The sequence below is a fragment of the Zea mays genome, chromosome 4, assembly GCF_902167145.1.
Source record: "Zea mays cultivar B73 chromosome 4, Zm-B73-REFERENCE-NAM-5.0, whole genome shotgun sequence".
NCBI classification, from domain to species: Eukaryota; Viridiplantae; Streptophyta; class Magnoliopsida; order Poales; family Poaceae; genus Zea; species Zea mays.
This window is the reverse complement of record NC_050099.1, coordinates 6,663,143-6,734,731: the sequence shown is the minus strand read 5'-3', so window position 1 is coordinate 6,734,731 and position 71,589 is coordinate 6,663,143. Positions and strand designations below refer to the sequence as shown.

The window sequence follows — 71,589 nt, the reverse complement described above, 5'->3', positions numbered from 1 at the left end:
CAATACCCCTTCGCGGGTGCACTTTGCTAAAGAACCCCTGAACTATGTAGAAAACAACCCGCAGTCCACAGCAGTGTCAGTCTGAGTCTTAGAAACATTTTCACCGTAGCCCCTGCTGTTTTCTGTTATTGAGGCCCAGTCCAGTGGGGTTATTAAATTAGAAAAATAAGTTTTTAAAATAAAAACAATACCTAGAATTTGTATAATTCATAGAAACTCCATATGAACTCCAAATTGGTCCATTCCAGTTCCTATAATTTTGTAATATTACCCTCTACCATTAGTGTCTCTGTTTTAGCATGAAAGATGATTTAAAATTTATCTAGCACTTAATCTTGTATTAAGCACATAAAACATTAGAAAATTCATAACTTAAAATCTATAACTCCAAAATTAATAATTCATGTTCCTGTGATCTTATTTTAATATGTATATTATTAATATGTATTTTGCATATATGTTTGGTGTAATGTTAATTTTGCCTATACACTGTTTGTCTCTATTACTACGTTTAGCAGTGAGGACATGTGTCATCTGAAGAGCAAGTTGGTACCTGGAATCTCAAGTCCCAGGCAAGTTGTGCCCTTGATCACTTCTTTTTACCCACTCATGTTCTAATTAATCATAATGATCTGCATAGGTTAATTTTGATGGGACCCAATAGGATACCCTAGTTTGTCTATCTTTATACCTTGTTTACCACTGAACTTTCTGGGTAGTACCTGCTATTGCTTTATGTGGTTATGGGTATGGAGATACATTTTATTCATGATTATACTTTTATTATCAGTTGTTATTTACTATTCATGATAAGATCATTATGTTAATTGGAACATGGAGAACCACCCGGGAAAACAGTGCTACCACAAGGGTTTAATGGGACGCCCTTGGCTGATTAACTAGGAAAGCTAGTGGAGGGCTACCTTACCCGAAAGGGGCAAGGGCAGTAGGGGAGTGGTCAGTGTAGGGAGGTCCTTGGGTTGATTTTGCTGCGATGGCGGTCAGACAAGAATCCTGCACTGGAGCTTCCTATAAACTGTAGCGGGTAGTCTGAAGCTAGTGGAACTTTGTAAAGGCCTCGTAGTCGTACCCTGCCTCGCTTCCTCGGTAGAGGTGTATGGAGTCTGATCAACTCCGTGGCAAATGGGTAACACGACTTGTGGGTAAAGATGCGCAACCTCTGCAGAGTGTAAAACTGGTATACTAGCCGTGCTCACGGTCATGAGCGGCTCGGACACTCACATGATTAAATTATGGAACTTAAACTCAATTTGTCATATGCATTGCATCGCAGGTGAGATTGTTACTTTTGTTCTACTACTTAATTGGGTTGGTATTTACTTATACTTAGTAACTGCTAATAAAATTTTGACCAACTTTAAAAGCAATGCTCAGCTCTAACCATCCTCTTTGGTAAGCCTTACACTTCACGTGAGCTCCCACCTTTGGCGAGTTCATGCACATTATTCCCCACAACTTGTTGAGCGATGAACGTATGTGAGCTCACTCTTGCTGTCTCACACCCCCCCACAGGTCAAGAACAGGTACCACAGGATGAGGCGCATGAAGGATGCTGTGACGAGTTCGTGAGAGGTCTAGGTCGTCGTCTCCCAGTCAACTTTGGGTTGCTGGACCGTTGTCTCCTTATAATGTAATTATTTATTTTGTACAGAACTCCTATTATATAGTAAAGATGTGACATTCGATCATGTGCCATGATTCATCATATGTGTGAGACTTGGTCCCAGCACACCTGGTGATTATATTCGCGTCCGGGTCTTGGTGCCCCGAAATCCGGGTGTGACAACTTGTGAGAAGAGCATGGTGTTGAACGATTGTGGTTGTATCTCTTGTGTTGGGATTCATCTTCACTTGATGAATCATCCTAAGTCTTGATGGATACATCGATGTATACACAACTCCAACATGATTTGGTTAAGCATGTATGCGGATGTAATAATCATTAGATTTATGTAATTTTCTATTAATTATTATGTACTTTTAATTGACATGTACTTTTCTTTTAATTATTATGCACTTGTATTTTGAATTCAATAAAAATATGTTGTACGATTTTTTAGCGTTGGAATAAACGTGTGTGAATTAATTAATTTTGAAATAGAAAAGGTCGTTGAAATAAATGTGTGTGAATTACTTAATTTTGAATAGAAAAGGTGATGTGCCTATAAGCTAAGGCTATAGCCTGCTGCACTAGAGCGGCATGGGTGAGAGTGGAGTCGAAAGTTACACTAGAGCGGCAGGGGTGAGAGTGGAGCCGAGAGCTGACGTGGCATGGACGAGAAAGAGATGACGCACTCGAACCAGCCTAACTGCGCTAGAAAGATAGAGTATACAACCAAGTTAACACAGTATAGATGCATAAAGTAGAGATATAAAATCCCATTTGGGAGCAAACGGACATTTGGGAGCAGAGTATAAAGAACAGTGAATTTGGGAAGCAGTCCAATTCAGCGATTTTCTCAACGCCCAATGAGAGCCACCCGGCGATTCCATTAATTCAGGGGGTGTTTGGTTTCTAGGGACTAATGTTTAGTCCCTACATTTTATTCCATTTTAGTTCAAAAATTGTCAAATATAGAAACTATAACTTTATTTTAGTTTCTATATTTAGCAATTTATAGACTAAAAATGAATAAAATGAAGGGACTAAATATTAGTCCCTAGAAACCAAACACCCCCTCAATCAGCCTTTGCACGAACTTGACATTTTACAGTGACAGGTCCATGTGGTAGGTAAGATCACACTCGAGCTTCTTTTGAACAGCCCAGCCATTCATGTACTCGCCTGCCCTACGTACTCTGAACCGAACAAGAAAAAAAGAGATCCGTGGCCACTAGATCGTGAACTTTGTTCTCCTTCTACATGGCAGTCGCAGCGACATGTGTGTGATGGACCGTCGTCAGCTCCAGGTTATTCCCATACCTTGCCGCGGCCACGGCGTAGCACCCGAGCGCGTAGACGAACGCGAGGAACACGAGCCCGAACAGCTGGAAGTTGGCCAGCTGCTCGGCGCGCTCCTGCGCGGTGCCGCCGTGGCACTCGATGCGGGCGTCGGAGTGAGGGGAGTCGAAGTGGCGGACGCAGCCCGCGGGGAGCATGGGGCCGTACAGCGCGAGCGCGGCCTGGTAGAACCACAGGCCCTGGACGGCGATGAGGACGCCGGCGCCGAGGTCGGCGGGGAAGCTGGCGGGAAGGAGCGCGCCGGCGACGAGCGCGGCGATGCAGAGGGCGAGGACGGCGAGGAGGAGGCGGTGGTAGTAGCCCTCCAGCCCCGCGTGCGTGGTGGAGTGGAAGTAGAAGAGCAGGAACTCCGCCGTGAATGCGCTCGCGAACACCAGGCTCAGCGCGCCGTCCGATAAAGGCAGGTACCTGCGGCCATCCCGTCCGACGCCATTGCGATATTACTAGTACTAAAGTATGCTCTTTTTGTTTTAGAAAGAACCAAAATTGAACCTTGATCGCGTCGATCGAGCTCATGTTGAGACAATGGAGGCGGGCATTAGCATTACACGGACCGACCTGGTCTTCTCGGAGACGAGGGCGAGCGCGCCGAAGAGGAAGAACATGAGGAGCATGCTGGCGTGCTCGAGGCCGCCGAGGTGGCCCGGGTCGACCCCGCCGCCGGTGAGGACGCGGAGCGGGTTGGCGTAGTAGAGCTCCACGCACATGTCCAGGAACGCGCCGCCGGCCACCACGTGCAGCTCCAGCAGCCGCGGCCCCGCCGCCGGGACGGGGTTCCAGGCGCGGACGCGGAACGCCGCCGGGTCGGCCGCGAAGCGCGCCACTGACGCCCACACCCGCCACAGGCCCACCGCCAGCAGCAGCGTGCCCGGCAGCACGTGGCCCACGAAGTCACCCATCGACGTCACGAACGGTCGCTACAAGCTGGAGGCCGGCTGGCTCGCCGGCAGCACTTGGGATCTGTTTTGCTCCTCGACTGCCGGCTGACCACTGAAGGGAGAAGTCACTTAGTGCATTTCAAATTCTCTACTTAAAACTTCGCAAATGCATACTTAAATAAAGTAGATAATTTAACCAAACACAGCTGGGGATGTAGTTCAGATGGTAGAACGCTCGCTTAGCATGCGAGAGGTACGGGGATCGATACCCCGCATCTCCATTTTTTTAATATTTTTCACGTTTTTTACGAACCCACATCATCGTTTCGTTGTCATTCTACCTAAAACGGCCCACGGCCATACATTTGCACTTGCAGCTTAAACGGGCCCGTTTTGATTCAATCGCCTAAAATTAAACACTATATTTACATACTAGCTAAAAAGACCAAACATAAACTAATTGAATAAGCGATGAATTATTAATGTGATAAATCTATTTCTAATTAGTTATGGTTAGCTTATATGATACTCCCTCCATTTTTATTTATTTGTCTGCTGGATAGTTGAATTTTACACTAACAAATGACGAATAAAAAAGATCATAGCTAGTACTACAGTAAATATAGGTTAACCATGAACGATTAATGAGGTAAATTTATTAATAAAAAATTAATGAGACAAATCTATTAGTCCTAAATAGTTAGATCAGAGCTAGTACTACAGTAAATATAGGTTAACCATGGACGATTAATGAGATAAATTTATTAATCAAAATTAATGAGACAAATCTATTAATCCTAATTAGTTATTATTAGCTTATATGATGCTATAGTAAAAACATAGGTTAATTAAAAGCTAATTAGAATTAACAGATTCTTCTCACATTCGGAATAAGCGATGAAGGTTTTGTCTTAGTATGGAGCTTGGATGGTTAAAGGTTGGTGTTTCAGAATAAAGATCACTCAGAAGGTTTGGATGAGTACATACGCAGTATCAGAGGCCTGTTTGGATCCGTGGTAAGTTTAGCACTACATATTCAGTTAAAAGTTAGCACTTGAAGATCCACATAAAAATGGTAAAATATGTTAAAAGTTAAATGTTAAACTTTATCATCTATTAGCAATTTAGCTAACGTTAGCTAAAAGTGATCCAAGATGAGAGAAAAAAAGACATCACATACCCTTCTCATCCCGCTCTCTTTCTCTCAACCCCTATTAATTAGAGGTATAGATGTTTTTCTATATCTATATACTTAACTTTAGCACTTGCCTCTAAACATTACCTATATGCTAGCCAAACCTTAACTCTCCATTTGAGAGCAAATGGCTGCTAAAGTTTAGCACATGGGATCCAAACAGAGAGCACCATTAAAGTCCAGCAAAAACATCATGGGCAAGAAGAAACCGACGCAAACTGATTATTTCCGACACACAGATGTAGAGCATAGTGTTACAACTCCCTTTTGTCATCCAAACAATAATTGGTCATCACATGTATAAGCACCCAGAAGCTATCTGCATTTTTAGATATTCTTTGTACAGCTTTATTACGCATACATAATAAATTGTTTCGCACACCAAAAAAATTTGTTTCTGAACTCTCTATATTGGACTCTTGGGGCGAACATCTTGCAATTCACAAGTGCAGCATGAAGAAACATTGCCACATATGTCTATCACTTGCGGCCATCAACTTACAAAAACTTCGACAACATGAGTAAGTACATTACCCTTTTTACTACAAAACATAACAGGGCTCAGTGCCTTTTGCTGTATTGTTTGTCCTTGAGAGAATAATGAAGTTGGCCCAAGTCCAAAATTTCTTCAATCACTGAAGCAACACTAATAATACGTCCAGCAGAGTAGACCAGTCAGGGGCTGAACAGAAATCTATCTCAACGCTGCAACATTGCCAAAATGTCTTCTTTGTGCTGCGTACAGTAGTACACCAAAATTGCAAGAATAACAACTAGTAGCATGGGCCATATGCTTGTTCCTGTCAGGACACAGCCATCCATTTTTAGTGTAGGGCTTGCAAGGAATGGATGGGGAAAAAAACAAATCTATGAATTAAAGATGCAACGTACCATTACTCTTTGGAGACCCAACAGATGTCACCCTTGCAGAAGAGTCGAAGGAAGTTGACAGCAATGTTCTGTAATGATGTAAAGCAGCTACATTGAGAAATTATTTTTTTTTAGATTTGTCAGCTCGAAGTTAAAGATACTAACCTTGAATCCTGAGAGAAGGTCAGCGTAGTAACAATACCAAGATGAGCCTTTTTAACTGTTACAAGTGTCCGCATGTCTTTTGAGCCAACTACGATGATGCTTCCTTCTATTGTTCCACTATAAACAAAAGGCAGACAAATGATTTTTTAAGAAAATACTATGGTTCTAAAAAGCCTAATTAAACTTAGGTTTACTCTTGATTAAACCTCAAATGAACCCCTAGCGCCTTGTTTATGGCCTAAGCGCCCAATAAAACTCTGTACAAGTCTAGGAGGTGTGTGTAGGCGTGAGGCATTACTCTGTACAAGTCTAGGAGGTGGGATATGTGTGACTCTGGTGCGCAAGAATGCGTGTGGAAGAGCCAGTGAAAAGGGAAACAAGATGTGCGGGGATCAAAATTGCAACTTGCAAGTCCCTTTGCCACTTCTTTGCAAGTTTGCAAGAACTGGAATCAAAATTTCCTGAATGTGTTACAACATCTTTTTATATCGAAGTTAAACATCTAATATGAGCCATATATGTTGCCACAAAAAATAAAAATAAATTAAAAACATAAACTTTTAATCACGTTTAATCTGTGCTTAGTCCATCTAGGCGCTAGGAAGTGGTCTAGCGCCTGCCTAGTGCTTAGCATCTTTTGGAACCTTGGAAAATACAGCCAAACTATCTCATTATTTCTACAAGATGACTATAAAAAAACAAGTGGATCTTTCCAATCTCACATTGCAAGAAGAGCACCGTTGGGTGACACAGCAAAAGCTGAAATTGCCTCACGAGTTATTTTCTTTGATCCGGTTCTCGTCCATGAGGTAGTATTCCAAGACACTATTTTTCCATAATCGCCTAAAAATCAATATTGTTCAGGCATTGTCAGACCTTAAGCTTGTTGCCTAATTCAATTTGTAACTAGGTCAACTTAAACCTTAATGTCACCTTCCATCACAGTTATAAATAGGACATGACTGTTGTCAGCCTTATTAGAGAATCTGCAGAATCCAAATATTTCCCCCTGGAAATGTACAGAACAAAACTCTATTGAAACAAGGCACAAAATCATTAAACTAATGTATTCCGTTCAAGAAAAAAAACTCACTGTTTCTCTTGGCAGACTGGCTACAACTTCAGATGACTGCAAATCCCACACTCTACATGGGCCACTGCTCCTATTCACAGCAAGAAACTTCTCGTCGGAACTGAGAAGATGGATCAAAGCAGAGGAACCCATCAGTATCTCACAACCAATAATCAAGTGGAAAGAGAGAGTTCAATGGCCATTTGTTACCTGATAGTAAGATCCTTAATCGATGTTTTAGTATCGATTTCTGTGAGAACAGACCCCATGGTAGGCCAGTTGAAAACTCTTAAATACCCATCCTACAAAGGAATATAAAGAAACAAATATGTCAATAACCATAAGATTGCAGTGCCATAACAGAAGCTCCAAGAGAAAGAAGAAAATCGCATATGAACCATCAACCATGAAAATCCTCAAAGCATAAATGCAAGACCATACTGAAAAGTTATTTACTTACATGGAGGCAAACCAGATTTGCCTTGTTATAACGTAAAAAGCAAGGTTAAATATCAGTGCTCAAAGACTGTTCTGCCAATACGAAACGACTATTAAGAAGTCGATAGATAAAACCTATTGAAACCGATAGATGTATCTTTGCTTTTAACAGTAAATTAAAATGATGGCGCAAACATGTATAAAACAAGGACGTATCATAAAACAAGGATGTGTCGTAAAAAGCGCATCTCAAGAACTACTTAATGTTATTTGGTATCTCCAATTCTCCATAGTCCATACGTTAAAGATAAGTAAAAACAATTATTCAAAACTGCACTGGCTGTACTTTCTATGCAAAGATGTCTGTACCATGTTAACGATGAAACAAAGATCCCTTTGCCTAACATAACAATATACACCCCCTCTCCAGACACCACAACTCATTATCTGAATAGCTGTACTACTGTAGCAAATGGTCATTAAGTTGCCAAAACAGGCTAACTGTTTGGTTACATTAGTCAGTACTAAAAAAAATGTTGCTTATGATAATTGTAGTATGTAGTAAACATTTTTTCCTGCATGATGCCATGAAGGATTACTTTTGGTACACCTGGAAACTACTAAGCTAACATATCTTCCTCAGGCAATTTTTTCTGTTTATGATGTCAAACTCAGAAGAAAAATAAAGTTGAGAATTAGAAACTTAGAATACATTCTAAATTAGGTGCTCGAAGTGCCTATAGTTTTCCCTTCAGAAAAAGTCAAATAGGAAATGAAATAAAATGAAGCTAAATAATCCATCCATTCCAAATTATAAGACATTTTAGCTTTCCTAGATACACAACTTTTGCTAGGCTCTTAGATATACACTATGTCTAGATACATAGTAAATCAATGTATAATGTCTTATTTTGGAACGGAGAGAGTACCTAAACCTACCAACAACAGTTACAAGAAAGCAAAATGCACAGGGAAAAGTACACAATATTAACTTACTTCACCACCAATAGCAAGTATTGAACCTTCTCCACTGAAGGATACGGCCAACTGCAAACCGACATCTTTCAGCTCTGCTAAAGCATCCTGGTCCGGCTCCAAAGCCAACCTCTGTGGTCCCTCTCCTTCCTGTGATTCCCATCGATACAACCTACATGAGTGTTTTCCTAGTTAAAACTATGAAAATTAAACTTTTCAACCAAGTTTAATTATTTACTGTTTGCATGAAATGAATACGAAATAAGACCCCAGTATCTTCTGTAGAGTATAAGATGAAGGGAAAGCATATAAGGTACATTTTGCAGCTGATACTTTCTGAACCACAAACACATCTATACTAGCAACTAAGAAAACCCAAAGTATGCTTCAAGTTATACCGCAAAAACCAGAAGATAAGTGATTTAACTCCTAGGGAAACAGGAAATAATCAAACACGCCCAAAACATTACCTTTACTAGCAAGAATCAACATTAGATAAGCTATTTTCTTGAACAGCATGGCTTAGGCTATACCGCTATATACAAAACAATTTGCAGATACCTTCGCTTCAGGCCATGTCACTTGTTACTAGCAAGATTCCATATTAGGTGTTATCTTCACCATTGCCTCTACACAATGAATGAAGGGGGCATATGTACCACATTCTGATCATTTGTGCATATCAGAATTCAGATCCAACCAATACATTAGGCAGGCTACAGGAGCAAACACAATGCAGGGTACAGGCTCCAAAGATATGATCCAAGGGTACGAGAGTGCATGCCTGCAGCCGTTGGGGAAGGCACAGAACACGCCATCGCCACGCGGGTGGACGGCCATTCTGTACGGCACCTCCTCCTCACTATTCACCTCGACCACCTGCCCACCGCCACGGAACGCCAAATCAGCACGGGACACTCAAGCCCGCCCTAGATCAGAGCGGGATCTGGGAGGACGGATCGCTCACCGTATCGGGGGAGAGAGCCGGCGCGGCCTCTTCCCCGGTGGCGAGGGCCGCCACCACGAGCTTGTTCGGCACCCCGCTCCGGCCCTCCCCGCCACCGCCCCCGAGGACAGCCATCGGAAGCGAGGGGGTGGAGGAGGAGGGGTCATCCGCATCCGCCTCGGCAGCGGGAGGGTCGGGCTTGATGATGTGGGCGAGCGGGAGCCAGGCGGCGCAGTAGATCGGGAAGCCGTAGGACTGGCTACCGCCGCCGCGAGTTACCATCGCGCCAAAGAAGGGTAAGGGGCGCCGGGGAGGTGGGCCGGTGGCGGTGGCCGCCGGTGGGGACGCGCGGCGGACGGTGGAGGGGAGCGCGTGTGGGGGGCTGGAGACGAGAATAATAACGCGGCTGTGAAAGGTTCGGTTTGGGTTGACCACTTGACCTCGAAAGATGGGTTTTCTTCGCTTCAAAAAGTTGGGAAAAATCAACGTTCACCCTCCATATTAGCGCCCGGCTAATTTGGTGATCGGGGATCCCAAATCCCCTCTCTCATGGATCTCTTCAGAATCCCCGATCACCAAATTAGCCCTTAGATTTGATAATTAGGCCATTCGTAGGTTTTATATTTGTGTTTCAAAGGTGCTAAGTAATAAAAAAATAAATGAAATCTTGTTTGAGATAGTCTTTCATAGTGAAGATTTTCATTCGACGTGATTTCATATGTAGCATGGGATGATATGTCTAGATAACGGCGTATACATAGTTTCATCCCTATGAAGCTCATTTCATCTCTTTCTTCATTAGTTGTTTGTTATATCATCCAAACTACTGATAAAATGTATCAATTTAATGAGAATGAAACTCCTACAAATTTATCGTTGAGAATAGTCTTATGCCTTGTTCGGTTATGCCCCATTCCATATGGATGAGAGTGGATTAAGTGGAATTGAGATGTATTTAAACTAGTTGTGGATTTAAACCGACTCAATCCTACCCAAATTCACATTGATTAACCTCAAAATGAACAAGCCCTTAGGCGGGTTACATTAAGGATGGTAGCGACCGCTAATGTGGCGTGGCCGACAATTGGTGCCCACCACGACAGCGTCAATGGTGGACGTTAGGTTTAGTTGGTTGGATGGTGTCGGTGTTTGGACTAAGGGTCCTAACCATCTAGTAAATAATGTTGCATGGTCAGATTCTAGATGGTGTGCAAGTAGACACAAGCGATTTATCCTGATTCGGGCAATGTAAAGCCCTACTTCCAGTAGAGAGAGGATGAGGCTTATATTACCTGCAGTAGGGATTACAAGCACGGTGTGAGAGGGGAAGTCGCCAAGTCCCTATAACTGATTGAGGCAATTGCCAATATCGAAGACAGGGTGGAGAAGTGAGTGTTCGTCTGCGTGTTCTGCTTGTCTCCCCGTCTGGAGGAACTCTAGTGCCCTATTTTATATACGAAGGGGATGTCCGCAGTGAAGCCTGGTGTTGTTGTATTCAAAGGAGAGATGTATTGGCGCCCTGCCAGCCAACGTGACGGTGCACTGCATTGTTGACTAGTGCTCGCTGGTTTCCTAGTGTCGTATTAGGTGTCTTATTAGGAGATGGTAGACGGCATGCACTATAGCGGAGACGTAATCATGCTGTTGTGCCTAGATATGATTGTTGTCTTGTCAGCCACTGTGCGCCTGTTGTCACGACGTGGGGTAGGTATGCGCATTAAATGCAATTGTTTCCTTCCTGTTTTCAGGCGCTTTTGTCTTACCTGTCGGAGATCAGCTCGGGCGAGACGGACGGAGTGATGGTGACCTCGGGCGAGACGGAGTTATGCCCGAGACGGGAGACTCTCGAGAAAATTCCTCGGTTGAAGAGGTACCTCGGGTGTTTTCCCTCGGGGTTTTTGTCCTTACTTATCTGAGTGCATTCTTCGAGGGATAATTCAGGTAACTTTAGGGTGTGTTTGATTTGGCTTTTGGCTTTGGCTTTTGCCCTCTAAAAGACAAAAGCCAACCAAAGGGTTGGATCCAGGAAGCAGCTTTTTCTAAAAGCCGACTTTCTCGCAGTGCAAAACTGAAAGCACCTCTGGACCTGCTTTTAGTGGCTTTTGGATGGAACTATAAAAACATATATCGAAGAATTTTTAACGACTTTTAATGGTTTCCACCAAACGTTTTTTAGCTTTTTAACAGCTCACAGTATACAACAGCTTTTTCCACAGCTCACAACCCACAACAACTTTTTCCACAGCCACAGTCCAACCAAACAGACTCTTAATTATTACCCCGATAGATGGGCTGCTAACCGGTTAGGACGAATGACAAGGACTGAGATGGGACCGGGCTGACCTATACTACTCGGTCGGCACAACTGACCCATTAAAGCGAGACTTATCTAAGTGCATTCTTCGAGGGATAATTCAGGTAATCTTAATTATTACCCCGATAGATGGGCTGCTAACCGGTCAGGGCGAATGACAAGGACTGAGATGGGACCGGGCCAACCTATACTACTTGGTCGGTACAACTGACACATTAAAGTGGGCATCGCTACTAATCGGACATGGTCGATAGCGGCTAGCAGTTACTAACATGGCTCGTCTGATTCATTCGCGCTATTTCATCCGTTTGAATTTGAGAAAAAACTTAAAAAACTTAAAAATCCTAAATGCACACTATAAATAGAGGGGATGCTTGGTTTGTTCACATACATTTATCTCCAATTTACAAGGTAGACTAAAGCTTGTTGTTGGGGCGAAGGCGAAGATGCTACCCTTCGCTATAGGCCTTCGTCACCTCGCTACTCTTCGCTCTAGGCCTTCGTCACCTCGCTTCACCAACGGAGGCAAGATGACCGGCGCGCCCACCCTTCGTCCTCCTCACTGCAAGGCGAAGGCCTAACGATGAAGTCTCTCCATCCCACGTCCTCACTCGACCTGGAGGCCCACGTGGGATTCGGTCCACTGTAACAGGCCTCGCACGGAGAAGCATGTTACGAGCCCGATTTGTAATAGCTTTTCTGTAATGACGGGCTATAACCCTCCCTTATGGGAATATTCTGGGGATAGTCCAGGTGCCCAAGGGCATAAACATCCTTACATTAGGACGTTGGACACTCGGGCACCTATAAATACCTCCGTACAGTGCCCTTGAGAGGAGAGATTAATAGAGCAATTGCCATCCCGTGTCAAACTTTGCTTGCATCCTTTCCACTCCCCCGTTGAATCAACTTGCCCTGGAGAGCAAGTTCCAACACTTGTTTAACACGCAAAGCTGCTGCAGGTTTAGTCATGGATGACCATAGTCCAGTTTCGTTCAAACTGTCTCTCTCGGAGATGCCTTACCAGGTCCAAATCGCTTCAGCCAGAGGCCCAGGTCCCCAACTCCTCAAACCTCTATGTAACGCCCTGAATTTGGTGGTAGAATTTTTTCTTCTTTTCTCTCACCAAATTCGGGCGTTACTCTCTTTTCTCTTCCCCGTTTCGCTCCTTCCTCCCAATTTCAAACCAGTATAGTGACAGGTGTCCGTGTCGTGTATGAACAAAACCTAAGTGTCATGGGTGTTGCATCATGCCGAAGCGCATTTCTTTGTCTGAGGTTGCGTGTTCGTCTCGTTCCGTCTCGGTTTTCGGTTCGCGATTGTAGTTCGTTTGATAGTCGTGCGTGTTGTGGGTTTCGATCCGCGAAGTGGCTCGGTCCAACCCAACCCAACCCAGCCCGGCCCGGCCCTGCGCGCCCCTGGCGCCCCACACCTCCCCATGCGCCCCCTCCTCCTCTCCCTCTCTCATTTGGATTTCCCGCGCAGCAACCTCCCTCTCCCTCTTCCACCTCTCTCTCCCCGTGGTGCCCTAGGTTTTGGAGACGGTGATCGCCGGAGTTGGATCCCGAGGTGAGCTCCCCTTCCCTTCTCCTTTCTCTCCCTCTCCCTCCCCTTCTCTTCCCTGCGCGCGCCCCTCTCTCTCTCCCCTGCGCGCGTGCCCCTGCCCGCGGCGGCGCCCACCCCTGCCCCTCCCCCGGCGCGACGGCGCTCGCCCCCCTGCCCCTCCCCCGACGCGGCGACGCTCGCCCCCCGCCCCGGCCCCCCTGCGCGGCGGCGCTCACCCCCCCTTCCCCAGGTTGTCCGCATTGCAACCACTGCTCAAGAGAAGATGAAGCCGTGGAAGGAGACTTCCAGGAGTTTCAAGACTACGACGAGTTCTAGGTGTGGGTTAGCGGCAAACCCCCAGTCGGCTGCCTGTGAAGGCCGCGTTTATCTACGTTTCTTTTCCGCACTTTGATTTATTGTAAAGACTATATGGATGTCTAAGACATATGATGTAATCGACTATTTCCCTTTTTAATAATATTTGAGCACTGTGTGATGATGTCCATGTTATGTAATTGTTGTGTACGTGAATTGCTGATCCTGGCACGTACATGGTTCGCATTCGATTTGCCTTCTAAAACCGGGTGTGACACTCTCCTGCGGCAGCAACTGGGCACTGAACTCGAGGCAATCCCTCTAGAGCCTCAGCTCTCTGCTAGTAAGACCTCATGTCGAGCCTCATTGACGATGGAGGCTGCTGGTACCAAAACAACATAAGCCATGCAGAAATAGAATTACTTCAAAGCTGACAAGTTGCCAATTAAAATCTTTCAACATTTTCTTTTTCTTGGCAAGAGGCAAGGAATGCCAGTTTCTGGAAAATCCTAGTTGTTGTTCATTTTTCTGAAGAAAGAACAGGTTAGTGCCTTACTGGTGTCTACCACTGGCTAGGGGCCGGTAATATCAACAGTTAATCAGTTGTGTTGTGAAATTCGAGCAATGGTTGACAATAAGGCTACCGACAACCTAATATATGACTTTTCAAATGGCAGGTGCTTCATACCTCCTTTTGAGCCGTTACGCTGCATGTCACAAGAACATACCTCCTGGTGTAACTGATCGACGGCACAGCTAGGTCGATCTGGCATGCGAGGTGGCTGGATCTTCTTGAACGAACGTGCATACATACATACCTCACCGATTATCATCGTACTGCCCTCCTTAACTCTCTATTAAGTAAGAGCCCGGTTCACGCCACATGGAAAACTGTTCATCCTAGAGGCGGAAGCAGTGGTCGGTCGTCGGTGCAAGGCTCCCTGCCTTCTTCCTCCAACGGTAGATGTGGATGCGGCCAATGCCACTCGGGCACGCAACGGCTCCTCGCTCGCACTCATTGTAGATGTGGATGCAAGCGAAACCCACGCTAACGACCGATTGGATCGGAGGGAGAGATCATCTGCCTGCTCCTCTCGTCGACCGTCGGCATGCCAGCATTGGATGCAATGCCCTCGTGACAGGAGCAGGTGACGGCGCGGGAGCTGGCGGTTGGCGTCGTCCTAGAGTGCTCTTCTGCCTCATCACGCACAAGCTTCGGAGTGTCCCGGCAGCGGTGGCGGCGGCGGGTGGGCGAAGGTTGGATCCGCGGAAGAAGGCTATGTTAGGGTTGGCGAAGGTGACGGGAGGAAGGGATCCCAATCGATAAACTGATCACCGGACGGGACGGATGGGAACAGAGGGACTGCGAGTTGATTCATGGAAAACAGTGGGGTTTTTTTGAAAAAACTGACGCATAACGACCATCAAAACTGTTGCATTGATATATTATAGAAGTTTGCACGATTCTACTATCGTTGTGCGTTCCCACTTTTGTAAAAAAAAGGTAAAATTATGCATAATTAGAAGTTCGAACTCTAATTGTTAGCTCCACATTCACACCCACTTTACCAACAGAATACACATATTTTTTATCTTTTGTTAAAACAAAGTCTACCCATATGTATATATAGAAACCGTAGCAATGCACAGATATCTGACTACTATAAATATAAGTGTGTCTACTATTAGTGCATAAAAAATCTTATCTATACCGCTATTGTTGCGGAAAAAGATCCCCTGGCCGCTGAGGTCCACCGGTCAAGGAGACAGTTAAGGAAAGGTCTTCGAACTATTGAGGCCTACCGGTCAGCAGGAGGGTAAGGGAACCGTCTACCCCAAAGCACCCGCCCCCAATAAACCCTGTGAAAGTCACCTAGAGGGGGTGAATAGGCGGAATCTGAAAATTATAAACTTAAGCACAACTACAAGCCGGGGTTAGCGTTAGAAATATAATCGAGTCCGAAAAAGAGGACGAAAACAAATCACAAGCAAATAAGGAGTGAGACGCGGTGATTTGTTTTATCGAGGTTCGGTTCTTGCAAACCTACTCCCCGTTGAGGTGGTCATAAAGACCGGGTCTCTTTCAACCCTTTCCCTCTCTCAAACGGTCACTTAGACCGAGTGAGCTTCCTTCCTTGATTTCTCGGGTCACTTAGACCCCGCAAGGAACACCACACAATTGGTGTCTCTTGCTTCGCTTACAAGGTTTTGAGAGTAAGAATGAGAGAAAGAAGAAAGCCAACCAAGCAACAAGAGCAACAAAAGAACACAAGTCGATCTCCTCACATGTCCTAAAAACTAGAGTTGAATTGGGGACTTTGATTCGATCGAAGGCTTTGATTTGTGTCTTGGAGTGTTGTGTATTGCTCTTGTATTGAATGAGATGTAGTGAATGCTTGGATACCTTAAGTGTGGTGGTTGGGGGTATTTATAGCCCCAACCACCAATATGGCCGTTGGTGAAGGCTTCTGTCGTATGGCGCACCGGACAGTCCGGTGCGCCACCAGACACTGTCCGGTGTGCCAGCCACGTCACCAGGCCGTTGGGTTCCGACCGTTGGAGCTTCTGACAACTGGGCCACCGGACAGTCCGGTGGTGCACCGGACAGGTCCTGTTCACTGTTCGGTGCGCCTTCTGGCGCCTACTCTGACTTCTGCGCACGCAGGCGCGCACTGTTTGCTTTCACTGTTCACTTGCAGACGACCGTTGGCGCGAAGTAGTCGTTGCTCTGCTGGCACACCGGATAGTCTGGTGTTACACCGGACAGTCCGGTGAATTATAGCGGAGCGGCCTCCCTAGATTCCTGAGGCTGGCAAGTCTGATTTGATTCTCCCTGGTGCACCGGACACTTTCCGGTGGCACACCGGACAGTCCGGTGCGCCAGACTAGGGTTGCCTCAGGTTTACTTTGCTCCTTTGTTTTGAACCCTTTTTTTATCTTTGTATTGGTTTGTTGTGAACCTTTGGCACCTGTAGAACATATATTCTAGAGCAAACTAGTTAGTCCAATAATTTGTGTTAGGCAATTCAACCACCAAAATTCAATTAGAAAAGGTTTGACTCTATTTCCCTTTCAATCTCCCCCTTTTTGGTGATTGATGCCAACACAAACCAAAGCAAATATAAAAGTGCAGAATTGAACTAGTTTGCATAAGGAAGTACAAAGGTTGCTTGGAATTGAAACCAATAATTATTTCTACTAGATATGCGTGGATGGTTTTCTTCTTAGTTAAAATTTTGGACCACGCTTGCACCACGAGTTTTGTTTTTGCAAATCCTTTGTAAAATTCTTTTCAAACATTTTGCAAATAGTCAAAGGTATATGAATAAAATTGAAAGAAGCATTTTCAAGATTTGAAATTTTCTCCCCCTGTTTCAAATACTTTTCCTTTGACTTAAACAAAACTCCCCCTAAATAAAATTCACCTCTTAGTGTTCAAGAGGGTTTTTGCAAATTTTGAAGATACTACTTTCTCCCCCTTTTGAACACAATAAGTTATCAATTTGAAAAACTTCATTTTTAAAATTTGGTGGTGGTGCTGTCCTTTTGCTTTGGGCTCATACTTTCTCCCCCTTTGGCATGAATCGCCAAAAACGGATACTTGTGAGTGAAATATAAGCCCTTTTACTTTCTCCCCAATGGCAAACAAATAGACATGAGTGAAGATTATACCAAAGTGGAGAGTGATGCGGAGTACCGGCAAATACCAATGGAGTTGAGTGGAAGCGCCTTCTTTGCCGAATACTCCATTTCCCTTTCAATTCTATGACTAAGCATGAGATTATTCTTGAAAAACACATTAGTCATGGACATAAAAGAGATATGATCAAATGTATAAATGAGCTATGTGTGCAAAGAATCAATCATAATTCCTAGAATCAAGAATATTTAGCTCATTCCTAAGTTTGGTAAAGGTTTGCTCGTCTAAAGGCTTGGTAAAGATATCGGCCAATTGATCTTTGGTGTTAATGTAGGCTATCTCGATATCCCCCTTTTGTTGGTGATCTCTCAAAAAGTGATACCGAATGGCTATGTGCTTAGTGCGACTGTGTTCAACGGGATTATCCGCCATGCGGATTGCACTCTCATTATCACATAGGAGATGGACTTTGCTAAATTTGTAGCAGTAGTCCCTAAGGGTTTGCCTCATCCAAAGCAATTGCGCGCAACAATGGCCTGCGGTAATGTACTCGGCTTCGGCGGTAGAAAGAGCTACTAAGTTTTGTTTCTTTGAAGCCCAAGACACCAGGGATCTCCCCAGAAACTGGCAAGTCCCTGATGTGCTCTTCCTATCAATCTTACACCCTGCCTAATCAGCATCAGAATATCCTAATAAATCAAAAGAGGATCCTTTAGGGTACCAAAGACCAAACTTAGGTGTTTGAACTAAATATCTCAAGATTCGCTTCACGGCCCTAAGGTGAACTTCCTTAGGATCGACTTGAAACCTTGCACACATGCATATGGAAAGCATAATATCCGGTCGAGATGCACATAAATAGAGTAGAGAACCTATCATCGACCGGTATACCTTTTGATCTACGGATTTACCTCCCGTGTCGAGGTCGAGATGCCCATTGGTTCCCATGGGTGTCTTGATGGGCTTGGCATCCTTCATTCCAAACTTGGTGAGTATATCTTGAATGTACTTCGTTTGGCTAATGAAAGTGCCCTCTTGGAGTTGCTTCACTTGAAATCCTAGAAAATACTTCAACTCCCCCATCATAGACATCTCGAATTTTTGTATCATGATCCTACTAAACTCTTCACAAATAGATTTGTTAGTAGACCCAAATATGATATCATCAACATAAATTTGGCATACAAACAAATCATTTTCAATAGTTTTAGTAAAGAGAGTAGGATCGGCCTTGCCGACTTTGAAGCCATTAGCGATAAGATAATCTCGAAGGCATTCATACCATGCTCTTGGGGCTTGCTTGAGCCCATAAAGCGCCTTTGAGAGTTTATATACATGGTTAGAATACTCACCATCTTCAAAGCCGGGAGGTTGCTCAACATAGACCTCTTCCTTGATAGGTCCGTTGAGGAAGGCACTCTTCACATCCATTTGATAAAGCTTAAAGCCATGGTAAGTAGCATAGGCAAGTAATATACGAATTGACTCAAGCCTAGCTACGGGTGCATAGGTTTCACCAAAATCCAAACCTTCGAATTGTGAATACCCTTTGGCCACAAGTCGTGCCTTGTTCCTTGTCACCACACCATACTCATCTTGTTTGTTGCGGAAGACCCACTTGGTTCCTACAACATCTTGGTTAGGACGTGGAACTAAATGTCATACCTCATTCCTTGTGAAGTTGTTGAGCTCCTCTTGCATCGCCAACACCCAATCCGAATCTTGAAGTGCTTCCTCTACCCTGTGTGGCTCAATAGAGGAAACAAAAGAGTAATGTTCACAAAAATGAGCAACACGAGATCGAGTGGTTACCCCCTTATGAATGTCTCCTAGGATGGTATTCACGGGGTGATCTCGTTGTATTGCTTGGTGGACTCTTGGGTGTGGCGGCCTTGGATCTTGCTCATCCCCCTTGTCTTGATCATTGGCATCTCCCCCTTGATCATTGTCGTCCTCTTGAGGTGGCTCATCTTCTTGATCTTCTCCTACATCATCTTGAGCCTCATCCTCATCTTGAGTTGGTGGGGATGCTTGCATGGAGGAAGATGGTTGATCTTGTGCTTGTGGAGGCTCTTCAAATTCCTTAGGACACACATCCCCAATAGACATGTTCCTTAGCGCGACGCACGGAGCCTCTTCATCATCTAGCTCATCAAGATCAACTTGCTCTACTTGAGAGCCATTAGTCTCATCAAACACAATGTCACATGAGACTTCAACTAGTCCAGTGGACTTGTTAAAGACTCTATATGCCCTTGTGTTTGAGTCATAACCAAGTAAAAAAGCCTTCTACAGCCTTAGGAGCAAATTTAGATTTTCTACCTCTTTTAACAAGTATGAAACATTTGCTACCAAAGACTCTAAAATATGAAACATTGGGCTTTTTACTGGTGAGGAGTTCATAAGATGTCTTCCCGAGGATTCGGTGTAGATACAACCGGTTGATGGCGTAGCAAGCGGTGTTGACCGCCTCGGCCCAAAACCGATCCGAAGTCTTGTACTCATCAAGCATGGTTCTTGCCATGTCCAATAGAGTTCTATTCTTCCTCTCCACTATACCATTTTGTTGTGGCGTGTAGGGAGAAGAGAACTCATGCTTGATGCCCTCCTCCTCAAGAAAGCCTTCAATTTGTGAGTTCTTGAACTCCGTCCCGTTATCGCTTCTTATTTTCTTGATCCTCAAGCCGAACTCATTTTGAGCCCGTCTCAAGAATCCTTTCAAAGTCTCTTGGGTTTGAGATTTTTCCTGTAAAAAGAATACACAAGTGAAGCGAGAATAATCATCCACAATAACTAGACAGTACTCACTCCCGCCGATGCTTATGTAAGCTATCGGGCCAAATAGGTCTATGTGGAGGAGCTCAAGTGGCCTGTCAGTCGTTATGATGTTCTTGTGTGGATAATGAACACCAACTTGCTTCCCTGCTTGACATGCGCTACAAATCCTGTCTTTCTCAAAATGAACATTTGGTAGTCCCAAAATGTGCTCTCCCTTTAGAAGCTTGTGAAGATTCTTCATCCCAACATGGGCTAGTCGGCGGTGCCAGAGCCAACCCATGTTAGTCTTAGCAATTAAGCAAGTATCGAGTTCAGCTCTATTGAAATCAACTAAGTATAGCTGACCCTCTAATACTCCCTTAAAAGCTACCGAATCATCACTTCTTCTAAAGACAGTAACACCTGTATCCATAAAAAGACAGTTGTAACCCATTTTGCATAATTGAGAAACAGAAAGCAAGTTGTAATCTAAAGAATCTACAAGAAAACATTGGAAATAGAACGGTCAGGTGATATAGCAATTTTACCCAATCCTTTGACCAGACCTTGATTTCCATCCCCGAATGTGATCGCTCTTTGGGGATCTTGGTTTTTCTCATAGGAGGAGAACATCCTTTTCTCCCCGGTCATATGGTTTGTGCACCCGCTATCGATGATCCAACTTGAGCCCCCGGATGCATAAACCTACAACACAAATTTAGGCCTTGTTCTTAGGTACCCAAACGGTCTTGGGTCCTTTTACATTAGAAACAAGCACCTTGGGTACCCAAACACAAGTCTTGGAGCCCTTGTGTTCGCCCCCAACATATTTAGCAACTACCTTGCCGGATTTGTTAGTAAGCGCATAAGAAGCATCAAAAGTTTTGAATGAAACATTGTGATCATTTGATGTTGTAGGAGATTTCTTCTTAGGCATTTTAACATGTGTAGAACGTCTAGAGCTAGAAGCCTCATTCTTATAAATAAAAGCATGGTGAGAATGAGTCTTCTTGGCATGAATTCCCCTAATCTTATCCTCAGGATAACCAGCAGGGTATAAAATGTAACCTTCGTTATCCTGAGGCATGGGAGCCTTGCCCTTAACAAAATTAGACAATCTTTTAGGAGGGGCATTAAGCTTGACATTGTCTCCCTGTTGGAAGCCAATGCCATCCTTAATGCCAGGGCGTCTCCCACTATAGAGCATACTTCTAGCAAATTTAAATTTCTCATTTTCCAAGTCATGCTCATTGATTTTAGCAGTTAATGTAGCTATATGATCATTTTGTTGTTTAATTAAAGCAAGGTGATCATGAATAGCATCTACATTAATATCTCTACACCTAGTGCAAATAGAAACATGCTCAATGGTAGATGTAGAGGGTTTGCAATCATTTAATTCAACAATCTTAGCATGTAAAATGGCATTCTCATCTCTAAGTTTGGAAATGGAAACATTGCAAACATCTAATTCCTTAGCCTTAGCAATTAATTTTTCATTCTCAACCTTAAGGCTAGCAAGAGAGGCATTCAATTTTTCAATCTTAGCAATTAGGCTATTATTATCATTTCTAAGATTGGTAATTGAATCATCACAAATATTTGACTTCTCAACCTTAGCAATCAAATTAGCATTCTCAATTCTAAGGTTGGAGATAGTGTCATGGCAAATACTTAGCTCACTAGTTAATTTTTTATTTTTCTCTACCTCCTGAGCATAAGCATTTTTAGTCTTAACATGTTTTTTTGTTCTCCTTAATAAGGAAGTCCTCTTGGCTATCCAAGAGTTCATCCTTCTCATGAATAGCATTAATCAATTCATTCAATTTTTCTTTTTGTTGCATGTTAAGATTGGCAAAAAGAGTAAGCAAGTTATCCTCATCATCACTAGAATTTTCCTCATCACTAGAAGTTGCATACTTAGTGGAGGATCTTGATTTTACCTTCTTCTTCTTGTCGTCCTTCGCCATAAGACACTTGTGGCCGACGTTGGGGAAGAGGAGTCCTTTGTTGACGGTGGTGTTGGCGGCGTCCTCGTCGTCGGAGGAGTCGGTGGAGCTCTCGTCGGAGTCCCACTCCCGGCAAACATGTGCATCGCCACCCTTCTTCTTATAATACTTCTTCTTTTCCTTCCTCTTTCCCTTCTTGTCGTTTTCCCTGTCACTATCACTAGACAATGGACATTTAGCGATAAAATGACCAAGCTTACCACATTTGTAGCAAACCTTCTTGGAACGGGGCTTGTAATCTTTCCCCTTCCTTTGCTTGAGGATTTGGCGGAAGCTCTTGATGATGAGCGTCATCTCCTCATTGTCGAGCTTGGAGGCGTGGATGGGGACCCTACTTGGTGTAGAGTCTTCTTTCTTCTCCTCCGTCGCCTTAAATGCAACGGGTTGTGCCTCGAGTGTGGAGGAGGCGCCTTGCTCGATGATTTTCTTAGAGCCTTTGATCATTAGTTCAAAGCTCACAAATTTTCCTATCACTTCCTCGGGAGACATTAGTTTGTATCTTGGATCACCACGAATCAATTGAACTTGAGTAGGGTTAAGAAATACGAGTGATCTAAAAATAACCTTGACCATTTCATGGTCATCCCACTTGGTGCTCCCGAGGTTGCGCACTTGGTTCACCAAGGTTTTGAGGCGGTTGTACATTGCTTGTGGGTCTTCTCCTTGGTTGAGCATAAAACGACCGAGCTCCCCCTCGATCATTTCCCTCTTGGTGATCTTGGTCACCTCATCTCCCTCGTGCGCGGTCTTGAGCACGTCCCAAATTTCTTTGGCGCTCTTAAACCCTTGCACCTTGTTATACTCCTCTCGACTTAGAGAGGCGAGGAGTATAGTGGTGGCTTGGGAGTTGAAGTGCCAGATTTGGGCAACTTCGTCCGAATCATAGTCTTCATCCCCCGGTGATGATACCTGCACTCCCAACTCAACAACATCCCAAATACTAGTGTAGAGTGAGGTTAGGTGGTGTCTCATTTTATCACTCTACATATTATAATCTTCACCATCAAACATAGGTGGTTTGCCTAATGGGATGGAAAGTAAAGGAGTACGTTTTGAAATACGAGGGTAGCGTAGGGGGATCTTACTAAACTTCTTGCGCTCATGGCGCTTAGAAGTTACGGACGGTGCGTCAGAGCCGGAGGTGGATGGCGACGAAGAATAGGTCTCATAGTAGACCACCTTCTTTATCTTCTTTTTCTTGTCGCCACTCCGATGTGACTTGTGAGGAGGTGATTCTCCTTCTTCTTGTTGCGGGACTCTCCCGATGGAGCCTTCCCGTGGCTTGTGGCGGGCTTCTCGCTGGTCACCATTTCCTTCTTGGCGTGTTCTCCCGACATCACTTCGAGCGGTTAAGCTCTAATGAAGCACCGTGCTCTGATACCAATTGAAAGTCGCCTAGAGGGGGTGAATAGGTGGAATCTGAAAATTATAAACTTAAGCACAACTACAAGCCGGGGTTAGCGTTAGAAATATAATCGAGTCCGAAAAAGAGGGCAAAAACAAATCACAAGCAAATAAGGAGTGGGACGCGGTGATTTGTTTTACCGAGGTTCGATTCTTGCAAACCTACTCCTCATTGAGGTGGTCACAAAGACCGGGTCTCTTTTAACCCTTTCCCTCTCTCAAACGGTCACTTAGACCGAGTGAGCTTCCTTTCTTGATTTCTCGGGTCACTTAGACCCCGCAAGGACCACCACACAATTGGTGTCTCTTGCTTCGCTTACAAGGTTTTGAGAGTAAGAATGAGAGAAAGAAGAAAGCCAACCAAGCAATAAGAGCAACAAAAGAACACAAGTCGATCTCCTCACAAGTCCTAAAAACTAGAGTTGAATTGGGGACTTTGATTCGATCGGAGGCTTTGATTTGTGTCTTGGAGTGTTATGTATTGCTCTTGTATTGAATGAGATGTAGTGAATGCTTGGATGCCTTGAAGTGTGGTGGTTGGGGGGTATTTATAGCCCCAACCACCAATATGGCCGTTGGTGAAGGCTTCTGTAGTATGGCGCACCAGACAGTCCAGTGCGCCACCAGACACTGTCCGGTGCGCCAGCCACGTCACCAGGCCGTTGGGTTCCGACCGTTGGAGCTTCTGACAACTGGGCCACCGGACAGTCCGGTGGTGCACCGGACAAGGTCCTGTTCACTGTCCGGTGCGCCTTCTTGAAAGGGAAATGTGCCCTTGGGCCATTTCTATAAGATTTTGGTGATTAAGTGCTCCACACAAATACTTTGAGTGATATTTGTGCCAAAGACTCAAGAAGTGCAAATCAAGATTAAAGGTATGTTTCTAGACTTAGTACATTGTTTTGAAGACTAATGTATTATGTCTAAGTGCTAGAAACATGATAAATCGTTTTGGAGAAAAGTTGGCTATGTTCAGCCAAAAGGCTGCTCGGTCTGGGTGCACCGGACTGTCCGGTGGCACACCGGACAGTGTCCGGTGTGCCAGGACCAGTCCCGCTGAACAGCCTACTCTCAGGTCTCGACGGCGGCGTACGGCTATAAATCACCGGACTGTCCGGTGGTGCACCGGACTGTCTGGTGCCTCGTCTGCGGCGAAGTCGCCGCTCTCGGGAAACAGTCAACAGCGTACGGCTAAAAATCACTGGACTGTCTGGTGGTACACCGGACTGTCCGGTGAGCCAACGGTCGACTGCACCAACGGTCGGCCGTGCAATCCGCACGTGACGCGTGGCCGAGCCAACGGTCGGATGGGGGCATCGGACTGTCCGGTGTGCACCAGACAGTGTCCGGTGCGCCAACGGCTCCAAATCCTCAACGGTCGGCTGCGCCAATTTTGGAAAACAATCTGCACCGGACTGTGAACAGTGGATGTCTGGTGGTGCACCGGACTGTCCGGTGCGCCACCCGACAGAAGGCAAGAATTGCCTTTTTGGATTGCTTCCAACGGCTCCTAGCTGCCTTGGGGCTATAAAAGGGACCCCTAGGCGCATGGAGGAGCCATCCAAGCATACTTTGAGCAATCTTAATCTCTCACACTCCATCTTTGCGCACTCGATCGACATTCTTAGTGATTTGAGCTCTGTTCTAGTGGTGAACTTGTTGCGATTCATTCTAGCTCAAGTCTTGGCTGTGTGTGTGCGTATTGCTGTGGATTTGTGTGTGTTGCTTCCCTCCCTTACTCTAGTGCTTTCACTTTGATCCTCATTGTAAGGGCGAGAGACTCCAAGTTGTGGAGATTCCTCGCAAACGGGAAAGAGTAAAGAAAGAAGAACACCGTGGTATTCAAGTTGATCATTGGATCACTTGAAAGGGGTTGAGTGCAACCCTCGTCCATTGGGACGCCACAACGTGGAGGTAGACAAGTGTTGTACTTGTCGAACCACGAGATAAACCGCGTGTCTCTTGTGATTGCTTTTCGTGTGATTGTTGTGATTTGCAAGAGCTCGCTTTATAGTCACTTGGTATTATCTTTCTAACACATAACCAAGTTTTGTGGCTATAAGTTTTAAGTTTTTACAGGATCACCTATTCACCCCCCCTCTAGGTGCTCTAAATTGGTATCAGAGTCGTTCTCTTCAAGAAAGGGACTAATCGCCCGAAGGGATGGATCCTAAGGGAAAGGGGATGGTGATCAACGGCAAGGAGAAGGAGTCCTTCCTCAATGAGCCAAAAAGACGACAAGCCCACTGACTCGGGCTCAAGCCACAAGAAGAAGGACGGGAAGAAGAAGAGACGCATTAAGAAGATTGTCTACTACGACAGTGACGAGTCCTCTTCTTCCCAAAGAGACGACGACTACGACGAGAAAAAGAAAACAGTCAACTCAAACTTTTCTTTCGATTATTCTCGAATTCCGCAAAATTCTAATGCTCATTTGCTTTCCATTCCTCTTGGTAAACCTCCACACTTTGATGGAGAGGACTACGGATTTTGGAGTCACAAAATGCATAGTCACTTGTTCTCTCTTAATCCAAGTATATGGGAGATAGTAGAAAATGGAATGCAATTTGACTGTACGGATAATCCCATGTTTATGAATGAACAAATTCACAAAAAATGCATAAGCTACTACTGTTCTATTAGCATCCTTGTGCAGGGAAGAGTACCATAAGGTAAGCGGCTTGGATAACGCCAAGCAGATTTGGGACACCCACAAGATCTCGCATGAGGGGAATGATGTCACCATGATCACCAAGATGGAGTTGGTGGAGGGGGAACTGGGAAGGTTCGCAATGATCAGGGGGGAGGAGCCAACCCAAACGTACAACAGGCTCAAGACCCTGGTCAACAAAATAAGGAGCTATGGAAGCACGAGATGGACGGACCACGACGTCGTCCGGCTTATGCTAAGGTCCTTCACTGTCCTTGATCCTCATCTTGTAAACTCTATTCGTGAAAATCCTAGGTATACCAATATGACGCCCGAGGAAATACTTGGGAAGTTTGTAAGCGGACGAATGATGATCAAGGAGGCGAGATATGTTGATGAGGTGCTAAATGGCCCAATGCCGATCCATGAGCCTCAAACCGTTGCTCTCAAAGCAACAAGTAGCAGGGAGGCGCTACCTAGCAAGGTGGCGCAAGTTGAGGCGGCCGAGCTTAACGAGGAAGAAATGGCCCTCATCATCAAGCGCTTCAAGACGGCGCTAAAAGGTCGCAAGGAGCATCCCAACAAGAGCAAGACGAAGGGAAAGCGCTCCTGCTTTAAGTGTGGTAAGTATGGTCATTTTATAGCAAATTGTCCCAACAATACTAATGACCAGGAACAAGAGAAAAGTGGGAAGAGGGAAAAGAAGAAGGCTTACAAGAAGGCAAAGGGCGAAGCGCACCTCGGCAAAGAGTGGGACTCAGATTGTTCGTCGTCCGACTCCGACGACGAAGGACTCGCCGCTTCAGCCTTCAACAAGTCATCGCTCTTCCCCAACGAGCGCCATACGTGTCTTATGGCAAAGGAAAAGAAGGTAATCACTAGAGAAACTCCTAAGTACTCTAATTCTAGTGATGAGGACTCTAATGATGATGAAATTGATTACACTAGCTTGTTTAAAGGATTAGATAGAGCAAAAGTAGAAAAGATCAATGAATTGATTGATGCTCTAAATGGAAAGATAGACTTTTAGAAAAGCAAGAGGATCTTTTATATGAAGAGCATGATAAATTTGTAAGTGTGCAAAAGTCTCTTGCTTTAGAAGTTAAAAGGAATGAAATGCTTTCGTGTGAATTATCTACTTGTCATGAGACTTTGGCTAGCTTAAGAAGTATTAATGATGATTTAAATGCTAAGCTAGAAATAGCAAATAAATCTAGTTCTTGTGTTGAGCATGTTGTGATTTGCACTAGGTGTAAGGATTTTAATGTTGATGCGTGTAGTGAACATTTAATTTCCATTACTAGATTAAATGATGAAGTGGCTAGTCTTAATGCCCAACTTAAGACTAGCAAAAATGATTTTGATAAACTAAAATTTGCAAGGGATGCCTACACTGTTGGTAGACATCCCTCGATGAAGGATGGGCTTGGCTTTCGAAGGGAAGCCAAGAACTTAACAAGTCAAAGGGCTCCCATCTCTGCCAAGGACAAGGGGAAGGCTCCTATGACTAATAGTGTTCAAAGGAATCATGCTTTCTTGTATCATGATAGGAAATTTTCTAGAAATGCTAATGGGAGTTTTAATGCTTATGATTCACATGCCATGTTTGGTTCAAGTTCTTCCTTTGTGCATGGTAGGAATATGCCTAGGAACAATGTTGTTCATCATGTTCCTAAGAAAATGCAAAATAAATCTGCTACTGTTTATCATGCCTGCAACACTGATTTTGTACTTTCATGTAAAAATAAGAAAGTGGTTGCTAGGAAATTGGGGGCAAAATGCAAGGGAGATAAAACTTGCATTTGGGTCCCTAAGGCTATTGTTACTAACCTTGTAGGACCCAACAAGAGTTGGGTACCTAAAACCCAAGCCTAAATTGCCTTGCAGGTTTATGCATCCGGGGGCTCAAGCTGGATTATCGACAGCAGATGCACAAACCACATGATGGGGGAGAAGAAGATGTTCACCTCCTACGTCAAGAACAAAGATTCCCAAGACTCAATCATATTCGGTGAGGGGAATCAAGGCAAGGTTAAAGGACTAGGAAAGATAGCTATTTCATCCGAGCATTCCATATCTAATATGTTTTTAGTTGAATCTCTCGGGTATAACTTGTTGTCTGTTAGTCAATTATGTAATATGGGTTACAATTGCTTATTTACCAATGTAGATGTGTCTGTCTTTAGAAGGAGTGATGGTTCATTAGCTTTTAAGGGTGTACTAGACGACAAACTCTATTTAGTTGATTTTTCGAAGGAGGAGGCCGGTCTAGATGCATGCTTAATTGCTAAGACTAGCATGGGCTGGCTGTGGCATCGCCGTCTAGCACATGTTGGGATGAAGAACCTTCACAAACTTCTAAAGGGAGAACATGTGTTAGGTCTAACAAATGTGTTTTTCGAAAAAGATAGACATGTGCAGCTTGTCAAGCAGGTAAACAGGTGGGAAGCGCTCATCACAACAAGAATGTGATGACTACATCAAGACCTCTAGAGCTACTGCATATGGACCTCTTCGGACCCGTCGCCTACCTTAGCATCGGGAGAAGTAAGTATGGTCTTGTTGTTGTTGATGATTTTTCCCGCTTCACTTCGGTATTCTTTTTGCAGGATAAATCAGAAACCCAAGTGACCCTCAAGCGCTTTCTAAGGCGAGCTCAAAACGAATTTGAGCTCAAGGTGAAAAAGATTAGAAGCGACAATGGGTCCGAGTTCAAGAACCTTCAAGTGGAGGAGTTTCTTGAGGAGGAAGGAATCAAGCACGAGTTCTCCACTCCCTACACACCACAACAAAACGGGGTGGTAGAGAGGAAGAACAGGACGCTTATAGACATGGCGAGGACGATGCTTGGAGAATTCAAGACGCCCGAGCGGTTTTGGTCGGAAGCCGTGAACACGGCTTGTCACGCCATAAACCGGGTCTACCTTCATCGCCTCCTCAAGAAGATGTCGTATGAACTTCTAACCGGTAACAAACCCAATGTCTCATATTTTCGAGTTTTTGGGAGTAAATGCTACATTCTAGTGAAGAAAGGTAGGAATTCAAAATTTGCTCCCAAAGCTATAGAAGGGTTTTTGTTAGGTTATGACTCAAATACAAAGGCGTATAGAGTCTTCAACAAATCATCTGGTTTGGTTGAAGTCTCTAGCGACGTTGTATTTGATGAAACTAATGGCTCTCCGAGAGAGCAAGTTGATCTTGATGATGTAGATGAGGATGATGTTCCAACGGACGCAATACGCACCATGGCTATTGGAGATGTGCGACCACAGGAACACTAGGAGCAAGATCAACCTTCTTCCTCAACAATGGTGCAACCCCCAACTCAGGATGATGAACAGGTTCCTCAGGAAGAGGCGTGTGATCAAGGGGGAGCACAGGATGTCCAAGATGAGGAGGAAGAAGTACCACAGGCCCCTCCAACTCTAGTTCGAGCGACGATTCAAAGGAATCATCCCGTCGACCAGATATTGGGTGATATTAGCAAGGGAGTAACCACTCGCTCTAGATTAGCTATTTTTTGTGAGCATTACTCTTTTGTCTCTTCTATTGAGCCTTTCAGGGTAGAAGAGGCCTTGCTAGATCCGGACTGGGTGTTGGCCATGCAGGAAGAGCTCAACAACTTCAAGCGAAATGAAGTTTGGACACTGGTGCCACGTCCCAAGCAAAACGTTGTGGGAATCAAGTGGGTGTTCCACAACAAACAGGACGAGCACGGGGTGGTGACAAGGAACAAGGCTCGACTTGTGGCAAAAGGTTATGCCCAAGTCGCAGGTTTGGACTTTGAGGAGACTTTTGCTCCTGTGGCTAGGCTAGAGTCGATTCGTATTTTGTTAGCCTATGTCGCTCACCATTCTTTCAGGTTGTTCCAAATGGACGTGAAGAGCGCTTTCCTCAACGAGCCAATCAAGGAGGAGGTGTACGTGGAGCAACCCCCTGGCTTTGAGGATGAACGGTACCCCGACCACGTGTGTAAGCTCTCTAAGGCGCTCTATGGACTTAAGCAAGCCCCAAGAGCATGGTATGAATGCCTTAGAGATTTTCTAATTGCTAATGCTTTCAAGGTTGGGAAAGCCGATCCAACTCTTTTTACTAAGACTTGTGACGGTGATCTATTTGTGTGCCAAATTTATGTCGATGACATAATATTTGGTTCTACTAATCAAAAGTCTTGTGAAGAGTTTAGCAGGGTGATGACTCAGAAATTTGAGATGTCGATGATGGGCGAGTTGAACTACTTCCTTAGGTTCCAAGTGAAGCAACTCAAGGACGACACCTTCATCTCTCAAACGAAGTACACGCAAGACTTGCTCAAGCGGTTTGGGATGAAGGACGCCAAGCCCGCAAAGACTCCAATGGGAACCGACGAACATGTCGACCTCAACAAAGGAGGTAAGTCCGTTGATCAAAAGGCATACCGGTCTATGATTGGGTCTTTACTTTATTTATGTGCTAGTAGACCGGATATTATGCTTAGCGTATGCATGTGTGCTAGATTTCAATCCGACCCAAGGGAGTGTCACCTTGTGGCCGTTAAGCGAATTCTTAGATATTTAGTTGCTACGCCTTGCTTCAGGATCTGGTATCCAAAGGGATCTACCTTTGACTTAATTGGATACTCAGACTCCGACTATGCTGGATGTAAGGTCGATAGGAAGAGTATATCAGGGACGCGCCAATTCCTAGGAAGGTCCCTAGTGTCGTGGAGTTCTAAGAAACAAACTTCCGTTGCCTTATCCACCGCTGAGGCCGAGTACGTTGCCGCAGGACAGTGTTGCGCGCAACTACTTTGGATGAGGCAAACCCTCCGGGACTTTTGCTACAATCTGAGCAAAGTCCCACTCCTATGTGACAATGAGAGTGCTATCCGCATGGCGGACAATCCTGTTGAACACAGCTGCACAAAGCACATAAACATCCGGCATCACTTTTTGAGAGACCACTAGCAAAAGGGAGATATCGAAGTGTTTTATGTTAGAACCGAGAACCAGCTAGCCGATATCTTTACCAAGCCTTTAGATGAGAAGACCTTTTGCAGGCTGCGTAGTGAGCTAAATGTCTTAGATTCGCGTAACTTGGATTGATATAGAGCATACATGTATTTTATGCCTTTGATCATGTTCCTTTATGCATTTTATTGTTTATTTATGGTGCTCAAGTTGTGCAAGGGATCCCTGGACCTCACAAGTCCATGTGTGAATGATGCACATATTTAGGGGGAGAAATGCTACAACTTGACACTTTGAGACTAACCATGTGCTTGAGTGTTCTTAATTTAGTCTCAAAGGAGGATTGAAAGGGAAAAGGTGAACTTGGACCATGCAAGACTTCCACTGCACTCCAATGAGAGGGTAATTTACTCCAAGTTCATCTCCTTGCCCTTATTGTCTTTTTACTCTTAATTAAAGATTTTGGTGAGGCAATGGGTTTTTTGGGCCAAAAATTATCCCGTTTTGGTGCTTGATGCCAAAGGGGGGAGAAATTAAGGCCAAAAGCAAGAAATGGATCAGCTACCACTTGAGAATTTTGAAAATAGTAGAGTTAGAACTTTTGTTTTGTCAAAATACTCTTATTATCTCTTATTGTCAAAAGTTGGTCTCTTGTGGGGAGAATGTTTGATTATGGGAAAAAGGGGGAGTTTTTGAATCCTTGATCAATTTCTCTTGGAATACCTATCTCTATGCCTCAACAAGTGAATTTGACTTAGAGATAGGAAATTGAGGTTGATTTGCAAAAACAAACCAAGTGGTGGCAAAGAATGATCCAAATGTGCCAAATTTGAATGAAAACAAATTTTGTTCTAATTTGCATTAATGTTGCACTTCTTTTAGTTGCTTTTTGTTGTGTTGGCATAAATCACCAAAAAGGGGGAGATTGAAAGGGAAATGTGCCCTTGGGCCATTTCTATAAGATTTTGGTGATTAAGTGCTCCACACAAATACTTTGAGTGATATTTGTGCCAAAGACTCAAGAAGTGCAAATCAAGATTAAATGTATGTTTCTAGACTTAGTACATTGTTTTGAAGACTAATGTATTATGTCTAAGTGCTAGAAACAGGAGAAATCGTTTTGGAGAAAAGTTGGCTATGTTCAGCCAAAAGGCTGCTCGGTCTGGGTGCACCGGACTGTCCGATGGCGCACCGGACAGTGTCCGGTGGCGCACCGGACAGTGTCCGATGTGCCAGGACCAGTCCCGATGAAAAGCCTACTCTCGGGTCTCGACGACGTCGTACGACTATAAATCACCGGACTGTCCGGTGGTGCACCGGAATGTCCGGTGCCTTGTCTGCGGCGAAGTCGCCGCTCTCGGGAAACAGTCAATAGCGTACGGCTAAAAATCACCGGACTGTCAGGTGGTGCACCGGACTGTCCGGTGAGCCAACGGTCAACTGCGCCAACGGTCGGCCACGCAATGCGCGCGTGACGCGTGGCCGAGCCAACGGTCGGATGGGGGCACCGGACTGTTCGGTGCGCCAACGACTCCAAATCCTCAACGGTCGGCTGCGCCAATTTTGGAAAGCAATCTACACCGGACTGTGAACAGTGGATGTCCGGTGGTGCACCGGACTGTTCGGTGCGCCACCCGACAGAAGGCAAGAATTGCCTTCCTGGATTGCTTCCAACGGCTCCTAGCTGCCTTGGGGCTATAAAAGGGACCCCTAGGCGCATGGAGGAGCCATCCAAGCATACTTTGAGCAATCTTAATCTCTCACACTCCATCTTTGCGCACTCGATCGACATTCTTAGTGATTTGAGCTCTGTTCTAGTGGTGAACTTGTTGCGATTCATTCTAGCTCAAGTCTTGGCTGTGTGTGTGCGTATTGCTGTGGATTTGTGTGTGTTGCTTCCCTCCCTTACTCTAGTGCTTTCACTTTGATCCTCATTGTAAGGGCGAGAGACTCCAAGTTGTGGAGATTCCTCGCAAACGGGAAAGAGTAAAGAAAGAAGAACACCGTGGTATTCAAGTTGATCATTGGATCACTTGAAAGGGGTTGAGTGCAACCCTCGTCCATTGGGACGCCACAACGTGGAGGTAGACAAGTGTTGTACTTGTCAAACCACGGGATAAACCGCGTGTCTCTTGTGATTGCTTTTCGTGTGATTGTTGTGATTCGCAAGAGCTCGCTTTATAGTCACTTGGTATTATCTTTCTAACACATAACCAAGTTTTGTGGCTATAAGTTTTAAGTTTTTACAGGATCACCTATTCACCCCCTCTAGGTGCTCTCACTTCTGGTGCCTGCTCTGACTTCTACACGCGCAGGCGCGCACTGTTTGCTTTCACTGTTCACTTGCAGACGACCATTGGCGCAAAGTAGCCGTTGCTCCGCTGGCACACTGGACAGTCCGGTGTTACACCGGACAGTCCGATGAATTATAGCGGAGCGGCCTCCCTAGATTCTCGAGGCTGGCAAGTTTGATTTGATTCTCCCTGGTGCACCGGGCACTGTCCGGTGGCACACCGGACAGTCCGGTGCGCCAGACCAGGGCTGCCTCCGGTTTACTTTGCTCCTTTGTTTTGAATCCTTTCTTTTATCTTTATATTGGTTTGTTGTGAATCTTTAGCACCTGTAGAACATATATTTTAGAGCAAACTAGTTAGTCCAATAATTTATGTTGGGCAATTCAACCACCAAAATTCAATTGGAAAAGGTTTGACTCTATTTCCCTTTCACCCTGAGGCACCGAATAGGGGTCGGCTAAGCGGAGCTAGAGAGAGGGGGTCGGGCGAACCGAGAGGAAGCCACTTGAGTGGATTCCTCGTATGGCCCAAGACTGACGCGTCATAATGACTGGCTGTATTAACTACGTCTGGCACTGAGCCATAGTAGGAGAGTCAGTCCACCTCCCACTCATGACCTACGAGGCCCTCGGCCTGCGACGTACTCATGACCTACGAGCAAAAGCTTGAGTGCGCAAGCCATCTATAGGACCCGCAAAACGACGAGCCACACCAAGACCTAGGCTACGGAGACCAGGGGTCGATGTGGCGTAAAGAAATTAATGATGGCACCGGAGCTCCACGCCGCCCGTACTGCCTGCCATAAAGGACGCAGCTAGGGAAGCCTAGATGACTAGGGCATAAGGCGACAATCATGATTTTACCGGGGTAGAATGTCTCGTTTTACTGTAGCTCAGCAACTTCTTCTAAGAAAAGGAGTCGGTAACTGACCCCCGCCTTGGTCTATAAAAGAGGACAACACACAACACACAAGAAAAACTTACGAACCAGAAGACCCGGAAGACCATGGAGGCTGGAGCGAACCACCACGACGCCCAAGGCTTAGCGAAGAGCTCTAGTCCCGTAGTTCTTAGGTCTAGCCATGCATTAGATACTTAAGATCTCCTTTTCCCTCTCTCCCGCTTGTAACCCCTACCATGAGTATTGAGCAACAACAGTGCCTGTAGCGTGAACCTCAGAAAACTGGATGTAGGGATGTTCTGCTCGAAGCAATATAAATCTCGCATCCTCTGAGCACACCATCCGGAACCTAGAATATGCATGAACAAATTTACTTGTCGGAGCTATGTTTGAAACACCGACCACTATATAATCCACAAGTTTAAACTTTGCAAAACCCACACAATCAAATCACCTCCACACCCATAACCTCCACTAAATCCACCAAACAAAATACACCCAGACTACACACACCATCAAAACGAATGATTCAGATCAGTGGATAACTTCTCTCCCTTACCTACTGAAATATAATGAACAATATTATTTGGATAATCTCTCATCCCTCTCCTCTACGACCCTGCCGCCCTAGTCTCCCCTCTCCCTCCCCTGCGTCCTCGCCTCCCTCACTCGCGTTAGTGTTAATCCCCCCTCACACTGTCAATGCTATCGTCGACCCCTGTCCTCCTCCGCGAGATCATAATGTTACCGTGGGCTATATGCTAGTTTAAATATTTTTTTGCATGAATAATAGAGTTTGCACAATAACCTCATCAAAGTGGTAAGATCGAACGGTTGACATTCACTGTGTCAGGCTGGTGCCAGTGGGGGGCAAGTGCGGCCCTAGTGACTGTGTCCAGCATACTGTGAGGCGGTAGAGGGACGAGAAGACACCGATGAGTGAGAGTGCCGGCGCCCGGCGAGAGCGGACGTAACGCCCGTTCTCGTCCGTGTTGGCATGCTGAGCCGATTGACAGTGCGTTGATTGATCCACATGTACGACGTAAGTGCCATGTGTACTAACCGTTTGTGATTGTAGGAGTTCATTTTTTTTAAATTTATCATACACTTCTTTTAAGTATTATATAATGTGTGATGTTTTATTCAATAAAAGTTCCTCTCTCGTTTTTTATTTTTTATTTGTTATATTTTAGTTCAAAAATAAACTAGCGATTTCGAAAACGGAGGTACTATTATGTTGTGCAATTTTTATGTGTCAAACAAACTAAAATAAAGTAGTTAATTTTAAAATAGAAAAATTGACGTAACTACAAACTGAGGATAGACCAGAGTGGAGTTTGAGAAAAAAGTATGCTACACTAGAACCAAAAGTCCATACGGCCCGGGGCCCGGGCGTCCCCAAAAACCTCACCCCTCTCTTATCCGCCCCAACGGCCGCCCGCCGGCCACCACCTCACCGGCGAGATGCTGACCTGCGGCCGCTTTATCTCCTCCTCCGCTGCTACCAGCACCGCATCCTTTTTCCCGTTTCGGACTCTCACTCGCTCCCTCGTTCGCCGCCCCGCTCCCCACCTCCTCTCCTCTGCCTCCGCCGCCGCCGCCACCGCCGTGGAACTCGACACCAATGGTAAAAGTTTAAAACCTTCGCTCTTCATCTCAACGGCTGCTATCTAAGCTTCCGCCTTTTCTTTCAGGAGACGGTAGTGCGGGAGGTGGTGCCGGTGTGGTGAGGCCGCAGTGGAAGGCCGCGATTGATTTCAAATGGATCCGAGACAACCGGGATGCCGTCGCCGACAACATCCGGACCCGGAACTCTACCGCCAATCTGGACCTCGTCTTCGAGCTCTACGATCAGTACCTCACACTGCAGAAGGTCTGGGGCTTGCCAATGCCAGAGCTTTTTGTTGTAGCTGTTCGTGCTGTCTGACTGTGCTGCGCTAGATTCGTTGATGGATAAGCTTGCGTTGTTGAGGGTCAGGTTCTAATGCCTGGATTTTGACTTGGCTGGCCGAGGGATATGTACTAGATGGCAGATGCGGACCTAGAACAAAAATCCGAGGAGAGGCACCCTTCTAGTTCATAAAGCCCGAGTACCATGGCTATACTAACAAACAATCAGTGAATCAGATATCATATAGGATAACAGTTCCATATCAGTATCACAGTTAATTGAATTTCTAAAGATGATCTTTTTTTTATCGAACGCGCAGGAGAATTGCACATCTTATATATTAGAGAGGAATAAAAACCTTACAAAAAGGAGATGTTGCTGAGCAAGTCTCCCAAGGACCCTACATAAACCCGAAGGGAATTACAAACTGGTACCGTAACTTGACCCAACCTCGCCCAGAGCTACAACTAAGCCAAGGCTCTCAAGCTCCTGCTATTGCCCAGCTAACACACTCATCTGAAAAACATCTAAAAATTCTAGATAAGGATGGAGACTCCCCATGAAACACTGCTCTGTTTCTCTGAAGCCATAGGCACCAAGCTCCCAGAATGATCAAAGAGTTAAGCCCCTTTTTCCTGGTCTTGATAACCCTTAGGCTCACCTTTCCCCACCAGTCTGCAAAAGACTCCTCATCAGCTGCCGGAGTGAGGTGCCCCAAGCCAAAAACAGCAAGAACTTTGTGCCAAAATTGCCGGGCAAAAATGCACGCAGTAAGGAGGTGCTGAATTGTCTCTTGGGCTTGATCACACATGGGCATACATCTGGGTGTGACACCCCCCTCTTCTGCAACCTGTCAGCTGTCCAACACTTGTTCCTTATCGCCAACCAAGGGAAAAACTTACATTTAGAAGGGGCCCAGGTCTTCCATAATCTCTCCCATGGCTCAAAAACAGTAGAGCCGAAGAATAAGACATTGTAACAGGATTTAGAAGAAAACAGCCCCGATGCCTCATGTCTCCAAACATGGTGGTCTTCCTCCTGAGAAAGCTGCACCTCACCTAAAGCATCCCATAAGAGAAGAAATTGTTGAATTCCAACCAAAGAAATGGGGGGGGGGTTGATATTAGCTATCCATTGCCTGTTCTCAAGGGCCTGTTCTGCTGTCATAGAGGTAAGAGCTCTTTTATCAACCTTGGACACCACTTCTGGAGCAAGATCTCTGATGGAGCATCCATTTAGCCATTTATCTGTCCAGAAAAAGGTATTAGAGCCATTTCCCACATGAGAAATTAGAGAGGCTGCAAAAAGGGAAAAATGAACACAATAAAATATAACGCTACTGTCTACTTTTTTTATAGGAAAAAATGAAAGATTTCTTTGCATCATTTTTCCGAAACAGCATACCCTGAAGGAGTGCACAAACATGTTACCAATTAACGATGGAATCCAATAAGGACTTATGTTTAGGCAATCTTGTAGCATGCAGGTATGGGATTTAACTTGAACTCACTACATTATTTATCTAATATCACTAATTTCTTTTCTAGTATTTTCTCATGCTTACCTGCAAAATTATTGGAATCATATAGACTCAGGAATGCACAAACCACAAAGCACACCTAAAATTGATGGTTGTCTATTGGCCTAGATAACATGAGCATGAAAATTTGATACTAATTTGGCAAAACCTTAAAACAATTAAACAAGTTGCCTATGCTTCACTTGCAACCAAAGTTGAATTCCGATGTATTTGTTGCTGCACATGGTGCTGCTTGTCCTTGGTGCTTTGGTGACGCGGCACAGGGTGGTGGCATGACAGACAACTGCGGCTTGGTGTGGTAGGGTAGCAGACTAAATCAGGAGAAGAGGTTGAGCTGAGTGAGGGCACCCTCCGTGGGCTGAGTCGAGGCACTGATGATGAAACTTTGGGCTGTATAACTAATTTATGTAAGTTGAGTGGTGGCCCAGGCCCAAACTTTGGGTCTGCTCCTGCTAGATGGTTGCTCTTTGCTAGGATTTTCATCTGAGCTTATATTAGAACTGCAATTTTAGATTTCCTACAATATGATTGATGAACTAGCCACGGTTTAACTCATTTAGTAGTGTCTTGTCGGCATGGCTGTTGTGTCTTCTGTATTTGTCTTGGCAACAAAACTTAGAAACAGAACTCAAAAGGCTGAGCATGGATCAGGATAGAATATTTCTAATAGGACTTACCTTTTTTCTTTAGGACATTTAACAGTTCCTTTATCCATTGAATTTCCATTCAATCAGATGCAAGCAGATCCAATGCTCACCAAAAAATGGCTTTACATTTTTAGAAATCAATTGTCAGTAAAAGTCAAATCTAGGAATTCATACATACACTGTACTTTTATGGAGCTCTCTTTGAGGTATACCGTATTTTGCATTACATCATGCAATTAATATATAGTTTCAATTTTTTTTTCTCAAATATGCAGGAGAGCTGCGTATCATTATATTAATAGGAGAAGAAAAAGGGCTAGAGCCCAGACATAAAACAAGAAAACACACCCAAAACACACACCCTTGAACACACTCCTACACAAGCACCCAGGACACTTACAACCTTCTTGTTAAGGCCCATAAGGCCCATATATTATTGTCTGCCTATATATATGCTACAGTACCCGAGGGGGTGATCATTCCGCCTAATCAAGGTTAGTAACATGGTATCAGAGGAGGTCACGATTAGGGTTTCTTAGATTTTTTTTTAGCCACCATCGTCTCCTCCCGGCCGCCGTCGCGGTCTTCCTTCGCCGCCGTCGCGGCCTTCCTTCGCCGCCGTCGCGGCCTTCCTTCGCCGCCGTCGCGGCCCTTCCTCCACCTGCGCCGCCCCTGTTCACATCCGCCTCCGCGGATCCCGTCTGCCCCGTCCGCCGTCGCGCAGATCCAGCTGCTGCCCGTCCGCCGTCGCGGAAGCAGCCCCTTCCCGCCTCTGCCGCCGGTGGATCTGGGCGGACCCGGGCGGACCCGCCCCTTCATTCCTCTACCGCGGGCGTCCCTGGGCAGATCCCGCCTGAGCTGCGCCCAGCCGCGATTCCCTCTGCCGCGGGCGCCTCTGCCACGGGCGGATCTGGGCGGACCCGCCCCTTCCTTCCTCTGCTGCGGGTGCCTCTGCCGCGGGCTTGTGCTGCGCCCATCCGCGCCCTGCCCGCGTGAGCTGCGCCCAGCCGCGGTTTCCTCCATCTCCGGCAGCCGTCATCCGCCGTCCGCACCTGCCTCCGCCTGCTGCACGCCACAAACAGTTGCTGCAGAGAAGATTTGTGCAACTGCCATCGACCCGATAATCACGCCGCCGATCTGCGCCACCGTCTGCTGCGCCCTGCCTCGTCGCCATCAGACTGTCCAACTCGTCTTCCACGACCAGGAACTCCGTCAACTCGTCCAACTTTGGCTACTGTCAGCTGCGGTTCCTCCGGTTTGTTTGGTTTCCGGTCTCCTGTTCTTCCTGATTTTCATTGAATTCAATATGGCGACAAATGCTATTGTGGTCAATATCACTCTTGATGGCCAAAATTATCCAGAGTGGGCTTTCTGTGTTGAGACTGCACTCAGGGGACATGGATTACTCTTTCATTTGACTGATGCAGCACCAGTACTTGCGGATGATCGTCGCAATGCTGCTGATATCAAAACATGGCAGCTTAATGATGGTAAAGTGATGGCTGCTATGGTGAACAGTGTCAAACCGTCTATGATTATGAGTTTGTCTAAATTTAAAACTGCTAAAGCCATCTGGTCTCATTTGAAGGAGCGTTTTGTTCAGGACAGTGGTGCTCTATTACACACTCTCATGCAGCAGACACATGTTATTGAGCAAAATGATATGAGTATTGATGAGTACTACTCAGCCTTTGATCGTCTGATGAGTGCTTTGACATCTATGGTGCCTGCTTGTACTGCTGATCCGTGTCCGGCTCATAAGTTTATTGAGAAGTTCTTCACTTACAGATTTGTTATGGGCGTTCGGGCCGAGTTTGATTCTCTTCGTGCTCGTTTACTTCAGGGTTCTGACACTCTCACAATGGCTAAGGCGTTGTCTGATTTACTTGCTGAAGAGACTCGTCTTAATTCTCTGTCTTCTATTGGTACTAATACTCACAGTGTATTGGCTGCTGCCCAGAAACCTAAGAATGTTTTTAAGCCTTGTGATCATTGTGGCAAGACCAATCATCGATCTGAGCTTTGCTTTGTAAAGTTCCCTGAGAAGTTGACTGATTTCCGTGCACGACGTGCTGCTCGTGGCCGTGGTTCAGGACCATCTACTAGAGGCTCAGTTGCTGTTGCTGCCACTTCGTCCGCTTGTACTTCAGAGTCGGCCTGGGTACTTGATTCAGGAGCCTCCTTTCATGTCACATCTGATCAGTCAAAGTTGGCTTCTACTACACCTGTCACAAATGGTGCTTCAGTGCAGACAGCTGATGGTACTGTATGCCACATTACTCATAAGGGTTCTCTTTGTGATCCACACTTTACAGTACCTAATATTTTCTTTGTTCCTGAGCTATCTATGGACCTTCTTTCAGTAGGTCAAATTACGGATCATAATTGCTTTGTCGGATTTGATGACTCATCTTGTTTTGTACAGGACCTTCGCACAGGGGAAGTGATTGGGACTGGCTGTCGCCGTAGAGCTGCTCCTCGCCTCTACATCTTGGACTCTTTGCGGCTTCCTTCCTTGGCTACATCTTCGGCTCATGTGCTTTCAGCTACCCTTGCTTCTGTTGCGTCTTTTGCCCAGTGGCATCATCGTCTAGGTCATTTGTGTGGATCTAGATTGTCTACTCTAATAAAGTCAGGTTGCTTAGGTCATACTTCGGTTGAGTCTGATTTTCATTGTAAGGGTTGTCATCTTGGAAAACAAATACAACTTCCATATTTTACTAGTGATTCTCATTCTGTTGAACCCTTTGATTTGGTTCACTCTGATATTTGGGGTCCTGCACCTTTTGTGTCAAAAGGTGGATATAGATACTATGTCATTTTTATTGATGATCATTCTCGCTACACTTGGATTTATTTCATGAAACGCCGCTCTGAGCTGATTTCTATTTATAAAACCTTTGCTCGCATGATTCACACTCAATTTTCCACTCATATTAAAACCTTTCGTTCTGATTCTGGTGGTGAATATTTATCTGATACTTTCCGCCAGTTTTTGACTTCAGAGGGTACTCTTGCTCAGCTTTCTTGCCCTGGTGCTCATGCACAGAACGGTGTGGCTGAACGCAAACACCGTCACATTATAGAAACTGCTCGCACTTTGTTGATATCTTCTTTTGTCCCTTCACATTTTTGGGGTGAAGCAGTTTCTACTGCGGTTTACCTCATCAATAGACAACCATCATCCAAACTCTCTGGCAAAACGCCTGGTGAAGTTCTTTTCGGAACTCCTCCACGATATGACCACCTTCGAGTTTTTGGATGTATGTGTTATGTACTATTATCACCTCGTGAACGTACTAAATTGACTGCTCAATCCGTTGAGTGTGTTTTTCTTGGATACAGCCCTGAACATAAAGGTTATCGATGTTATGATCCATCTTCTCGTCGCATGCGTATTTCTCGAGATGTGAGCTTCAATGAAAATCGTCCCTTCTTTTACAACTCTTCCACTCATTCTTCTTTTTATTCCACAGAGTCTACCTCCTTCATGAGCCTTCCTCCCATTTCTGAAACTTCATCCGTATCACCACCTACTGTTTCTACCCCAGATGTCCTTATTCCCATCACACCACCTTCCACTTTCACACCATCTCCGTCTTACTCTTCCAAACCACCTGTCACTCAGACTTACATTCGTCGTCCTCGCTCTACTCCCACGGCCAGTCCTGATGATGATCCTGTTGCTGATACTTGTACTAACAATGATGACTCTCCTGTTGTTTTTAATCAGGGGTATCATCTTCGTGACCGTGGCACTATTGCAGCTCCCGAACGTTATGGGTTTTCCCGTGCTGGTGCAGTCATTGCTGAACCATCATCTTATAAAGAGGCTTCTGGTATACCTGAGTGGCAGCTTGCTATGACTGATGAATTAAATGCCCTTCATCGCACATGTACATGGGATGTTGTTCCGTTACCTGCTGGTGCTGTACCTATCACGTGCAAATGGGTCTTCAAGGTTAAAACCAAATCTGATGGGTCTATTGAGCGATATAAAGCTCGTCTTGTGGCCAGAGGTTTTCAACAGACACAGGGTATTGATTATGATGAGACTTTTGCACCTGTGGCCCATCTGACTACTGTCCGAGCTTTACTTGCTGTTGCAGCCTCATCTTCTTGGACTATCTCTCAGATGGATGTCAAAAATGCTTTTCTTCATGGTGATTTACATGAGGAAGTCTATATGCATCCACCTCCTGGGATCGAGGTTCCATCAGGACATGTATGTCGTCTCCGTCGAGCCTTGTATGGTCTCAAACAAGCTCCTCGTGCTTGGTTTGAGAGATTTGTTTCTGTCATCAAGGCTTGTGGTTTCTATTCTAGTGATCATGATCCTGCATTGTTCATTCATGTTTCTTCACGAGGACGCACGTTGCTATTACTATATGTTGATGACATGTTGATTACAGGCAATGATCCAGACCATATTGCTCATGTGAAGGCGTCTCTGAGTAAGGAATTTCAAATGTCTGACTTGGGGGCACTCAGTTATTTCTTGGGTATTGAGGTTTTGCAGACTCAAAATGGTATTTATCTTTCTCAGGCCAAGTACATACAAGACCTTCTTGATCGTTCTGGTCTTAGTGATACTCGCACTGTTGCCACGCCTATGGATCTTCACTTATCTCTTCGTCCGACTGATGGGACACCTTTGGAGGATCCATCTCGATATAGACATCTTGTTGGCAGCTTGGTTTACCTTACTGTCACCAGGCCAGATATTGCTCATGCGGTTCAGATCTTGAGTCAGTTTGTCTCTGCTCCTACATCAGTTCATTATGGGCACTTACTTCGTGTGCTTAGATATTTACGGGGGACAAAAACACAATGTTTATTTTATGACTCAAATTCCCCTCTTCAGCTTCATGCTTACTCTGATGCTACCTGGGCCAGTGATCCTACAGATCGTCGCTCCATCACTGGTTATTGTATTCTTCTTGGATCATCCCCTGTTGCTTGGAAATCCAAGAAGCAAGCTGCTGTATCTAGATCTAGTACTGAAGCAGAACTTCGAGCCCTGGCTACTACTACTGCTGAGATTATCTGGATTCGTTGGCTCTTGGCTGATTTAGGCGTTTCTTGTGACTCGCCTACACTTCTTCGCTGTGACAGTACTGGAGCTATACAAATTTGTCATGATCCAGTGAAGCGTGAACTCACAAAACACATTGGTGTTGATGTCTCATTCACTAGATCTCATTGTCATCAGAAGACCATTGATCTTCAATATGTGCCCTCAGAATTACAGCTTGCGGATTTCTTCACAAAAGCACAAACTAGGGCACAACATCAGTTTCATCTACTCAAACTCAATGCTTCAAATCCTCCACTTCCGCCTTGAGTTTGACAGGGGGTGTTAAGGCCCATAAGGCCCATATATTATTGTCTGCCTATATATATGCTACAGTACCCGAGGGGGTGATCATTCCGCCTAATCAAGGTTAGTAACACTTCTGAGCACATTGGCACCCTGAGTTCCCCTCACTCAACCAGGATCAAAAAGAGTTTGCATACTTTTTGCACCTGTCATGGACCAAATGTGTAGCTCCTCCTTGAACCCTTCCACCAGAATATAGTTTCAACCTTTAGTTGGTTTTGGTTGGCCCTTAACTGTTTTCAGATTGCGCTCTTAGCAATTTATCATTCATGATAACAAAGCTAAGTTACAAAATTTTTCTGATCCTTAGGTTCTTGATTCTTCATGTGTTCCATTAATCCATTCTAAAATTTTTATCATCTGCTTAAGACTTGTGCAATAGTTAGATGCAGTAGCTGTCTATATATGCACTTGATGAACACAATTGGTTAGTTCAGTTCCAGAATGTAATACGACGGTAACAGAACGATGGCAACAATTCCTAATTATGACAGATGGCAGGAGGTTGAAAGGCTCCGAGCTGAAAGAAATGCGGTTGCCAACAAGATGAAAGGGAAACTAGACCCATCTGTTCGCCAAGCCCTTGTTGAAGAAGGTAGAATGAGCACTTTATTAAAGCATGAAGATAAGGATTCACCATTAGATTACTTTTACTCATTTTGAATTACTACAGGTAAGAACCTGAAAGAGGGACTTATAGCACTCGAGGAGGATCTTGTTCAGCTGACAGATAAGCTTCAACTTGAAGCTCAAAGTATTCCTAACACTACCCATCCAGATGTTCCTGTTGGGGGTGAGGAAAGCTCTGTCCTCAGGAAAGAGGTAAGTATTGTTTTATACTTCCTGCTGCCTTTCTACTTTGTACAGTCGTTAATTTATTTTGATTGAACTGTGTAGGTAGGCAGTCAGAGGAGCTTCAATTTTGCAATCAAAGATCATCTTCAGCTGGGGAAGGAACTTGATTTGTTTGACTTTGATGCAGCAGCCGAGGTATAATTGCGACAACTTTTGTTAACACTATGTCACTATATACATTTAAGTACAATAACACACTGCAGCAAGTTGTTCAATAAGATACTTTCAGATACACCTAAAAGTTCAAACTGCATGATGTCAAGTAATATATCTAAATTCTCTGAAAACTAGCTTAGATCTAAATGCAATGCCAGGGAGATTTCCCTCTTGGATCAAGTTTTTTTTTAAGCTTCTGATTTATTATTTGGTCTTTTCATTGTACTAAAGGTCTGTACTCTGTTGCACAGGTCAGTGGTTCGAAGTTCTACTACTTAAAGAATGAAGCTGTTTTGTTGGAGATGGCCCTAGTAAACTGGGCTATTTCAGAGGTCTCCAAGAAGGGTTTCACACCACTCATAACTCCAGAGATCGTAAGATCATCTGTTGTTGAGAAATGTGGCTTTCAGCCAAGGGCCAAAAACACTCAGGTAGGAACTCCCCTGTTTAGGATGGGATTTAAGGTTTAGTTATTTGTTTCATAAATTACATTAAAATAGCCATTTTAGCACATTATTTTGTCTAATGACTTGTTTTTGTTCTTACATTATGTTTCCATTAGCAGCTGTTTGGTATTCTGGATTAATCCCTGTCATCACGACATTGTTTCTATGCTGTTTTCAAGTCGTCCGATTAATCACGATTAATCTTCCAAGTCGGTTGGGACCAATTGCGATTAATCATCCAAGTCGTCTGACTAATCATGATTAATCGTCCAAGTCGGTCAACCAGAACGACAAGCAAGTCGTCCGACTTGGAAACAATTGTGGGCATCAATGGTTTTGTTAAAACATAATACTAGCCACTATTTCTATTATAATTTGTGTATTATAAATGACAGTGAAGCTATATTATTATGAAATAAAATTACCATTTGATAAATCAGTTCATATAATCCAAAAGGATGACCCTAGTCAATTTTTAGAAAATTTTACCATATGCGACCGAAAATTTCAACCTTGCCCGACTGTTAAGTATTTGATTACATGTGATATGTTGTTGTGGTGTCATATGCTGTTCAGCTTAACCATTTCAGTCCCTTCTTAGTTCCAGATGTGCATTTTTAGTCGTCGTTTGACATGTGCTAAAGCGATTGCTTGCACTTTGCTCTGTAGGTATACTCAATTGAGGACAGTGATCAGTGTCTCATAGGCACAGCGGAAATTCCTGTTGGAGGCATCCACATGGACTCAATACTTGCCGAATCCGCTTTGCCTTTAAAATATGTAGCATATTCACACTGTTTTCGCACAGAAGCAGGTGCAGCAGGTGCTGCCACTAGGTTGGTCTGTTCTCCTTTTGCCTGAGGTTATGAACTTTTTGCTTATTGATTTATGATTATGAAGATTTATCATTGTATGAAGATGTATATTTGGTTTCTTTTATTTTGAATGGTTAAAAAGTGTGATAAAAGCAAACTTTCACATGCTCTGCATTGAGATTAATTTTTTTACAGTACGTTTTAAAGTTGCTAAGTTTATCGTCTTGTCATGAACAGGGGCCTCTATCGGGTACATCAATTTAGCAAGGTTGAGATGTTCATATTCTGTCGGCCAGAGGAGAGTGGAAAATGGCATGAAGAACTTATTACAATTGAAGAGGATCTTTATGCATCACTTGGACTTCATTTCAAGTGATTCCTATTCCTTTTTAATTCCTTTGCCATGTCCATTTTTGAGAGGAAATCCCATGCCACAGATGTACTGATGCCAACATTCCCCTTTTGTAGAACTCTGGACATGGCAACTGGGGATCTGGGTGCACCAGCCTACCGGAAATTTGATATCGAGGCGTGGATGCCCGGCCTAGAGCGTTATGGTGAGGTAAGGGGCAAATATCCAGGCCTGTATACATCTTGTCAACATTTCCTTGAATCATGCTGATGATTCCTGACCAAACTTTGCAGATCTCCAGTGCATCAAATTGTACCGACTACCAAAGTAGGCGACTAGGCATCCGTTACCGCCCATCACCCTCGGAGCCTCCATCAACGAGCACCAAGAAAGGGAAGGGAGCTGCCTCAGGCCCTACGCAGTTCGTCCACACGCTCAACGCTACAGCAGTGGCGGTGCCTCGTCTGATAGTTTGCATTCTAGAGAATTTTCAGCAGGGCGATGGGTCGATTGTGGTTCCAGAGCCACTAAGACCCTATATGGGTGGACTAGAGTTGCTCTCCCCAAAATTCAAGTGACCCTCTACGGTCACCCGCTGTTGTGCTTGTGTGGACTTAGAACTGTCTGGCTGAAGTACAAGTTAAAGGAAGGTCATTTCTCACTACAAATATACACTACTGAGTTTCGTGATTGGGGCTTCTGTTTCATAAGCAGTCGACTACTCTGATCTAATCTGCATAGCATTATACTGGTCGGTTACTCTGATCTGCATAGCACTACAAAGCTTATGTGCATGCATTAGGCCCTCTATGGTTCCCAAGAATCGAGTGACATTTAAAAGTAATCTAATGCTCCTTACATTCTAATGCCATGTTTGTTTCCTCCCTAGATTTTGGGACTGTTTGGTTCAGTGTGATACAGTTTGGAGGGGAATTCGTCCGTAGGAGAGAGTGATTTCTCGTTAGAGTTACCGAGCGCCGCCTGAATCGCCTTGCGTCGTCGTTGAGCCCCTGTCGCTGCTTCTGTTCTGGTGAGAACCTTCTCGCTTGCTTTGCCATGTTCCTCTCTATGAATAGGACTATTCGGTGTTCGATTTGTGTGCGAGATGGTGTGAATGCCATGCGCCGGTGGGCGTCGTCGCAGTAGGCCAACAAAGAACGCTGATGCAACTCGGGTCAGAGGGGTAGAAGACGCACACGTGCCGTAGATCGGCAAACTAACGGTCAGGATTAGATCCTGAGCGTACCCCTTCGCTCTTTTAATCTGGACCCTACATCCTTGACTGGACGACCTAGATTAGGTAACGTAAAGCCACCGAGTCAACTTTGCTAAAAGCCCCTGTGTTAGTGTGATATGAACCTGTAGTACTGGCGCCGTTATAGGGGATTTAATTTAGGCCCTTTTTATTTACAACTTAGACCCTTAGATTTTAGAATATAGAATCTGCCATCCTACTAGAGTATTTTTACCCCAAGCCCCTCAAGTTTACACTTATAATTACGTAGCAACCCCTAGACTTCACAAATAGGCCCATGAACCTATGTTTTTAATATAAAATCAACATCAGAACTTATTTTATCCATATCTTTTGCGTTTTAACTCCGATTTTATGTTCTCAAACCTACGAATTCGTCTCGACGCGTAGAATCATAATATGCAATTTGATTATCTATTTGGTATAATGTGATTTTTATTTATATTTTGTTTAATTATATTGTTACGAATAGACGAGAAAGTGAGCGAGTAACCTGAAGCCTAACAGTTTGAGGGATCTGAGCAGGAGCTCATAGTAGAAGGCAAGTGTATCCTAGATCACATTGTTTTGACATAATAGTATTTACTGTTATGTTCTCACCCATGCATGTATAGTTAGGTTAACTTGATGGGAACCTAATAGGTTACTTAGAATTGTTTTCCCTATACCTTGTTTATACCTGGTTCACTTATTATTGGTAGATTTGCTATTGCTATACTTGATTATGGAATAATGTTACATGTGGAACATTGATCATGATTTATTATTGACTTAATTGTTATGCATGATAAGATCATTTTGTTTAATTGAAACATAAAGAACCACCTAGGAAAACATTGCTACCACAAGACTATTATGACTCTGGTCTTGGCTAATTAATTAGGGAAGCTAGTGTGTGAGAATCTTATCCGAAAGGGGCAAGCGGGGAGGAGTTGCTCAAGTATAGGGAGGTTCTCAAGATGATCTGTTTGTGATAGCATTTTGGACGATTGATTCCTGTACCACCTCTACCTGAAATCGTAGCGGTTTTTCTCATACTAATGGAACTTTGTAAAGGCCTCATAGTAGATACCTAGTCATTCACCTTGGAAGTGTCTAAGGGTCTAGCTAACCCAGGCTAGAAGGGATATATGACTTGTGGGTAAAGATGTGCAATCTCTACAGAGTGTAAAACTGATATATCAACCACGATCATGGTTACGAGCGGCTTGGACACTCACATGATTAACATATGGAATTAAATTTTAACTTTTCATGCATGTGGTTGGTTTATGGGTAACAATTTTGTTATGATCCTTTCTCTAATTGGGTTGGTATTACTTATACCTAGTAATTGCTAATAAAATTTTGACGAACTTAATTAAAAGCTAATGCTTAGTTTTAGCCTTTTCTACATGACACTTATTCCTACACACTTGTCGAGATCACGCTATAAGTGAGCTCACCTTAGCTATAATTGTTGTTTAGATCAGGAACATGAACATGTATAGCCGGAGGAGGATTATTATGATGAATTCGATGAGTTCTAGGTCGTCGTCTCCTAGTCAACTACACATGTAGAGAGGTTGTCTTCGATCAGTTTATTTTATTTAGTTATTTTATATAAAGATATTTTATTTATGTAATAAAGATCATCATATGTGTGAAACTTGATCCTGACACACATGTGATATACATCTTGATTTATCCTTGAATCCGGGTTTGACAGTAACGAAAATGAACCAAAACAAACAGACAAATAAATAACGAATTGAAATTGGACATATAAAGCAAAAACATCGCTACATAGAGTATAAAAAGTAGTGTGATGATCAATTGAAACATCTCATCTAGAGATATGGAAATAATATACATATGTAATCAATTATGGATTAATTTGTTGTGATGTGACAAAGTTGTCTATGATTTATTCATTGTATTATCTAAAACAAGATATTATATAGGGATAAAAACGAGGTATATTGACCAAAAATAAAAAAGCAAAAATGGATCTCTTCAACTATTATCCTCATTTAGCTTGATCTGGAAAAGTTACCCTCATAAGATACATACCTAACAAAGACATTGCTAGTTGATATAGTCATATTGGTTGTTGCTGTGCAATGTTGTCGCTATGTCAACTCAATCACCATAAAAACACCAGGAAGATGAGGAGGAAGTAAGGAGTTGTGTTGTTGATACTTCCCAAAAACATGATTGTTGTCCTTCACCTGAGTAGATAAACACTTCGACAATAGTTGTTTCAAAGGCCTGCTCTCCCAGAACTTGTGTGCACAAGTGCTAGAGCGGATCAATACTCATCTGATAGTTGAGCAGCGATAGAGAAGTGATCCGAGAGCAAATATAGGATGGGTTTTATATAGGTGAGTCAATAGACTTGAACAGTCATTGAGTGGCCAGAGAACGAGAGAGCTAAAAGGGCATGAGAGATTATAGGTTAGATAACTTTGTCATCAAGATATAACTTCTTAAATTAAATTCTGAAACTCCTACTGTTCCATCAAAAACTTATGCGCTCTAAGTGCAACGGTAGTTTGTATATTTGTCCACAACAACGCTACACAACACCACAACCATGACTACAATCGTGTTGCGCCACACCATGCCTCACCTTGCAACGCCACACCTCACCTCGACGGAGGCGGCACGCCCATGGATGTGACACACCTTTACCTTTTTCTCAACCATTAAAGTTAGACATATATGCCCATCTATATAAACCATGTAACCATCCCATCAACCATCCATATGGTGTTAAAGGATCATACATAGTTTGTTTAATTCGACCCTTTAGAATTATTAAATACTTTAGATGGACCAAGCCCATAAAATGCTAACGATCCCTACTAAAATCTAAACCACGTATTGGACAAACTCAAATCCACTGTTCTTTGATATATTAGGGTTTTGGTGCAGACTGTTAAGTTGAACATCCATCTAAAACATGGGTTACACCCATTCACATCTAAATAATAGACTGTGCCTTCAATTCACAATTTTGCATGAAGTGAGTTTCACCAAAGTTCTTATCTCATATAAGTCACACTTCAAAGCCTTTCATGAGTATCTAGAGATTACCCACATATCATAGATTGTGACTTGCAGTCAAACTCATATAGGTGTGTTCCTTCTAGAATGTTCTGTAGGATAACATCCCTGCTTAGATAAGTCACTCATATCATATTAAGATTTTAGTTAGCCTACCATACATCACCAGATAATTGTGCACATCAAATTACGTAGATTTTATTTAAGTAGTCTCTCCATCAGTCATCCTCTAGCTTGTTTCACCATCCTACATCACAAGATCTCTAATCACATAGAACATGCTACCACCATGGAATGACATTAAGTGGGTCTCAAGCCCATCTTCCTCGATGCACCTTATACCACATTATGTGATAAATCTTTTGTAAATTTATCTACCAAATTCTTAGATGTACGAACATTGTTCAATATAATTACTCTAGAATTTCTTAGTTTTCTGACAGATTTCAATCACTTTTTGACATGTTTGTAGACTTTATGTTATCCTTAGAATTGTTCACTTTTGTTATTACTGTTTGATTATCATAGTTCATAGAGATAATCAGTACTGTTTTTTTAACTACTGGTAAATCCATATGGAGTTCATGAAGGCACTTAGCTTCAATTGTGGTAGTATCCAATGTTGTGAGTTTTGCTTCTATTGTTGACCTTGTTAAGATGCTTTGCTTGCAAGACTTCCATGAAACAACCACACCTCCAAGTGAGAACACTTATCCACTTGTGGCATAAATCTCACCAACATCAGGTATCCTGTTTGCATCACTATAACACTCTAGTGCCCTTGGGTACATGTTATAGTAAATGCAAAAACTCATAGTCCCTTTTAGATAGCGCAATACCCTCTCTAGGGCATGCCAATGATCATCCCATTGATTGGAGACAGACCACTGAGTTTGATCATAGCAAACGAGATATCAGGCCTCGCTGCACTAGCCAAACACAGACAATGATTCGATAATATCTTAGATGATCCTATGGTATTATATGAACTTCCCTTAATACCATGCTTGGGTCATAAGTAGTTGGAGCGGACATGTAGTCACTATATCCAAAGCAACTCAACACCTTTACAACATAATATGATTTCACTAGAGTAACCCGACTATTTCCTCCTTCTCTCAACATCTTTATGTTGAGAACAACATTAGCCTCTCCCAAATCTTTTATTTCAAAGTTACTAGACAAAAATTATTTCACTTCCTCGTTCATATTAACATCATTAAAAGATTAATATACCATCCGCATATAAAAACAAGGTCATACCTTTTCCCCGTCAAACTGGTAACAAACACTTTTATTAGCTTCATTTACAACAAATATAGCCAAATCCAGAACATTACCAAATTTCTCATGTGCTTAGGTGCTTGTATGAAACTATACAATTGCAATAATTTACATACCTTTTGCTCTTAACCGTTTGCTATAAAACCACCAGGCTAGTCCATGTAGGTCTCTTCCTCAAGTTCTCCATTCAGGAAAGGCAACTTAACATCCATCTGAAATGAGGAGACCATGCAAGGTAGCCAAGAAAAGTAAAACATGTATGGTCGTAAGAAGAATAACTAGTGAGTAAGTTTCAAAATGGTCTTTACCTTATTTTTGGGTATAACCCTTTGCTATAAGCCTTATCTTGTAATTTTCAATAATACCATTTGGCCTAAGCAATTATATTTTACCTCTTCCTCTTACATATAAATGTTTCATATTCAAGGGTGTATGTTTCTATATTTTCACTGTACCGACATGCCATTCAGGTGTTGTTTCGACTAAGATTTCTTCTAGATGTCATTCTTAGACAAAGGCATCGTCGTTCGTCCTATTGCCACTGAAAGGGAAATGTGCCCTTGGGCCATTTCCATATTGTTTTGGTGATTAAATGCACAACACACTATGTGAGAACTAACAAATGTTGAGCAAATGTATATCTAGATGGATCAAGTATGAAGGTAAGTTCTAGATGATTAGTCAATTGTTTTATGTGCTAAACATACTTGTCTAAGTGCCAGGGACTCAGCTAAGTGAAGTCCAAAAGAATCAAAGGAAGACAAAGGAAGGAACGTTGAAAAGGTGCTAGACTGCGCAGCACCGGACGGTCCGGTGCCGCCCACCGGACAGTCCGGTGTGCACTGGACAGTCCCGTGCACGGCCCGCCCAACTCTCTGCTCTCGGGTTTTCCTGGCTACGTCGGCTATAATTCACTGGGCAGTCCGCGCGAGGCGCCGGACAGTCCGGTGTACCAGCTGTGCAACGACTACCTGCCACGTCGACCAAGGCCAACGGTCATATGGCACACTGGACCGTCCGGTGCCCCACAGAAAAGAAAACCAACCAATTAGGCGATTCTTTGCCATGTTCTGTGCTCGTACTGTTCACTGTCCGGTGTGCACCGGACAGACCGGTGCGCCCACAGACAGAAGGCAAGAATTGCCTACCAAATGGAGCTCCAACGGCTCCTAGCTGCCTTGGGGCTACAAAAGGGACCCCTAGGCGCATGGAGCACAATACCAAGCCTCCATTGAACATCCTAAGACGCCTAGACTCCGCAAACACGCATTCGGATCATCGTGATTGAGATTTGAGCACTAATTGTGTTGTGAACTTGTTGCGCTATTTTTGTGTGCTCTCTTCTTGACTTGTGTGCGTGTCATTGCTGCGATTCTAGCTCGTGTGTATGTTTCTTTCCCTCCCTTACTCTTGTGTTTTTCTTGTGATCAACATTGTAAGGGTGAGAGGCTCCAACTTGTGGAGATTCCTCACAAAAGGGAAACATCTACTTAAGAAGAAAACCGTGGTACTCGAGTTTGATCATTGGATCACTTGAGAGGGATTGAGTGCAATCCTTGACCAAAGGAGGTCACCACAACGTGGAGTAGGCATTGGCCGAACCACGGGATAAAATCACCGTGTCTCTTGTGTCACTTTTTATTGTGATTGGTTTCTCTTCTTGAGTTCTCTCTCAATCACTTGTGCTTCCTAAGCTCCACACTCATTCTAAAGGAACAATCAAGTGAAGAGTTCTCGCTATAGCATCTTGGTTTAACATTACTAACATTTCATAACCAAGTTTGGGCTATTTAGTATTTAATTTTATAGGATCACCTATTCACCCCCCTCTAGGTGCTCTCAATTGGTATCAAAGCCGTACTCTTCATTAAGGGACTAACCGCCCGAAGAGATGGATCCTAAAGGCAAGGGGGTGGTGATCAACGACAAGGAGAAGGAGACCCTCTATGAGCCAAAAGACGACAAGCCCACTGACTCAGGCTCGAGTCACAAGAAGAGGGATGGAAAGAAGAAGAGGCGCATTAAGAAGATCATCTACTACGACAGCGATGCCTCCTCTTCTTCACCAAGGGATGACGACGGCGAAGACTCTTTGTCGAAAAACAAAACGGTTAATCGAAACTATTCTTTTGATTATTCTCGCATCCCTTATAACTCGAATACCAATTTACTATCTATCCCACTTGGAAAACCCCCACACTTTGATGGAGAGGATTATTCATTTTGGAGTCATAAAATGCGTAGTCATTTATTTTCCCTCCATCCTAGTATTTGGGAGATTGTTGAAAATGGAATGCATTTTGACAGCATTGATAATCCTGTATTTATAAATGATAAAATACATAAAAATGCCCAAGCTACTACTGTTTTGCTAGCATCTCTATGCAGGGATGAATATAACAAAGTAAGCGGCTTGGATAATGCCAAGCAAATATGGGATACCCTCAAAATCTCTCATGAGGGTAATGACGCCACCATGATCACCAAGATGGAACTGGTGGAAGGCGAGCTGGGAAGGTTCGCCATGATAAGGGGAGAGGAGCCAACATAAACGTACAACAGGCTCAAGACCCTTATCAACAAAATTCGAAGCTATGGAAGTACAAGATGGACGGATCATGACGTCGTCCGACTCATGCTAAGGTCATTAACCGTTATTGATCCTCATCTTGTAAATCTTATTCGTGAGAACCCCAGGTACACCAAGATGACGCCCGAGGAAATTCTCGGAAAATTCGTGAGCGGGCGCATGATGGTGAAAGAAGCAAGGTATGTGGACGATGCCCTAAACGAACCACTTCATGTCTACGAGCCGCAACCCGTTGCTCTCAAGTCAACCAACAGCAAGGAAGTGCTACCTAGCAAAGAAGCACAAGTGGAGGCTACCGGGCTCAACGAGAATGAAATGGTGCTCATCATCAAGCGCTTCAAGACCGCCTTGAAGGGACGCAAGGAGTATCCCAACAAGAACAAATCAAGGGGAAAGCGCTCCTGCTTCAAGTGCGGTGAGTCTGGTCATTTTATAGCACAATATCCCTATAATGACAATGACCAGACACAAGAGAAGATAGGGAAGAAGGAAAGAAAGAAGAACTACAGGAAGGCGAAGGGCGAGGCACACATTGGAAAGGAATGAGACTCTGACTGTTCTTCATCCGACTCCGATGATGAAGGACTACCTGCCTCGGTCTTCAACAAGTCCTCCCTCTTCCCCAACGAACGACACACATGTCTCATGGCTAAGGAGAAGAAGGTACGTACACGAGATACACCTAAGTACACTTTTTCTAGTGATGAGGAATTTTCTGATGATGATGAAATAGACTATAGTGATCTTTTTAAAGGATTAGATAGATCTAAGGTAGACAAAATAAATTAATTGATTGATGCACTTAATGAAAAAGACAAGCTACTAGAAAAACAAGAAGATATTCTCTATGAGGAACATGATAAGTTTATTAGTGTTCAAAAATCTCTTGCACTAGAAGTTAATAAAAATGAACTATTGTCTTCTGAGTTGTCTACCTGTCATGATTCTATTTCTAGTCTAAAAAATTTAAATGCCGATTTAAGTACTAAGCTAGAAAAAGTTAATGTGGCTAGTTCATGTGTAGAGCATGTTGTAATCTGCAATAGGTGTAAAGATTTTAATATTGATGCTTGTAATGAACATGCCTCTACTATCCTTAAATTAAACAATGATGTTGCAACTCTTAATGCTCAACTTAAAACTTGCAAGGATAACTATGAGAAACTAAAATTTGCTAGGGATGCCTACACCATTGGTAGACACCCCTCAATTAAGGATGGACTTGGTTTCCAAAAGGAGACCAAGAACTTTACAAGCCATAGGACTTCCAATCTCAACAAGGAGAAAGGGAAGGCTCCTATGGCTAGTAGTTCTCAAAAGAACCATGCCTATCTTTATAAGAAAGTTCCTAATGTTACTCATCATGATAAGTGTCATAGTCATTCTGTTTTTCCTATGTGTCATGATGATGTATTTAGTTCTCATGCCATGTTTGCAACTAGCTCCTCTTATGCTCATGGTAGAAATAGGCCTAGGCGTAATCATGCTGTTTCTCATGTGCCTAGGAAAGTATCCACTAGTCCAACTGCTATTTATCATACATGTGATGCTTCATTTGTGCTGTTATGTAAAAATGATAAAGTAGTGGCTAGAAGTTTGGGACCTAAATGCAAGAGAGACAAAACTTGCATCTGGGTTCCAAAATCTGTTGTAACTAACCTTGTAGGACCCAACAAGAGTTGGGTACCTAAAACCCAATCTTAATTACCTTGCAGGTTTATGCATCCGGGGCTCAAGCTGGATTATTGATAGCGGATGCACAAACCACATGACGGGGGAGAAGAAAATGTTTACCTCCTACGTCAAGAACAGGGATTCTCAAGACACTATCATCTTTGGAGATGGGAACCAAGGCAAGGTCAAAGACTTAGGCAAAATAGCCATCACAACCGAGCATTCGATCTCTAATGTGTTTTTAGTAGAATCGCTCGGGTACAATTTGTTATCTGTAAGCCAATTATGTCATATGAGTTATAATTGTTTATTTACAAATATTGATGTATCTGTCTTTAGAAGAAGTGATGGTTCATTAGCTTTTAAGGGTGTATTAGACGACAAGCTCTACTTAGTTAATTTCTCAAAAGAGAATGCCGATCTAGATGCATGTTGGGGACTTGTTCTCAAATACTATGAATTAAGAACAAGGCAACACAAAGAATAGGTTAAAGGTTAACTTTCTTCGTCCTTTGAAGCATTATTTCCCTTAGGATATAACGATCTTCAGACGAAGGTTACGAAGGACATACCTTCATAAGTATGACATGTATAAATAGAGGATGAAGCTTATGAAACATAGGAAAACAACATAAACAATTATATGACATCATAATATAAATATCTATTATTAAATAATCATGAGTACATGAAAGCAATATCAAATTACATTCGTACCTTGAGCTTGACAGAAGGCAAAGGTAAAAGTAAGATGCGAAAGCGTGAACAGTATATGGGTACTATTCACCTATTTATAGGCACAGGGCGCAGCCTGTGTGAATTTACATTCATGTACGTCCTCTACAAATGATTACAATCATAACACAGGTTATCATGGGCCGATTGGTCATTTCATCTTTAAGTCGGTGCATCTGGAAGTACGCTACGAAGCTCACTGATTGGTAGCTTCGGCATTGTTCCTGTTCTGGCCTTCCGAAGGTGTTTCTTCTCACAGGGCCTTCGGCGACGAAGCAGACCCCCAACAGTAGCCCCTTCACGGTGCCAGATCGTTTTTCGTAATGAGCTCGACCTGTGAAAAATTCTTTTAGGCTTCGAAATGTCGAAGGTCCGAAAAACACCTTCCCTGAGCTCGTTGTCGAGAAACGATTTAAATATTCCGAGTGCGAGGTGGTCCCACCATAGGACGGGTACACACGATCTGGTGATTCTCCTTCTCGCGCCCTACGGTCCACCGTTCAGTGAACGCGAGCGACTGTTCGGCGGGTGCAGGTGGCATGACGATTCACCTTCCCACCTGCAGCACTATATAAACAGACGGGTAGGTGTGAAGTTACCACAACATTCATTACTATTGTACTATTGTGCTGCTGAAAAATTTGACCATAGCCGAAGCTTATTCTTCATATTCTCAATTAGAGCATCGTCTTGTTTTTTAGCTTCGTCATAAGAGGGAGCTTCGGCAAAATCAAAAAGTAATCAACTTCGTCAAAACCGCAAGAAATTCAGCATCAAATGGCCAGGGTGCGTTCAACTGCTAGAGTCACACGCGACGGGGAGGAGGCCGAAGCTGCCGAGACTGCCCCAATCTCCGAAGTAATGAGACAATCAGGCCTGGTTGTGTCAGAGGGTGCTTCTGACGAAGGTGCACCTGCTGCCGAAGCCGAGCAGGCTGACATTGAAGAAGGTGAGGCTGATGAAGAAGAGATAGATTATTCCGTCATGCCATCTAAACCCAGCCACCTGGAATTTGGAAAGTCTACTATCTCCGAGGCCGATATGCCCATGATGACAAAGCTAGGCTACTTCGGGGAAGCCGAGAAGAAGCTAATTCGTTTTGGCGGAGAAGAAATCACTCCGAAGCCAGAAAATGATGAGGTGGTAGTTTTCAGAAGTTTCTTTAAAGCATGATTGAGGTTTCCTTTGCATGGAATGATTGCATATGTTTTGGAAAATTTCGAAATTTATCTTCATCAGCTGACTCCTAACGCTATCGTTAGGCTCAACGTCTTTATCTGGGCTCTCCGAAGCCAAGGAGTGGAACCGCTTGCCGAAGCTTTTTGCCGGGTGCACGAGCTTCACTATCAGACGAAGGCTAGGGAAGATGGGCTACACGAGAACTTCGGCTGTTACAACTTTGCTTACCGCAAAGATATGAAGACTCCGGTGGTTAGCTACCGCACCAAATGGCCAACCGGTTGGAAAACTGAGTGGTTTTATGTTAAGGTTGATGAGAAAAAGGAGAAGCTAGTTCAGAGCCCACTGAACCTAACCTTCGGGTTAACTAGGCCCAGTGCCGCATGACGCCGGGGTCATCATGCCCAGATGCTATGGGCGAATTTAGAGTTGTGTCTGAGCATATCGGTACTAGGGATTTTGTTCAGGAATACTTAGCCAATAGAGTATTCCCAACGTTAAAGGAATGGAATATGCTGAAGCTCAAAGGAGAAAAGAAAAAGAATGAACATTTTCGACTGTCCTATCAGTTCAAGTTTAAGAAACATTTCAAAGAGCCCAGTCAAGAGTGGTTAGAGATGATTGAAGCCATGTGCAATGAAATCTTGGGCAATTATACGAAGAAAGAAGATCAATTCATGACGGCAGCCTTCGGCACCCGACCGAAACGAAGGCTGAACCGAGTAATGGACGCTCTGAAATTTGAATACCCAGACTATGAACGGTTAAGCAAAGGTGCCGAAGGGCCAAAATGAAAAAGAGTTGTCAGTGTTATGCAAAGACAAGCTGCCAGAATGATAAAAGAAGATGAAAATTTAGCAAAAAAGAAAAAAAATCCAGCCCTGAGCTGAAGGTGGCCGTTTCGAAGAAAAGAAAAGCTACAACTCTGAAGCCAAAAGCTGATTTAGAAGAAGAAATTCCCTCAACACCTTCTGCCACTGACACAAAAGAAATTTTAAAGGTAATGACCGAATCTCTACCTAATAAGCTAAGTCTGCTGGGACAGGAACTGATGAAGCTTTTACAGAAGAAGAAGGAGCCTTCGGTTGCCGAGAAGCCCGCTGAACCAAAAAAGCGAAGGATTATTACTGTCATTGAAGCTATTGAAGAAACACCGCCATCGGCCTCAGCGCCGAAAACAACAGCAGCCGAAGCTTCTCCTGCCGAAGCTTCTACTTTCGAAGCTGCAGCAGCCGAAGCCACAAATTTGGAAAACACACTTTCTGACATTGATGAACTAATTTTGAATATGGCTGAGGAAGAAACTGCTGCAGCTGCTGAGGAAACCCTGACTGCAGTGCCTGAAAAAAGGGAGAAGATGCCTGGAAAAGAGGAGCTTGCCAAAGATGCTTCGGAAGAAAGAAATTTCAACTTTCAAAACATAATTGGGCAAGAGTTGTCTAAGGCTGAAAAAGAAGAGCTGAGGGACTATGCTATATCTTGCGGGTACCAGCCAGGGGCGCTACTCTTCGGTGGTATAGACGAAGAGAGCTTAGGTTGCCTTCGAGACCGGACTGGGGCGAAAGTTGTCAGCACTTTATCGAAAAGTGTTGGTTTCCCGAAGCTCGAAGCCGATCTCAGCAGATACCGACGACATCATATCGCCGGTAGCTTGTTTTATTCTAAGTTTAAGGTAAAATTCTTCCCTTAACTTTTTTATTGTTTTGATATGAAGATGTTTTCTGATGAAGGTTATTTTGTCAGAGCCTACTACTAAGCAAAACCTTGAGGATGCAACAAGACCTCGAGGACAAGAAAAACGAAGTTATAATTGAGGGCTTAGAGAACAAGATTAAAGATCATGAAGCTGCCCTAGAAAAGAAAGACTTCATGCTTCAAACAATGGAAGGTTCACTGGCAGAAGCTCAAGCCGAGATCGCCAGATTGAACAGTGAACTTTCCATGAAGTCAAAAAGCTTTGAGCAAGAGAAGAAAGATTTCGAAACAAAACTCGAAGCTGATGTTGAAAAAAGTTCAAATCTGCAGAAATCACTCAAAGATCTTCATGAAAGATGTTTAGGCTTCGGCACCTGGTGCATTCAATGACTGAAGCAGGTATTCAACTCAGTTGGAGCCAGTTCCGAAAAGTTTAAACCTTCAATTGAAGACCTGCCGGGCACATTTGATCATATTGAAGGTGAAGTTGATGCTCTCGACGAAGTTATAGCTGTACATGGTGACTTTTGTGCTCTGCTAGCTTCTCGAGGCACAACTGTTGCTTTCATGAAGGCTAGCTGTACACATGGAAACATTGTAAACAGACCAAACTTTAGCCTGTCACCAGTAGACTTGGATGACATCCCCGGCCTGGCCCGAAGCATCGGAAACAGATTCGTTACTCAAATCTGGGCAAAGGGCGGGCGAAACTTGGCTGGTGACGAAGCTCGGAGCCACCTCAAACTGGTAATAAACTTGTGCCTGCTGCTTTACCTTCTCCTTGAAATTTGCACTTTCCTTATACCGCTTTGTTATGTACAGGATGACGAAGCCGAAGATCAGTAAGCCGAAGCTTAATGAGTGATGATGGAGTGATGAATCTGCTGCAAAAGAGCCCTAGAGAAATTTTTGGATTATCCTTGTAAAAATATTGTAATTTAGAAATCATACAATGCTCTGTAAATTTGTCAATACCTTGTAATATATTTTACCTTTCCATCCATGTATAAACTGCTTTGATGTGGACGAAACTTGTCCCTTTTGAGTCGAAGGCGAAAAACACCTTCCCTTCTTTTCGTACACAATGAAGCATAAATCTGCTTTTTTCATATTTGCCGAAGCCTTGTCATTGGAGCTGAAGCAATTGTCTGTACTCTATGATATGATGATGATCCTATGGATGTCGAAATGAATGTATATGAATGCAATGTATGATGTAATGTAACGTGCAAATGAATGTCCAAACACACACATACGAAGCCACATCCATAACCTTCATTCCCTTAGGAATGACTGAAGTCTCTTTGCTGCTTATTTTTCGGCTTCACCGCTTATTTTTCGGTGTAAGTTCTGCATCCCCTTAGGAACGTCTTTTGAAATTCTTCGCCTTCTATTTCAGCGGTATTTTTCGCGTTGACTTTTCGCGCTTCGCCTTATATTTCGGCGTTATTTTTCGCGTTGACTTTTCGTGCTTCGCCTTATATTTTGGCGATATTTGGCTCTGCATTCCCTTAGGAATGAATTTTGAGCAGAAAACTTACGCTGTGCTCCCTTGGGAACGACTTTTTTGTAGCTTCGTCATGCTCTGCATCCCCTTAAGGACAACTTTCGAGCTTCTCCCTGTTTCTTTTCTCTCTCTGCACTCAATGGTGCATGCTCAGATTTTACATTTTACATGGTTTGGGGGATCTTACTCTCGTAGAGCTGAATAGGAGAAGGAAAATTACATGATATGGTCCCATTAAAAACCTTTCTCCCCCTTTAGAAAGGAAAAGGGTGCCATAGGAAAAAATAAAAAAGTTTACATCAAGTTACACATAGTATCGTCGAAGCTCATCCGCATTCCAAGATCTAGGAATGTCGTTGCCGTCCGTATCCTTTAATCTGTAAGAACCGAGTCTTGACGAAGATACTACCAGAAAGGGTCCTTCCCACTTCAGCTGAAGCTTGCCTACTATGTCAGGGTTGGCTACTCTCTGAAGCACCAGATGTCCTGGCTTAATGTTTTTCAACCGAACTTTTCTATCACACCATTTTATTGTTTTGGCTTGATATTTGTTAATATTTTCCACAGCCTGAAGTCTGGTCCCTTCTATAGTATCTTTTGCCACAGAATAATTAGCTTCGTCTTCTACCGAAGCTACTATTCTTATTGACCCCACTTTAGCCTCTTCGGGGGTTATAGCTTCGTCACCGAACAATAACTTGAATGGTGTAAAACCTGTTGACCTTGATATAGTTGTATTGTGGCTCCACACCACTTTAACCAACTCATCTGTCCACTTTCCTCTAGGCTGATTGAAGATTAACTTCATTGTTCCCGTCATTATAATACCATTTTCCCTTTCAACTAGTCCGTTTGATTCTGGGTGCCTGACTGATGCAAAATGAATTTTCGTGCCAATCTGATCGCAGAAATCTTTGAAAGTTTCAGCATCAAACTGTGTTCCATTGTCCACAGTTATAGCCTTCGACACACTGAAGCAACAAACTATATTCTGCCAGAAGAATTTTTGGACTGTAGCCGAAGTTATTGTAGCCAAAGGCTTCGCTTCGATCCACTTAGAAAAATATTCTACCGCCACCACGACATATCTCAAGTTGCCCTGCGCTAGTGGAAGTGGACCTAGCAGATCCAGGCCCCATCTTTGCAACGACCATGTTGGTTGTATTAGCTGAGTCAATGACGAGGGTTGCTTCTGATCTCTTGCACATTTTTGGCAATTTTCGCACTTTTGAACCAAATCTGATGCGTCCGAAGCTGCCTTCGGCCAATAGAATCCTTGTCGGAAAACCTTTCCCAGAAGAGGTCTGGACCCAATGTGGGATCCACACAATCCTGCATGTATCTCCTTCATCAGTTCTATACCTTCGGTTCTGGATAAGCACTTGATAAGTGGGGAACAAACTCCATGTTTATATAATTCCCCTTCTATTATGACATATGGTCTTGTTCTTTCTTCCATTCTTTTGTTATAAACCTCATCATCTGAGAGACAGTTACCCTGGAGGAAAGATATAATCTCAGTCCTCCAATCTTCACTATGGACATGAGATATTGTGAGCACTGCTCTTTCAAGGAGTTCAACCGAAGGTGCTCTTATTGTCTCAAAAAATACTTCCGAAGGTAGAGGAAGCCCCTGTGCCGCTGACTTGGCTAGCAGATCAGCATGCTCATTTTCCCCTCTTGGAATATTCTTAACAGAAAATCCTTCGAAAGAAGCTTCAAGCCTTCGAACTGTGTCCAGATATTTCTCAAGCTTCGGATCTCTTGCCTTGCAACTCTTGTCAACATGACTAGAAATAACTTGAGAGTCTGTTTTAAGGACTGCCCTTCTTATTCCCATTGCCTTTAACTTTCGAAGCCCCAAAAGTAAAGCTTCATATTCAGCAATATTATTTGTACAGCTGAAGCCAAGCCTTGCTGCATAGCATGTTCTGACTTTGGAAGGTGCAACTAGGACAACAGCCGCACCTGCACCGAAGGTTCCCTAGGAACCGTCGCAGAACACTGTCCAAGCATCAACATCTTTATTTGCTTCTTCTTCCTGAGCCCCTGGCGTCCAATCAGCAATGAAGTCTGCTAACGCCTCGGACTGAATTGAGGATCTATGCACATAGTCAATACTGAATTCGTTAAGCTCCGCAGCCCACTTTCCAATCCTTCCAGTAGCTTCTCTGTTCCTCATAATATCCTTCAGAGGCTGTGACGAAGGAACAATTATGTGGTATGCTTGAAAATAATGCCGAAGCTTCCTGGAGGCCATTAACACAACATACAACACCTTCTCCAATTCTGTATAGTTTTTCTTTGATAAACTTAGAACTTCGGAGACAAAGTATACTAGGGCTTGCTTTTTAATTTGTCCTTCAAGCTTCTCCTGTACAAGCGCCGCACTCACTGCAGAGTGCGAAGCTGCCACACACAATAGTAATGGAGCCCCTGGCGCAGGTGGAGTTAATGTTGTTAGATCAATCAAGTATTGCTTCAGCTCTTCGAAGGCTTTCTGTTGAGCTGGGCCCCATTGAAAAACTTTGGCTGACTTTAGTATTTCAAAGAATGGCAAGTTTCTTTCTGCTGATCTAGATATGAATCTATTCAATGATGCCAGTCTTCCTGTCAGCCGTTGGGCCCCTTCTTTGTGCTTGGCGGCTCCATCCGAAGGATAGCTTCGATCTTGCTTGGGTTAGCTTCAATCCCCTTCATTGAAACTAGACAACCAAGGAACTTACCCTTCTTCACTCCAAAGACACATTTTTCTGGATTTAATTTCAGGCCAGCTTGCCTGAAATTAGCAAATGTTTCTTGCAGATCAGTAATGTGATTTTCTTGCTTCATGCTTTTTACTATGATATCATCAACGTATGTTAGCACATTTCTGCCTATCTGGGAATGAAGGACCTTGGCTGTCATTCTGCTGAAGCTTCCTCCAGCATTCTTGAGCCCCTCAGGCATCCGAGATAGCAATAGGTGCCACTGGGAGTTATGAAGCTAGTCTTCGGCTCATCCTCCTTCTTCATCCATATTTGATGATATCCTGAGTAGCAATCCAGCAGACTCATAAGCTCTGAAGAAGCTGCTGCATCTACAAGAGAGTCTATTCTTGGTAATGGAAATTCGTCCTTTGGACAGGCCTTGTTAAGATCTGCGAAGTCAATACACATTCTCCATTTGCCATTGGCCTTCTTTACCATAACAGTATTGGCTAGCCACTCTGGATATTTTACCTCTCTTATAACACCAGCACTGAGAAGTCTTTTTACTTCATTCCGAGCACCTTCGGCTTCATCATCAGACATTTTTGAGAGCACCTAGAGGGGGGGGTGAATAGGTGATCCTGTAAAAATCAAATACTTGTAGCCACAAAACTTGGTTAAGTGTTAGCACAGTGGAATCAAGTGGCTAAGGACCATTCTCTTGTGAAACACAATGGTCACAAAGAAAACAAGCACAAGAGACACGGAGATTTATCCCGTGGTTCGACCAAGTATGACACTTGCCTACTCCACGTTGTGGTGCCCCAATGGACGAGGGTTGCACTCAACCCCTTTCAAGTGATCCAATGATCAACTTGAATACCACAGTGTTTTTCTTTCTTATACTCTTTCCCGTTTGCGAGGAATCTCCACAACTTGGAGCCTCTCGCCCTTACAATTGATGATCACAAATAAGCACGGAAGTAAGGGTGGGAAAAGTAACACACACAAGACTCAAAGCACGAGCACAATCACGCACACAAAGCCACAACTTGAGCTCATAACACAACTCGAGGAGTTCTCTACTCAAATGGTGCTCAAGTCACTATCTCAAAGAATCGAATGCGCGGGAATGGAGTCTTGGTGCTTAGGAATGATCAAGGAATGCTTGTGTAACTCCTCCATGTGCCTAGGGGTCCCTTTTATAGCCCCAAGGCAGCTAGGAGCCGTTGGAACCCAACAAGGAAGGAAATTCTTGCCTTCTGTCGGGTGGCGCACCAGACAGTCCGATGCACCACCGGACAGCCACTGTAGCATGTCCGGTGCGGATCTCCTTCCATTCCTGGCGCAGCCGACCATTGGATCTTCGGGCTGGTTAGCGCACCGGACACTGTACGGTGCACACCGGACACTGTTCGGTGCACACCGGACAGTCCGGTGCCCCTAGCCGACCGTTGGCGTGGGCCACGCGTCACGCGCGGATTGCGCGGCCGACCGTTGCGCTGGCGGCCGTTGGCTCACCGGACAGTCCGGTGCACCACCGGACAGTCCGGTGAATTATAGCCGTACGCCGCCACAGTTTCCCGAGAGTGGCCAGTTCGCCGGAGTCCAGCCTGGCGCACCGGACACTGTCCGGTGCACCACCGGACTGTCCGGTGTGCCAGCCTGGGCAGAGTCTTGGCTGCTTTGAGCCGAGTTCTTCTCTTCTTTTCTTTTCTCTGATTCTAGCACTTAGACAAATATATTAGTACACAAAAACCAATGTACTAAGTCTAGAATCATACCTTATTGTTGATTTGCACTTCATTCATCATTTCAACTTAATATGTGTTGGACACTTAATCACCAAAATATACTAGAAATGGCCCAAGGCACATTTCCCTTTCAATCTCCCCCTTTTTGGTGATTTATGCCAACACATCAAAAAGCAACAAATAGAAGTGCAACATCAATGCAATTGAGAACAAAAATAGTCTTTGACAAGATTTGACATATTTGGATCGTTCTTCGCCACCACTTGGTTTGTTTTTGCAAATCAAATTCATTTTCCTATCTCTAAGTTAAACACACATGTTTAGCCACAAGGAGAGATAATCCAAGAGTAAAAATGATTAAGAGCCAAAAACTCCCCCTTTTTCCCATAATCAACATTCTCCCCACAAGAGACCAAAATTTGACAATTAGAGATATTTTGACAATTCAAAAGTTCTAACTCTACTATTTTCAAACTTCTCAAGTGGTAGCTGATCCATTTGCTTTAGCCTTAATTTCTCCCCCTTTGGCATTAAGCACCAAAACGGGATCATTATTGGCCCTTTAACCCCATTGCCTCACCAAAATGATCAATTAAGAGCACAAAGGCAATAAGAGCATAGATATGAACTTGGAGTTAATCCCGGAGTGCAGTGAAAGTCTTTGCATGGTCCAAGTTCACATTTCCCTTCAATTCATCTTTGAGGCTACATGAAGTAAACTCAACACAAATGTTAGTCTCAAAGGGTCAAGTTGTAGCACTTCTCCCCCTAAATATGTGCATCATTCACACATGGACTTGTGAGGTCCGGGGATCCCTTGCACAACTTGAGCACCATACAAATCTCATAAATGTATAAAGTAACTTGATCAAATGCATAAAACACATGTATGCTATAAATCAATCCAAGTTACGTGAATCTAAGACATTTAGCTCACTACGCAACCTACAAAAGGTCTTCTCATCTAAAGGCTTGGTAAAGATATCGGCTAGCTGGTTCTCGGTGCTAACATGAAACACTTCGATATCTCCCTTTTGCTGGTGGTGTCTCAAAAAGTGATGCCGGATGTCTATGTGCTTAGTGTGGCTGTGTTCAACAGGATTATCCGCCATGCGGATTGCACTCTCATTATCACATAGGAGTGGGACTTTGCTCAGATTGTAGCCAAAGTCCCGGAGGGTTTGCCTCATCCAAAGTAGTTGCGCGCAACACTGTCCTGTGGCAACATACTCGGCCTCAGCGGTGGATAGGGCAACAGAAGTTTGTTTCTTAGAACTCCAAGACACCAGGGACCTTCCTAGGAATTGGCACGTCCCTGATGTACTCTTCCTATCAACCTTGCATCCAGCATAATCGGAGTCTAAGTATCCAATCAAGTCAAAGGTCACCCTTTGGATACCATATCCCGAAGCAAGGCGTAGCTACTAAATTTCTAAGAATTCGCTTAACGGCCACAAGGTGGCACTCCCTTGGATCGGATTGAAATCTAGCACACATGCATACGCTTAGCATAATATCTGGTCTACTAGCACATAAATAAAGCAAGGATCCTATCATAGACCGGTATGCCTTTTGATCAACGAACTTCACTCTTTTGTTGAGGTCGACATGTCTGTCGGTTCCCATTGGCGTCTTTGCGGGCTTGGAGTCCTTCATCCCTAACCGCTTGAGCAAGTCTTGCGTGTACTTCATTTGGGAGATGAAGGTGCCGTCCTTGAGTTGCTTCACTTGGAACCTAAGGAAATAGTTCAACTCGCCCATCATCGACATCTCAAATTTCTGCGTCATTACCTTGCTAAACTCCTCACAAGACTTTTGGTTAGTAGAACCAAATATTATGTCATCGACATAAATTTGACACACAAATAGGTCACCATCACAAGTCTTAGTGAAAATAGTTGGATCAGCTTTCCCAACCTTGAAAGCATTAGCAATTAGGAAATCTCTAAGGCATTCATACCATGCTCTCGGGGCTTGCTTAAGTCCATAGAGCGCCTTAGAGAGCTTACACACATGGTCGGGATACCGTTCATCCTCAAAGCCAGGGGGTTGCTCCACGTACACCTCCTCCTTGATTGGCCCATTGAGGAAAGCACTCTTCACATCCATTTGGAACAACCTGAAAGAGTGGTGAGCGGCATAGGCTAATAGAATGCGAATAGACTCTAGTCTAGCCACAGGAGCAAAAGTCTCCTCGAAATCCAAACCTGCGACTTGGGCATAACCTTTTGCCACAAGTCTAGCCTTGTTTCGTGTCACCACCCCGTGATCGTCTTGCTTGTTGCGGAACACCCACTTGGTTCCCACAATGTTTTGCTTGGGACGTGGCACCAGGCTCCAAACTTCATTTCACTTGAAATTGTTGAGCTCTTCCTGCATGGCCAACACCCAGTCCGGATCTAGCAAGGCCTCTTCTACCCTAAAAGGCTCAATAGAAGAGACAAACGAGTAACGCTCACAAAAATTAGCTAATCTAGAGCGAGTGGTTACTCCCTTGCTTATATCACCCAAAATCTGGCCGACGGGATGATTCCTTTAAATCGTCGTTCGGACTTGAGTTGGAGAGGGCAGTGGTGCTTCTTCCTCCGTAACTTGATCATCTTGTGCTCCCCCTTGATCACACGCTTCTCCTTGATGAACCTGTTCATCTTATTGAGTGGGGGGGGGGGGTGCACCATCGTTGAGAAAGAAGGTTGATCTTGTTCTTGTTGTTCCTGTGGTCGCACATCTCCAATCGCCATGGTGCGTATTGCGGCCGTTGGAACATCGTCTTCATCTACATCATCAAGATCAACTTGCTCTCATGGAGAGCCATTAGTCTCATCAAATACAACATCGCTAGAGACTTCAACCAAACCCGATGATTTGTTGAAGACTCTATACGCCTTTGTATTTGAGTCATAACCTAGTAAAAAACCTTCTACAGCTTTGGGAGCAAATTTAGAATTTCTACCTTTCTTCACTAGAATGTAACATTTACTCCCAAATACACGTAAGTATGAAACGTTGGGTTTGTTACCAGTCAGTAGTTCATACGAGGTCTTCTTGAGGAGGCGATGGAGATAGAGCCGGTTTATGGCATGGCAAGCTGTGTTCACAGCTTCCGACCAAAACCGCTCGGGCATCTTGAACTCTCCAAGCATCGTTCTCGCCATGTCTATAAGCGTCCTGTTCTTCCTCTCTACCACACCGTTTTGCTGTGGTGTCTAGGGAGCGGAGAACTCGTGCTTGATCCCTTCCTCCTCAAGGTATTCCTCCACTTGAAGATTCTTGAACTCGGGCCGTTGTCGCTTCTAATCTTTTTCACCTTGAGCTCAAATTCATTTTGAGCTCTCCTTAAAAAGTGCTTTAGGGTCCCTTGGGTTTCTGTTTTATCCTGCAAAAAGAATACCCAAGTGAAGCGGGAAAAATCATCAACAATAACAAGACCATACTTACTTCCCCCGATGTTAAGGTAGGCGACGGGTCCGAAGAGGTCCATATGAAGTAGCTCTGGAAGTCTTGTCGTGGTCATCACGTTCTTGCTGTGATGAGTACTTCCCACCTGTTTACCTGCTTGACAAGCCGCACAAGGTCTATCTTTTTAGAAAGTTACATTGGTTAGACCTAACACATGTTCTCCCTTTAGAAGTTTATGGAGGTTCTTCATCCCAACATGTGCTAGACGGCGATGCCACATCCAGCCCATGCTAGTCTTAACGATTAAGCATGCATCTAGAACAGCCTCCTCCTTCGAAAAATCAACTAAATAGAGTTTGCCGTCTAGTACACCTTTAAAAGCTAATGAACCATCACTCTTTCTAAAGACAGACACATCTACATTGGTAAATAAGCAATTGTAACCCATATTACATAGTTGACTAACGGACAACAAGTTATACCCGAGCGATTCAACTAAGAACACATTAGATATGGAATGCTCGGATGAAATAGCTATTTTTCCTAGTCCTTTAACCTTGCCTTGATTCCTGTCTCCAAAGATGATCGAATCTTGGGAATATTTGTTCTTGACATAGGAGGTGAACATCTTCTTCTCCCCCGTCATGTGGTTTGTGCATCCGCTGTCGATAATCCAGCTTGAGCCCCCGGATGCATAAAACTGCAAGACAAATTAAGCTTGAGTTTTAGGTACCCAACTCTTGTTGGGTCCTACAAGGTTAGTAACAATAGCCTTAGGGACCCAAATGCAAGTCTTATCTCCCTTGCATTTGGCCCCCAATTTCCTAGAAACCACTTTCTTATTTTTACATGAGAGTACAAAATCAGTGATGTAGGCACGGAAAACAGTAGCAGATTCTTTTTTCATTTTCCTAGGCACATGATGAACAACATTGTTTCTAGGCATATTTCTACTATGCATAAAGGAAGAACTTAAAACAATCATGACATGTGAATTATAAGCATTATAACTCCTATTATAATGAGCATTCCTAGAAAATTTTCTATCATAAATAAATGCATGATTCTTTTGACTACTACTAGCCATAGGAGCCTTCCCTTTATCCTTGTTGAGAATGGGAGCCCTTTGACTTGTTAAGTTCTTGGCTTCCCTTCGAAAGCCAAGCCCATCCTTAATTGAGGGATGTCTACCAATGGTGTAGGCATCCCTAGCAAATTTTAATTTGTCAAAGTCATCTTTGCAAGTCTTAAGTTGGGCATTAAGACTTGCCACTTCATCATTTAATTTTGCAATAGAAGTAAGGTGCTCAACACATGCATCAATATTGAAATCCTTACACCTATTACAAATCACAACGTGCTTACACATGGACCAGATTTATTAACTACTTCTAGCTTAACATTTAAATCATCATTCAAAATCTTCAAGCTAGAAATAGATTCATTGCAAATAGATAACTCAGAAGATAGTAATTCATTCCTTTTAATCTCTAAGGCAAGAGACTTTTGAATACTAACAAATTTGTCATGTTCCTCATACAAAATGTCCTCTTGCCTCTCTAGCAGTCTATCTTTTTCATTCAATGCATCAATCAACTCATTAATCTTTTCTACTTTAACTCTATCTAATCCTTTGAACAAGCTAGTGTAATCTACTTCATCATCACTAGAGTCCTCATCACTAGAAGTAGAGTACTTAGGAGTTTCTCGAGCGTTTACCTTCTTCTCCTTTGCCATTAGGCAAGTATGGCACTCGTTGGGGAAGAGCGACGATTTGTTGAAGGCCGAGGCGGCGAGTCCTTCGTCATCAGAGTCGGACGAAGAACAATCCGAGTCCCACTCTTTGCCAAGGTGTGCCTCGCCCTTCGCCTTCTTGTAGGCCTTCTTTTTCTCCCTCTTCCCATGTCTTTCGTCTCCCTGGTCATTTTCATTATCAGGACATTGAGCAATAAAATGACCTGTCTAACCGCACTTGAAGCAGGAACACTTTCCTTTTGCCTTGTTCTTGTTTGAGTACACCTTGCGTCCCTTCAATGCGGTCTTGAATTGCTTTATAACGAGGGTCATTTCATCCTCGTTTAGCCCAGCCGCCTCAACTTGCGCCACCTTGCTAGGTAGCGCCTCCCTGCTACTTGTTGCTTTGAGAGCAACAGTTTGAGGCTCGTAGATGGGCATTGGACCATTCAATGCCTCATCAACATACCTTGCTTCCTTGATCATCATACGCCCGCTTACAAACTTTCCGAGTATTTCCTCGGGCGTCATCTTGGTGTACCTAGGATTCTCACGGATAGAGTTCACAAGATGAGGATCAAGTACAGTGAAGGACCTGAGCATAAGTCGGACGACGTCGTGGTCCGTCCATCTCGTGCTTCCATAACTCCTGATCTTGTTGACC

General features: G+C 43.9%; 3 protein-coding genes and 1 non-coding gene across 7 annotated transcripts; 2 read left to right on the top strand and 2 right to left on the bottom strand.

Moving 5' to 3' along the window:
- Nucleotides 1-2,475: 2,475 nt before the first annotated feature.
- Nucleotides 2,476-4,190, bottom strand: LOC103652782 (transmembrane protein 45A). The gene is made up of 2 exons (XM_008679747.4): nt 3,542-4,190; nt 2,476-3,391 (listed from the first exon to the last, which is right to left on the bottom strand). The coding sequence occupies exons 1-2, from the start codon at nt 3,880-3,882 to the stop codon at nt 2,881-2,883; spliced, it is 852 nt and encodes a 283-aa protein (XP_008677969.2). The 5' UTR covers nt 3,883-4,190; the 3' UTR covers nt 2,476-2,880.
- Nucleotides 4,070-4,142, top strand: TRNAA-AGC (transfer RNA alanine (anticodon AGC)). The gene has a single exon. It is a non-coding gene; the product is annotated as a tRNA-Ala (tRNA).
- A 1,166-nt stretch (nt 4,191-5,356) lies between the features above and the next one.
- LOC100192088 (sec12-like protein 2) lies at nt 5,357-9,931 on the bottom strand. Its single transcript, NM_001137511.1, has 10 exons — nt 9,544-9,931; nt 9,361-9,455; nt 8,598-8,748; nt 7,374-7,465; nt 7,185-7,284; nt 7,025-7,100; nt 6,814-6,934; nt 6,092-6,208; nt 5,948-6,015; nt 5,357-5,856 (listed from the first exon to the last, which is right to left on the bottom strand). The coding sequence occupies exons 1-10, from the start codon at nt 9,802-9,804 to the stop codon at nt 5,756-5,758; spliced, it is 1,182 nt and encodes a 393-aa protein (NP_001130983.1). The 5' UTR covers nt 9,805-9,931; the 3' UTR covers nt 5,357-5,755.
- Nucleotides 9,932-35,640: 25,709 nt separating this feature from the next.
- On the top strand, nt 35,641-47,247 carry LOC542538 (seryl-tRNA synthetase). Of its 4 annotated transcripts, none has more exons than XR_004857632.1 (11): nt 35,641-35,926; nt 35,994-36,172; nt 40,803-43,820; nt 44,252-44,352; nt 44,431-44,579; nt 44,655-44,747; nt 45,020-45,199; nt 45,884-46,050; nt 46,267-46,401; nt 46,498-46,591; nt 46,675-47,091. XR_004857632.1 is itself a non-coding variant. In XM_008679745.3 (10 exons), the coding sequence occupies exons 2-10, from the start codon at nt 36,081-36,083 to the stop codon at nt 46,957-46,959; spliced, it is 1,296 nt and encodes a 431-aa protein (XP_008677967.1). In that variant the 5' UTR covers nt 35,644-35,926; nt 35,994-36,080; the 3' UTR covers nt 46,960-47,247. The 4 variants fall into 4 exon arrangements, 2 of the variants coding, with proteins under 2 accessions (XP_008677967.1, NP_001292796.1); XR_004857633.1 differs by having other exon boundaries at nt 35,994-40,638; XM_008679745.3 differs by lacking the exon at nt 40,803-43,820 and having other exon boundaries at nt 35,644-35,926; nt 46,675-47,247.
- Nucleotides 47,248-71,589: the final 24,342 nt, after the last annotated feature.

Coding starts and splice junctions, on each gene's coding strand:
- LOC103652782 (XM_008679747.4), bottom strand. CDS start 3,882: ATGGGTGACTTCGTGGGCCACGTGCTGCCGGGCACGCTGCTGCTGGCG. Junction 3,392..3,541: donor CTCGTCTCCGAGAAGACCAG/GTCGGTCCGTGT, acceptor GGATGGCCGCAG/GTACCTGCCTTTATCGGACG.
- LOC100192088 (NM_001137511.1), bottom strand. CDS start 9,804: ATGGTAACTCGCGGCGGCGGTAGCCAGTCCTACGGCTTCCCGATCTAC. Junction 9,456..9,543: donor CGGCTCTCTCCCCCGATACG/GTGAGCGATCCG, acceptor GGCGGTGGGCAG/GTGGTCGAGGTGAATAGTGA. Junction 6,016..6,091: donor ACCTTCTCTCAGGATTCAAG/GTTAGTATCTTT, acceptor ACATCATTACAG/AACATTGCTGTCAACTTCCT.
- LOC542538 (NM_001305867.1), top strand. CDS start 35,764: ATGCTGACCTGCGGCCGCTTTATCTCCTCCTCCGCTGCTACCAGCACC. Junction 35,927..35,993: donor CGTGGAACTCGACACCAATG/GTAAAAGTTTAA, acceptor CTTTTCTTTCAG/GAGACGGTAGTGCGGGAGGT. Junction 44,353..44,430: donor CCAAGCCCTTGTTGAAGAAG/GTAGAATGAGCA, acceptor GAATTACTACAG/GTAAGAACCTGAAAGAGGGA.